At 34.5% G+C, this 72089-nt stretch overlaps 1 protein-coding gene across 7 annotated transcripts; it reads right to left on the bottom strand.

The window, feature by feature from the left end:
• Positions 1–7930: 7930 nt before the first annotated feature.
• Positions 7931–59877, bottom strand: LOC145660488 (inositol-tetrakisphosphate 1-kinase-like). Of its 7 annotated transcripts, none has more exons than XM_081725571.1 (10): positions 59743–59877; positions 51250–51436; positions 44205–44229; positions 43770–43868; positions 35543–35687; positions 33241–33333; positions 31574–31617; positions 24232–24391; positions 13321–13557; positions 7931–11401 (listed from the first exon to the last, which is right to left on the bottom strand). In XM_081725571.1, exons 2-10 carry the CDS (start codon positions 51357–51359, stop codon positions 11100–11102), a joined length of 1215 nt encoding a protein of 404 aa, XP_081581697.1. In that variant the 5' UTR covers positions 51360–51436; positions 59743–59877; the 3' UTR covers positions 7931–11099. The 7 variants fall into 7 exon arrangements, with proteins under 7 accessions (XP_081581697.1, XP_081581699.1, XP_081581696.1 ...); XM_081725573.1 differs by having other exon boundaries at positions 59747–59866; XM_081725570.1 differs by lacking the exon at positions 59743–59877 and adding an exon at positions 59557–59712.
• Between the last annotated feature and the right edge of the window lie 12212 nt (positions 59878–72089).

The raw sequence follows: 72089 nt of genomic DNA on the forward strand, positions 1-72089 counted from the left end.
ACAAGTAAAATTACAAAGAAATATTATTTTTTATCCTGTACAGTAGCACTTGGTAAATGTATAAATATGTTTTATGTATCAGACTTATATTCTACAAGCTACTATGATCGAGGCAACATATAGGAAAAAAGGCTACTCTGAATAACTCCTGAGAGTATATTCCTTTCGGCATCCGGGGTTTTGGGGGTATTTTTTAGACTTTCAGTCAAGCAGCTACTGCATCGTCACTATTTATCCTAGGACCATGGTTCATACCTCATTCTCTTCAGAATGGAGCTGGCTTTCAAATGGTACCACTTGCATGCTCATACCGTATACCAGGAGAGGGAAAAGTGATGTCAAAGGGAAAATTTCGAGGGAATTTTTTTCACACTTTGGGCCCCTCTGCAACGGCCCTGTGTAAACGTAGAGATCTCAAAAAAATCTGATAAATAGTACTTGGTATACTGAATGTGTGTGCCAAATTTCAAGTTTCTATCTTGAATACTAAGGGCGGGAGAAATTTTATCAAGAATCCCCACAATGCCCCAAATTACCGCAAAACACTATGATCTCAGGTAAAAAATTTCCTGACAAGTAAGGGACCATATGGTTGTCGCGCAAATCAGATGCAGACATATGCCATCTGATTGAGCATGAAAAGATATGGAGAACACAGAAATTTAAGGTGCTAAGGGCCATAGGGAGCAAAGCGAGGAAAGAGGAAACATTGAATGTCGGCAAAATTGAAGAAAGTCAGGAATGACGGGAAAAGTTAATTTCTTGCAAACTGGGAAAGAAAGTCAACCAAAAGAACGAAACTAAACATAGCAAGGCATCAAGGACGAAGAAAGATCATAATCAGGGTTGCCATGTGGACCGCAGTGTTTCCAGCGCTGCATAACATTGATATGGAAGGTATAGCACAGTATAGCAATTCATGCACAAGGAAAAATTTTAGTAACACAAAAGACAATTGAAAAGACTCTGTACTCGTGCGTAAAAAGATTTAACGATAATCGTGAGTGAATAATGTACATAAGGGAGGACAAATATAGACATGAAAGTGAAGGGGTACACATGGTATTCACGTCAACTGCAATTAAACTACAAATGGTGCGTACTGTTCTCTGTTTTCCTCCATTTGTATTCACGCGGGTGTAATATTCACTCACGACTACGTTAAACCTTTTTACGCACGTGTACAGAGTCTTTTCAATTGTCTTTTGTGTTACTAATATTTTTCCTTGTGCATGAATTGCTATACTGTGCTGTATCTTCCATGTCAATGTTATGCAGCGCTGGAAACACTGCGGTCCGGATGGCAACCCTGATTATGATCTTTCTTCGTCCTTGATGCCCTTGCTATGTTTAGTTTCGTCCTTTTGGTTGACTTTCTTTCCCTGTTTGCAAGAAATTAACTTTTCCCGTCATTCCTGACTTTCTTCAATTTTGCCGACATTCAATGTTTCCTCTTTCCTCGTTTCGCTCCCTACGGCCCTTAGCACCTTAAATTTCTATGTTCTCCATATCTTTTCATGCTCAATCGGATGGCGAATGTCTGCATCTGATTTGCGCGACAACCATATGGTCAATTACTTGTGAGACATCTCTATTTACCCTAGGACTATAATCCGCCAATCATTCTCTTCACAATAGAACTGCCTTTCAGGTGGTACCGTACCATTCATGTGCCTCCATCGTGTATCTAAGACGAGAAAATCCCGAAAAAGGGATTTTTGGGTCTAAAAATCCCTTTTTTAAAAACTTTTAGCCCCCCTGTTTTAACACAGAGATCTGAAAAGATCTGATAAATACTACTAGGTGTGCTGAATGTTTATGCACAATTCCAATTTTCCAGGTGCAAAAGTAAGCCCGCCAAAAAAATATAACCGACAATGCCCCATATTCCCGTATACAGAGGGATATTTTGTAAACATTCCCTAAGACATCCCTAATTACCCTAGGATCATGGTTTGCACATCATTCTCTTCAGAATAGAACTGCCTTTCAGACGGACCATTCACATGTCTGCATCATGCATCTAAGGCAGGAAAATCCCGTGAAAGGGATTTTTTGGTAAAAATATCCCTTTTTTCAACTTTTAGCCCCTCTGTACCCCCCTGTTTTAACACAGAAATATGGGGAAAATATCTGTTAAATACTACTCGGTGGACTGAATGTTTGTGCACAATTTCAATATTCTAGGTGCAAAAATAAGCCCGCAAAAAATACCGAAAATGTCCAAAATTCCCCTATACAGAAGTATATTTTGATAAAAATTCCCTGACACTTCCCTAATTACCCTAGGGTCATGTTTCGCCCATCATTCTCTTCAGAATAGAACTGCTTTTCAGGCGGTACCATTCACATGTCTGCATCATGTATCTAAGGCGGGAAAATCCCGAAGAAAGGGATTTTTTGGTAAAAACCCTTTTTTTCAACTTTTTGCCCCTCTGGATCCCCCCTGTTTTAACGCAGAAATCTGAAGAAAAAAATCTGATAGGCTTAAATACTACTCGGTGAACTGAATGTTTGTGCAAAATTTCAATCTTCTACGTGCAAAAACAAGTCCGCCAAAAAAATAATGAACATAGGCGAAAAAGAAAACATATAAAAGAAAATATATATTTTAGAATTATGACGTCATCACCTCCTATGTCTGGACGCAGGAAGGTGTGAAACTATACGTAAGGTCTTCTACAATGCCTCTGGACTTAAAAAAAAAAAAAAAAAAAAAAAAAAAAAAAAAAAAAAAAAAAAAAAAAAAACCGGACGAAAAAGCTCAAATAGGAGATTTATAACGCAATGTACCATGTAACATCCGTATGGTACAAATTGTACCATTGGATCCCCAAAGGGATATACCTAAATTAAACAAGTTATCACTAATAGAAACATAATTGTACATAGAAACTTTACTCTAAGTTAAGGAAATAATTCTACAACATATTAGCATTGAAATATGCCTTCAACGCTAAAACAACTTACAGAGCCAAGCCTTCGCACCTTCCCAACAATGCGTGCAATCCCGAGCGATAATAGCTTCGCTGCTTGAGCAGCATACCCGTAAACCTATCTAGCGAGCAGGTGAGGCTTAGACGGAAGGGTCTCCAAGTGTTTCCAACCTATTATTTTGTTACCGAAAAAAATGAAATGTTGAAGTATTAACTTTATTTTATAAGAAACCAAATATAAAGAAAATATACGGTAGAAAATAGGGTAGGCCCGGCCTCAGAGCCTCATAGTACGCTTCGCCACTGCAGGTTAGTAGATTAAGTAGAGAGTTTAGGTCTAGTTTAGAATGGCAAGGTAGAATAGGGGTCTAGACTAGACATAGATTGCCTTCAACCACTTCATAGAAACCTACAGCTGTAATTGATTAATATAGAAGTTTTTCTTCATGTCCAATAACTTTTTGCATCAGAAAACTGTGGTGATTGCCATGGAATAACTCGACTCATAGTTTAACTTACATTTCAACAAAAATGTGAAGTCTACAATAGGCAGCTAGTCTACATATTTCTGTATGAATAGAATAAATTATAGACTAGCCTATTAGAAGCGATAGACTAGATTGGATTCTTTTGGTCGTTAAAACTGCTCATGAAAAGTTTTCTCAACAATATATCACTTTGCTGAAAGTGTTTACCTCTTATTTTGAGGACTGTCGACAAGCTCATCTGTCTCTCCCCCTATGATATTTCACCACTACTATCGCAGAAACGCAACTATTTACACGCGGACATCCTATGGGATCAGTGTATGTTCTGACTTCTTTGCCACACAAAGAACACGTAGCACATTCGCATGAGATGGGAATCCAGGTGTGACGCTACATATATTTCTAAAAAGCATGCTCCTTCGAAGGCGCAGAGGGTAATGGAACCATCTTCATCTACTGACTATAGCAGTGAATCTGATGAACTGCATCTTCAAGATTACAGTGATGGAGATGTCGTGGCTCCCTCTCTTGTGACAGTAAGTTTTCGGACGATGTTCGTGGGGAAGTGTGTGATTTGCACGATGTGGGCTCATGAAGAGTGTTCTGGGTCCGACAAGGACGTCTATACATGCAATTTCTGCAAATGACAACGTGAAATGTGTGCGAGTTGCGAAAAGCTGCATAATGTATATGTACATTTCATAGAAAGACATAAATTTCTAATGTACTTCACTACTATTCTATACCCCTACTTTTTTCTACATTTAGTATTTTTATGTTCTTCCTATATCTGCTAGGAACTTCCAGTTGCCATATTATAGTCCTTATTAAATATCCTCCAAGCCTATATACTGTTTACTTAACATGTATCCTCGGACAGTTCACATATATAAATGGTATTCCATAACCCCCAGTTTTCCTCTACCGACAAAAGGAATCAGGAAAAGGTGACAAAGGCAAAGGGAACCAGTTCACACACTAGTTTATTAAAACTTGGCAAGTAAGAGTGAAGTTATAATGTGTATCAATCGGACTCTCTATCAACGTACGATGTCGACTTTAGGATGAATGTCTTCGGTTCATTGCTGTTACAATGGAAAGCTAAGAAGCCTATGAATGAAAGATTTTAACAGTTTCGACCGACTATTCGATCCGGAATCGAACTCTCAACTGCTCATATGAAATGCAAGAGTATTAACTATTACACTGTACGAGGCCATGGATGGATTATAGAAATAAATTTCGAATAGCGTTCGATGGTTCGATTTTAGTGACTTTATCTGTGCGTATTAGAAGTTACCCACTATTCTGTGATGTCATTACCGAACGATTTCAATTAAAGAGAACCATGCACATAAATCTGAATCTCACAATTAGATACAAATATCGTGTATTGAATTGAGCGATTCAGGAGCAATAACAATTTTACCTGACTTGTGAAATCACTGGTTAAGCTTTCTACGAACGTGGGGAAAAAAAGGCTTCTTTTCACAGTTATGAAATTACGGTCTATTTCCTAACTACGCGAATTCAATATTGAAACATATCTATAACTTCTTGCTGTAATACGGGAATAATGTAAAGCATGAACATCTGACCCTGAATTTCTATTAAAAACAGTTTCTGGCTATCTCCCACAATTATTACTATTATCAATATTGAAATCAAAAGGTCTATATCTTACTACATCTGGTTTAAGTAGAGCAATAACTCTGAGATTAAATCTATTCTTTAGATACTGAACCCACATACCCCATTTGGGCGAATCTGGCCGCATTTTTCTCCTAAATTTTGGCTTGAAAACCATGGTGCGGCCTATAATCGAGATTTTCTCCCTCAGATCATAAATCGTCAATTTCAAAATTACATGTACACGTATTTTGCGGGTTGAAATTAATGTCATTATAAGTTGCTGCAGTTACTTTCGTAAACCATCAAAGACTTAAAAAGTTTCGTAAACCATCAAAGACTTAAAAAGAAATTAGCAGAACTTACATTGTTCGCAAAAATTGCCACCTTCATTGGGTCTCGGTAACACCCTACATTGGCACAAAAAACACTTTTATACTTAATACTTTTATTAACAGGAATATGTATCTTTATTATACGGTATATATAATATATACGGAATATTTATATACAGTAACTGTTATTGAAAAAAGAAAAGCAACTTTGTTTCGCAAAACTTTGTCAATCCACCCAAATGAAGCACAATCACTTTCCACCAGCGTCTGATTCTTCACCCCATCTAGACGATACAGAATGCTGCTCAGAGTCACTATCACAAAGAATGTAATCTTTATGAGTCGCCCCTAATGATGCGGGAGTTGAAGCGGAGGGAGAGAAATGCATCTCAAAGTACTGTCTAAATAAACTTTCTCGTAACTTTAGTACTGCGGCCTATATTCGCACGGTGGCTTATACTCGCGCAAATACGGTAAACAAAATCATTTGTCACCTCCTATTACAGTTTTTGCTCCACGGGGAACAATATTAGAACCTCGCACAATCCCTATGGAAATTGGAGTTCGGTGGAATTGCTTGAAATCGAGATATATTGTAGACATTGTGATTCTGAGAAAAAGTCTTAATGGGCACAACCTCTAATCATTGTCCGTTTGGTTACTACAAGGCCATATTTTTAAAACAGTACAAGGTAATGGTATGCTGAATTTCGGTAAAATTGCTTGAAACGTGATATGTTGTAGATATTGTGTCCTGAGGAAGAGTTTTAATGGGCACAACCACCACTGACCGTTTGGTCACTACAGCGCCAGTTTTTTTTTTTTTTTTTTTTTTTTTTTTTGACAATAACAGAAGGTAACGGTATTCTGGATTTGAGTGGAATTCGTTGAATCCATGATATGTTGTAAATACTGTGATCCTGAGAAAAAAATCTCAATAGGCACAACCACAAATCATTATGGAGGCCATATTTTTGAAAACAGCAGAAGGTAACAATATACTGGGATTTTGGTGGAATTGTATGAAACACTGAAAAGGTTTAGATGTTCTCATCTTATCCAACAACTCGGAAAAGGGATGTGGAGAGTTGCAGCCAACACTTATTAAAGCATAGATAAAATACCAATATTCATCTTGCGAGACAAAGGAAAGCCCTGAAAAACCTCAGACAAAATCACTGGGCCGAGCCAAACCTCCCGAATGCGGACAAATTCACTACCAACTGACCCATCGTTGCTAGGCAGCCACAAATTAACACTTTTTCTTAGGATAACAACATCTACATGTCAGTTTCATTCCTTTTCATCGAAATTCAAAATACGTTATTCCCGACTGTTTTCAAAAAAGAGACTCTGTAGTGACCCCGAGACTTTTTCTCAGGATCACAATATCTACAACATATCGTTTTGTCATTTTCACCGAAATCCAGAATATCACTACCTTCGGCTACTTTCAAAAAAGTGGCCAAAATGTCAATAATGGGTGGTTGTGCCCACTGAAACTTTTTCTCAGGATCACAATATCTACAACGTGTCACGGTTTCAAGCAATTCCACCGAAATCCAGAATACCGTTTAAAATAGTGGCCCTGTAGTGGTCAAACAATCAGTGATGGGTGATTGTGCACATTGAGACTTTTTCTCAAGACCATAGTATCTATAACATATCACGGTTTCAAGTAATTCCACCGAAATCCAATTTCCATAAGGATTGTGCGGGATCTTTTCTATCATTTCCAGTTAGAACAGACGAGTAAAGTCGCAGATGCGAGTCATTGATTTTTACCAATTCCAGTTTCAATAGAGAGTTGACAGCAGAAACAAAACTTAAATCCATTTTCAGTATTAAAAAGCCATTATTCAGTATATTTGACCTTTTTGCTCTATGGTGATCAACAAAGAAGCCGAGAATTATAGTATATTTTTACCATAGTCGAAGAGGGAGCTTATTCTCATGCTAGAAAACGGCATTTCTCTGTTTATTCCTGTTTCCTTTATTGTGATCAGTATTGAAACCGGAAACTAACTTCCACCACTTCCGGTTGACAAATAGGGACAGATGTCGAAATGAAAAATGGTGTGTTGTTTGTGGTGTAAGATGGTGTCAGTTTCTGCTGGAAGTTCTTCAATCATCTATTGCATAGCCTCGACCTATCGTCCTGCGACTACCATGTTTTCATACCACTGAAAAAAAGAATCACTCAAAGAATGTTGCTTCGCTAACAATGAGGAAGTCCAGAACAGAGTCGAAAAATGATTCTACAACGAAGTACAAAAGTTCGTTGCTCAGTATCCCTCATTTCATGTTCAGCTGGGACACTTGTTTGAAACAGCAACACGACTAAGTGTGTACCTTTACTTCTTGCACGTTTACGTATCCAATCAATAAACCATTAAAATAATAATAATAATAATAATAATAATAATAATAAAACGTAAGTTTGTTTCATTTGGATATCTCTTATACTTACTGGTTTGTAATTATTAAAATTTATAATTTTCAAAAGAGGTGTACTTTGTTTGTCGTGTCTGAAAGATGAACAAAATCGTAATAAATTTATTACAAAATTTCAACCTAAAGTCATTTACATGGTATGTAAGTACAAAGTCAGTTTCGTTACTTAATTACATCTGTCTTAAACAAATGCATAACCAATATACATACATTTTACATGAGTCTTCACTCGTGACATAACTTCTTTTAAAAAATCACACCAAAGTTTAGCTTTACGATTTCGTACATACAAGACTCAACTACATAACCAAACCCGTTTATTAAATAGTCATCTGTCATATAAATAACATCTTAACCCATTTAACTATTTACAGAACACAAATTATGTTCACTGGCGCTTACATATTCGTTTCCTTTTTATTATTTACATTTACTAAGTCATGTTTGTTAAGCGGAATCTGTACACCTATAATAATAGTAAAATGCTCATACTATAGCAGTATGATGACACAATTCAAATTGACTCACACATACTCCTAACACATGAAGTATGCCTGGAATCATAATAATGACATAAAAAGCATTTTTTAAAACAACGATAATTTAGTGAAAGGACACATGACTATCATTCCCCGTCAAATCTACATAATTTTAGAACAAATCAGAACTCATTTTTTTTCTGATTTTTGTGAAAGCTACCATATTGGTTGATCATATGATCATAACATATATACCTTATGTTGAATAAGTATTGGGGATTCTGGAAGACAATATGGCGCCAGAATTAATGGTCTTTATTTATTTCTTATCTTCCTTTCTACTTCTTCCCTCTCCTATCTAAGAAGTGTCAGTGAATCTCTCATATTTTACTTTTATTTGAGTCCATGTTAATAGTGCTTCTACTTTATTTCTGGTATTTTTTCCACATCACTTGGGCATATCTTTGTTGCTGTCAATATATTACTCTGCTTTTGCTTCAGAAGACAACTTTCCAAACACCGCAAGTAGCAGATGACTGGATTGCAGTTGCCCTTTCAAAACTAGGTTCTGTGTTCGTGGTGAGAGCTGATGCAAAAGCACTTTCGAAAGCCATATTACCTCAAAGTTTAATCTGACGATCAAGAAGGAAAGGAAGACAAACGAATGTACACCAAACGAAACTGACTTTTCTTTAGTGAGACCACTCCTCTTGTACTTTGATGCAAAGCTGTTGTTAAACATTGATGAATCAAAGGTATGTGTAGATACATTATCACAGAAAATGGTCAGAAAAGCTTTCGTACGATAAATGAAGACAGCAACATAGAAGCATCAACTAGAGACCAGTGTTGAAGAACTTAGAGAACACAATCTCAGTTCACAAACAAAAGAATTCGTACTTAAATAACTGTCATTAAGACAGTATTTATATTTAAAAAATAAATAAATAAAATGAAATAAAAATAAAAATAAAAATAAAAATAAAAATAAAAATAAAGGACAAATTTTAGGACACGTACATTATACGAGCAGTGTTGCAAGCGACTTCTCACATATGGTTACTGTGAGCCAACAAAAGGTTCACACTACAATTTCCAAAGGATTTCAGAACGGACTGACACTAAATGACAATTACATAGTGGCACTAATAACCTGTTTAGGAACCTCTTTTCAAGTAAACAACACAGATGGATCAATCTTGGAAGCACAAAAGCCAAGGAATTGTTATCATAGACTTTACCTTTCTTGTTTACTACTGGACGGGAGAAGGCATCAATGATGAATTCAAGATGGTCATAACGCTTGCCTCCGTTCTTCAAGTAGTGGAAGAAGCATTTTTACAAACTTCCCTAAATAATATTAAATTTTTTTCGTAATTTCTTAAAACTTGCTCAGACTAAACTCTTGTCACAAATGGACACAGAATTATTAATGCAGTTTAGCACTAAATAAGTTTGGCAATATTTGATAACAGAGCCTCAAAACAAATAAAGGAAAACAGAGTAAAGCCTACGGTAGCCACCATTACCATACATTTGATTATGACTTAAATTGAAAATGAAACTAGAGTCGCATTCTTCTTTAATAATCACTGCATCAACTGAAAGACGAACCAATTTTTGTAAGAGTTTTGTGAACTATTAACATGTACGTATAAGGTACTAGCCTCATGTACAGGAAACCTTGACAAACGACGAGATGTTAAAAGATTCCCTTGGAACAACCAAGAGGAAGAATTTTCCTAAATTACTCAATAGAATATTGTTGTAGACTTACATTGGAGAACAGTAATGACGTATAACATATTTCAATGACCTAAAACATGTCATAGCGCGATCTGTGAATTTTACTTATTTTTCACTAAAACAGCCTGATTCTTTTGGACTACACTTTAGTATCAAATTATTTTTTTTAAAAATCACTTAATTTAATTACACTGCGAAGTATACTACATATGACAGGCGAATCTGTATTTACAACATATTTCAGTTTTATAATTCGCTCTTAATTATATTGCATTGTAATGACAACTCTGGCAGGACTATTACAATGTAAGGATTTCTTCGCGTTAGAACTCATAACCTACAGCGATTCCCATATATATATTTAACTTTACCTTTATTTTATTTTAATGTAAGTATTTTCATCCCTTCTGTTTTTAATTAGGAATTTATGAATTTCTAAAAATAATAATATAAATATTATATACTATAGCAAAAAAATTCAAAATATGACATATTAAAACTATACTACTTGCAAATTTGTGCATAGGAGAGTATATAAATGAAATAAAATATTTATGTGTAACTGTTACCTTTTAGAATAGAGGCCACAAATAATAAATGCAACTGAGTATCGAAAGAACGGGTACAATAAAAAAGTGGAAAAAACTGAAGATCCTGACAAAATTGGATGGTGATCACTAATCTCACATGAATCGAACCAAGGATTCTTAGCATCAGAGATTAGGATTCTACTACCGAATTGCCATGTTCTTCACAATATTCTGCATATTTTAAAAGAAAATTTTAAATTGTATGCCTGTAATTTTTCATTTTTTTCTTTATTTTTAACGAAGAGCTGAAGATCCTTAAATTTTGGTACTTTTTTCGACTTTCACAATATATATATAACAGAAAGATTATAAAAATACGAAGACGTGAGATCTAATCACTATGCTGATTTGACGTGGAATGACCAAAAATTAGTGTTTATTCGTCATATAAAATAATCCTAATTAACAAGAGAATTATAAAACTTCTGCCGAGGAAAACTGTTTAGCTTTCACCTCTATGCTCTAGTAACTCTCCTTCGAAATGGTTGATAGAATACATTTTTAACAGACCATTATTTATATGTATTCTCTTAAGATTCTCACTATTTGAATCACTGTGTAAGTCTTTCTCATCCTCAACAGCAGGGCTACTTCTCTGAAGTGGAAAATGGCAGACATCACCAACAACGTTGTTTTCAGTCTTAACTTGAGGTATCGGCAACGGCGATTTCTGCTGATGGTTGTAAATGCTTTTCAATATGCAGTTCATTAGACTTTCATAGAAGTTCGGATAGCCATCATAACCTATCAAATAAAAAGATGCTTTATTTTTCTTTTCTTCTTTTTTTTCTTCTTTAGTGAAGTAATTACTAAATCAACAACATACTTGAATTAAGAAAATAGTTTTAACCTTTCTCGCATATTCCTTTTATTACAATACATTTACTTCAAACTTCTTTCAATAAGGAACATGTTCCTTACAAAACTCAATGAATATTGACATGTTCGTTCTTCAGGCTTTCTTATGTGACTCAATTAGTATTCACTGACTCCACAATATTTGTTTCATTTAATTGATTTCTTGTTACATTTTTTGAAAATATTGCCAGAAAACCAACAGTATTTAACGATTTATCTGCAATTTGCAGTACTTACAAAATATAATTTCAGAATAATTAATGGGAATAAGACTATTTTGAATTGGGTAAAGGGATGAGGCTGCACCTGATATGGAGGTTTAAGTCCACTATCTTGGATTCAAATCCAAAATTTTTAGTGATATGCGGATCGTGTGATATATTGTTTTGGAGTAGATTTTCGCACTAATTTTATTTATGTAAGGGTTACTATCTATGAAAGTGAGGAAATAAGATCCTACGAGCCTCTATCTTACAAGAAGAAATGCCATCCTATGTGCTCAACATCCTCCTGCAGAATATTTTTTCTTTCTTTCTTTCTTTTTGCAGTAGCACTTGTGGATTCCTAAAGTACAAGTATTGACACTACGTTAATTGCGATGGAGCAAATTGTCTATTGTGACGGAATGTCTATTTTTTTTTTTTTTTTTCTGGGAATTCAGATTTCTCCTGAAGCAGAAAATTAACGGGGGTAAAATCTGAGAACATGGCTACCACTTAATAGGATTTCTTTTACCTATCAAATGGTTAGAAAATTGCTCATCCTAAAACTGTTGGCCCCTCTCAGCAAACTGCATTGGGCACACTAACATGCTGGAAAAAGGCGAGATTCAGCCAGCCTCGGAATTCAACAGCGAGGGAAGCACATACTCCAGTAGGATGCAAAGATGCTGGTAATAATCTGCTTTTTGTTTCATGAAAATTTATTGAAATTATAAACAATTTTCTTTAGGAAGTTAATTTCCAGCCACCCTGTATATATACATAGCAGATACTGTTGTCATGAAGACTATAGTGCTTATTACCATGTATGAAACCTCCAATAATTCTGGTTATATTCACTCAATATATCTACTGTATTTTCCTGCAAATATGGAGAATTGCATACATCTCGTAGATGTATATTCTGCATTTTAAAAAAGAATATAAATTCGGATCATGTGATTATCAATGAAAATAACGATCGACTGTAGCTTTATGAACATTTTCTGTCAATTTAGTTACAGTTCAACGCCTTTAACCAATTTTAATGTCAGAAGTATATTAAAATTACAACTAACTAGACACATTTTTGTTCATAGTGTTAATAAGCTTTATGCTCTAAACAAGATCCTACAATTCTCAGATCTTTCCAATATATAATTACTGCGATTTTCTTTTGTTCACAGAAATGCTTATGGGTGGGAACAAATTGAAAATGGAAAAGAAAAAAAATACTCACACTACATTAGGAAAAACTAGCAGTAACTATAATTACAAAAGATTAAATTTCTTGTTTATTAAAAATGCATCCAAAGTGGTAACGATGCCGTATTTAGCCACGTGAGAAACCTAATAGAATTAACTTAGTGATCATTTATATACTATATTTACATTAATAAATAATTATAATTAATATCTGTTGTGAAATAACTGCTAAGGAATAAATGTACGTCAATAAAACCTAACAAAATTATATTTTATACCATGTCAAGCAAACCCATAATCACAAAGCAGTCACTCAATGAAGATTAAAAGTAAAACGAAGATCATAAATAAAACAAAAACGCTGTTACACGAATGGTTGATAAATAAACCTGGACTTACCTGGAAAAGAATTTATATCAATTATCGCATATCTTCCAGTGCCATTTTCAATGACAAAATCTGCTCCCAGCAATAGCATTCCTACTTGTTTCTTAAGGGTTGAAACAATTGCTGCAACCTTCTTTTCGTCAGGAGTACATGGAAGTCCGTTTCTATCTTCAGGATCCAAAATGCTCAAACTTGATTTAGAACCTGATTTCGATACATCGTTACTGTCAAAATATATTGTCTCATGATCTGAAATAAATAAATTGATTTAAAGAATCAAATAAAAACACAAAATAAACTAAAATAACATGTGAAAAGTAAACTAAAATGCAGTTTGGGTTATTCTAGAATTACGACTAATTATAATTTTGGCTAGACAGATATAATAGGTTTCCTATTATATATGTTTTTATGGAAAGGACGCTGCTTCTACAGAACATCTCTCATTCAATCCCCCCCCCCCCAAAAAAAAAAGTAACTACTTATATAATTCTATGGTCTATGGAACCGGGAGATTCAATGTCGCGTACACAAAAGCTCTCCACTGACTTCTGTTCTTAGCCAACTGGATCCAGCTTCTACTTTGTATCATATTACTATTTCTGCGAGATTCATCTTAACATTATCCTCCCATCTGCGCCTGAGTCTTCCTAATGGATATTTTCCGACTGGACTTTCAGTAATCACTTTTAAAGCGTTCCTCATTCCATTCATTCCATTCTGGCTACATGGCCTGCCCACCTTAGCCTCCTAGACTTGATGACCATAACAATGTTTGGTAAATGGTATAAATTACCCAGTTCCTAGTTATGAAGTTTCCGTCATTCCCCACTCCCGTTCCTCTTGGTGCTGAATATTGGCCTCAGGATTTTATTCTCGAATACTTTCAATCTGCGTTCTTCCCAGGGTTGTTTTGTTTAAAACAAAATGTTTAAAACGAATGATTAAAGCTTGTTTAAACAATTGATTTTGTTTAAAACAAATTTTATATACCTTTTAAACATTTTGTTTTAAACACGTGTATTTTTTAAGACTTGTTTTAAACATATGTTTATTTTTATTTTATTTTTGGAAAAGAAAAAAACTGTCAAAGAAAGAAAACTGTCAGAAAATGCTCCCCATTCAGAAGACTATTTTCTTCCCATGCGAATGTTTTGATTTCTCGAGGCTACAGCGGATCAATGTGGTGATCTACAATTTATTTGGTCTCTTTTTCTCCCCTTGTTTTTAATGTTCATTGTATTGTTTAAATGTTCATCAGTTAACTTGCGAGAAAGTGTCGTAGTCGAGGTTGGACTACTTGTAGAAATGATATTAAAAAATAAATAAAAAGAATTATCATGGAAACAAGTTTTTGTATTGTATTCAGAAAACTAATAAAGGATTCTTTGCTAAATGCGGTTCTGAAATTAAAATATCGCAGGCATTCGTTAATACAGTACATGTTGGTTCTCAGTCTCCGTACAACTTGGAATCGTTTAACATGAGTTTTATGGGAGGAAAAAAGGACATCATTTGAAGCAAATTTATTAAAGTAACTCAAACTCCATCAGATAAGAAAACGACCATACAAGCTCGTTGAAAAATGTGTAAGAAAGAAATGGTTGGTTTAGTTCAAAGAATGAAGAATCATTATGAAAAATTTAATGCTGTGAAAAAACTGGAAACCCAAATAGATGGTAGAAGTGTTGATCCAAAAAATTGCTTCTGATGATTCTAACGTCACTGATGTGATTGAGATGCAACTGGAAACTTCAGGTAAAAATTAATTTTGTATCACCAATTTCTTTTTCATTATATTATGAAAATTTTATTTCGTCCCTCTCCGTCACCTTCGTTCTAAATTTTCTTTAAAATTTTACACCCTGGCATAGCTTGTACGAAGGAACCAGGCAAGAAAGCGCAAGGTATGACAGTCAGTCATGTAACTAATCATTAAAGCGTGATACTTATTGTCACATCATTGCAGAACATCAATGAGGCTCCTGGGACGACTTGGTCTACATTTGTTCGTCTGTCTGTATGTATGCACCACGCTATAGAGCGCAATTTTCGGTCTTGTAGCATTCAAGTTTGAGGGTAGAGGCACGAAACGTCCGAAATTTTCTGTTTAGGTTTGACTGCGATCTGATGTAAAATTTCAAAATTAGTGATTTGGATTCCACTTTAAACAGTAAGCCCTGTCTCATATATCCTTGCTATTAATGCAAAATGTAATCAATCAAACTAAACCAACTAATTTTATGCGTTTCGAACAAACTTGGGTTGCAGGATAAATTTCGCTCCAAATTATTTTTATTTATTTATTTTAATATTTTTAGATGTGAGGCGTTCAGAGCACAAGGGATCCAAGTCCATTTTCAGAAAGATCCATTTTTATTCAGCAAACGTAGTATCTTCGTAGCCAAGAGTACGGAATAAATGAAACAAAAATCAGGTGAAAGGGTATGGCCTACACTTTCATAGGACAGCCGCTAGATAAGGCGTTGATGGAAAGGGGGAACAGGAGAGCTAATTTCCCCTTCCTTGCTCATAAATTTAATATATTAACATTATATTGTGCACGCTGCAGCCTGGGAATGATTAAGCCAAGCTCCGAATGCCATAATCAATTATGCAAAATTACGGTAAATAAATGCAGGGTGCATCAAAAAGAATACACCGACGGAAAACGTCATATCTCCGCAACCACGAACCCGAATTGAAAGAAAGAAAAACTACGTGACAAAGTACAATCTAGAGTTTTATATGGTTGCCGCTAGAGAGGAACGTCTGTGAAGAGATCATCCACCCCCTACCCTGAATTTCAAATTTTGCGGGCAGTAATGCAGATTTAGAAACATTTTGCTTAGCAAAGCCCAGAGAGAAAAAATGACTCCTTACACCGAATAAATACGGATTTTGATCAGTTATAATCCATTTCCATTGGCCGCAAGAAGCTATAGGCCTATACTGCTCTCTTGTATATTTTTGGACTAAGGATTCCAAAGGTAGCTCTACTTTCGAGTTTCGGGTCTACTTAAAATTCTGGAAATCGGGTCTAAGCAAGTTTCCAGTTTTGATCATCTATATTTCCTCCATATTTATTCGGTGTAAGGACCTCAAACTTGTTCTGTTAGACTTTTATTTGTTTATCGAAAGGTTTCTAAAACTGCCTTACTGCCCCCAAAATCTGAAAAATGAAATGAAATCTTTGAGTTTTACGTCCCACGGTTATGCCAGTTAGGCTAAAGGAGACGGTGAAGATGAGAAATGAATGAAATGGTGGAATGAAGAAAGTGGGAGGAAACGGGAGAACCCCGAGAAAACCCACGCACACGGTGTTTGTCCACCACAAAGTTCACTTGGCGGGGGCTGGGATCGAACCCGGGACCCCAAGCACCAGAGGTGAACGCTCTACCACTGAGCCACCGCGGCCCCTCCCCCAAAATCTGAAATTCAGGGTGGGGATGGGGGCGGATGTCTATGCGGCTGTCATATGAAACTATCCCGCGCCCTCTCGCGTGGTTTTAGTTATATTTATTTCTGACTCCTGACTGCGAAGATATTACGTTTTGAAATAGAAGTCATTTGCTAAGCAAACCTGAACCTTATTGGAAATGGACTTGAATCCATTGTGCTCTGAACGCCCCAAATATTACTTTTCTTCAATGAATTAATGACTTAAAAAAAAAAAAAATACATGGGCTTGCAGAAAATATTCTAAAGTTAGCACAATATGAAGTGTGCTTCAAACATTACTTTTCGAAAATTTATTATTTTAAGATAATTTTATTAGCATCAATGTTCTGAGGTAGTAATCAAATTTTGCAACTAAAATCTCACCCGCCTCCACGAAACGCGAGATTAGCCCCTAAAGGCATAACTAGAAAATATTCACAAGCGGTAACTCCGAAATGACTTGCTTTAAGGCTAAAATAACCACACAAGCGTATTTCTGGTAAAGCTCTCGCCTCAATACATGTAACATGACTCCATTTGCATTTGAAATTTTGAATACCAATCAAAGATGGCCGCCATGATGCCAGATAGCACCATCTGATGTTCAGACCACTTCCAAGTTTCATCATTCTCCCTCAACCCATTCTTAACGCACAAGGCTGGTGAGGACTTTTGTTTCGCCATGTATATTGATAGAGTGTGTGAAATCTCCTTAGTAGGTAGATTTTAAAATCTACCTAAAAAACTTATTACAACCAAGAAAGTACTTATGAGAGTTACTGCCAAGAGGCTGTAATAAAAGGGAGTTTGTGATATGAATTAAGTTGAGGATTACTAATATATACTGAAATATTCTGTACCTAACACAGTGGTCTTAACCAGGATAAAATAAGTGAAAAGGTCAGTTGCAAATAAAGAGCAAAAAGTCTTAACAAATATGTTATTACACGATTTTCAAATATATGTTTAAAATCATGTTTTAAACTGTTTAAAACATGTTTTTGTGCGTGTGTGTTTTAAACATGTTTAGAACATTTTGAACATCTTTTTCATGTTTTAAACACGTGTTTTGTTCTTTTTCAAATAAAACTGCATTTTTCCAACCCTGGTTCTTTCCTCAGATTAAGCGACCATGTTTCGTAGCCATACGGCACAACAGGCATGATTATCATTTTATGTATTTTATACTTCAAATATCTAGACAGAATTCGCGACGACAAAAGATTTTGAACTGAATAACATCACGAATTCCCTGCTTTCAGTCGACATTTAATTTCTTCGTGCATACGATTTTGATATGTAAATATCGATTCTCGATATTTGAAAGTATCCACTTTGTCGAAAGTATTATTTGATATTTTGAAAAATGAAATGAAATCTTTGAGTTTTACGTCCCACGGTTATGCCGGTTAGGCTAAAGGAGACGGTGATTATGAGAAATGAATGAAATGGTGGAATGAAGAAAGTGGGAGGAAACGGGAGAACCCCGAGAAAACCCACGCACACGGTGTTTGTCCACCACAAAGTTCACTTGGCGGGGGTTGGGATCGAACCCAGGACCCCAAGCACCAGAGGTGAACGCTCTACCACTGAGCCACCGCGGCCCCTTGATATTTTGAGTCATCCACAATTTGCAATATTATGGTCCCGGCGAATTTCCATGTATTTAGTTTTATCTGCATTTACTTCTAAACCTTTGTCCCTGCAAGCGTTTTATTAGATCTATATTCCTTTCTATTGTTCAGAACCTTTCATTTAATTTTAATTTTAAATTGCAAATGAATGTTTTTTACTGTGATGTTGTATGATCCTTCAGGCGCTAGTACAAAGAAAAAAGGAATTGGAGACTGATCTGAGTCTAGATATGACTTCTGTGTAAAGCGCAGGAGAATAGCTACGAAGTGAGTTCACATGTAGTCTTATTCGAACCCTGGCCACTCACCTCTCTTTGAAAAGTCATCTCTCTTAGCTACAGCTGGAATTAAATCAAACAGATGTGACTTCTCTTTGGCCAACTAAGATCTTTATTTAAAGCCAGAGTATTAGAATTTCTATGTACGGTTTCCAGAATATGGCCTTCTAAAGCAAGATAGGTGACAAAGATATTTTGAACACGATACTATACTTAGTAAAGATTTAGTGCAATCATAAGTTTTGATCATAAACATAACGTGAACGAATAGCGTTGTTCAGTTTCTTCCAAAAATAAGATTGAAGTTGATTTATTTCTTCACAATGGAATAATATTTATTTATCTGGATTACAATCAGAGATTTCTCTATTTTTTTCTGCACGCGTGAGGAAACCATAACAAAATCCTGAATTCACATTGCAAAATATATATAAAACTCACGAGTAGCGTAATGTTCAAAACATGAAATTGATTTTTTTCTTTATTTCTTAATTTTTTTTCTGCCAAATGATACGACTTGAAATTCGTTCAGTCACAACAGTTATACATTGTCTAAAACATAAAATTTATGATATCCTTAGTTTGTACTCTGTACTACATTGTATATTTTGAGTATTATTTGCTACTATGATGATGTTTTTCTATTAGATCTAAATATCTCAGATTTCTTGTCTTAATTATTTCTGTTTGCTTCATGTTTATGTTATCTGAATTGTATATAATCATCTGTCCAGCAGAGTAAGTATGCAATATTTCTCTTGTTTACGTTTATCTACGGCGAAATGTTATTTATTTATACAAAATTCCAATATGGCGAATGTTTAGTATTTGATTTTCTCAAATTATGTCCATGTTTTATGAACCTATCTATTTAAGACTTCCTGTTTTTTTTCTCGATTGTTGTAAAGAATATATTTTAAACACATTTACTTAAATAGAAAAAAAAAAAAAAAAAAAACATTGAATTCCATATATTTTGTTAATGAATTGATTTGAAAAGCGACGAACTGTGAATAGCTTATAGAACCCGGAAGACTGCAAATTTTGAAAAACTACTTAACTTCGTTCTCGTAATAATGTCGAATATGAATCTGTAAGGATAAGGATTTCCTTCATCCATATGCCACAAACACTATGACAATGCAGAGACACATCTAATTGTGAGTACGATCCCAAATTTATTAAATTTATGAAGTAAAAGATGCTGCGTTATATTTCAAGTGTGTTTAGTGGTCAATATGCTAACGTGAGAGCGATTGTTATTTTGATACATTATTTTTGAACTACCTGTTATGTACCATAGCGTTATAATTTTGTGATTCATTCTATAATCGCCCGAGGAAACTGTAGAACAAAATTTTCGATGGTAATGTTCATTAATTAAATGACAAATATGAATAATTAGAATATGAATTTGAAATAATGTTGATCATTCAATGGAATGAATTAATACAATGATATTATACACATATATATCAACGTGAACATCTTTATATGCATCGGAATCTTGACTTCATATCCGAGGATTGATTGTAATTTCAATTTATGCTATAAATACTAACTAATAATTGATAGGTTAGGAAAATGAATTCAAACGTATTTAACATTGCACACGCACACACTGTTTAATATTACCAATAACATAAATCCCTGATAGCATATAATAAACTTGAATTCTAAGTAATGAGTACTTCTGATTCGTTAAAGATAACTTTACAACCAGTATATGTGTTACTTTTAGAAGTGTGTGTGCCAAAACTTCTTTCTGTTCATATATGATATAAATACAGAGAACAAATTATTTCAACCAAAAAAACCTGGTTTAACCCCCCCCCCCAAAAAAAAAAGTTGTTTTTTTTCAATAAAAACCATGGTTTTTGCCAACCCTGTATACGCTTATATCATTAACCATACTGTGTATTGTTGTCTTGTTAGTGATAATGAAAAGCTTAGTGAGATTATACTTCAGTGTCAGTTTCACCTTAAAAGGTGGCGTGATTATCATACACCGTCAACTTTTAGGTTTAGCAAAAAGTCTAATTTTCTCGGTAACTAAGCATAAGGATTTACACTCACCCATATCGTTTTGTTGAGCTTCATGAGATCTATCAATTGGTGTATCTCCAATCTTTGGATAAGATTCTTCCCGATAAATGCTAATAATATTGTAGAATTTCAGCTGTGAATTTGATATGATCACCAACGGATCCCTGATTCGAATTCTGGATTTCAATCTCAATAGAGAAGTTTTGACGTATAAAGGTTCGATGGTCCCCAGAACCAATTTTGTTTTAACTGACGCTACACGCAAAGTCGAGTGTGTCAAAAACTTTCTTTCTTATTCCATGAAAAAAAAAAAAAAAAAAAAAAAAAAAAACTGTAAATACAAGAAGTTCCCGAACTGATTTTATAAAGTGAAAAATATTGCTAGCAAGAACCTCTCTAGATGCACAACTTTGCTCGCTGATACAGTGACTGAAAGCTGTATAACTGCCTGACAATGTTACAGTTGCCTGAGGAAGCATTGTCATGGAGAAGACTGTAGTTATCGGATCTGATTAATTAAGCGAGTCCTTCACTGGAGGTCATTTCATAACTTCTAGACAGAAGCTGCTAAGAGTTTGGCTTTCTAGAACAAATTCGTGGAAAATGAGACTTTTGGTCAAAAAAGGCAATCAACAAAGACCTAACTCGTAGCTTCTGCACGCCAGCCTTGCTTGAATGCATATTAGCACCACTAAGATTATATTTTGTCCAACATAAGCACTAATATTGCTCAGTATATTTTTGAAACTGTGGTATCATCTGTACTTTTTACTACGGAATTGAAAGGGAGATGAGATGACAGAACAAAACAGATAAATTTATTTTCTATTTTCTCCTCATCAAGTTCATGGCTCTTTCTTATGGCTAGTTTAGTCAAATGATTTCACCACCTCGTATACTCATTTGCAATCTTCAATCCAAGTTTAATTTTAAAAGCTACTCATCTGCAGTCTTCAATCCAAGTCTAGTTTCAAAGGTAATGTTTCTACTGTATCACTAATTCATAGCGTTAGCGTTCTCTCCACTCTGTGACTTTGCCATGTTAAAGAACAATGCTGACATGGTTAAACTGCCAATTTCTTTCTAAAATATAAACATGACAATAGTAATGCTGTAGCCTTCTAGTAAGTGAATGGGGCTTTCATGAAGATGTAGTTAGTTCTTGAGAGTGTCACATTTAACTCTTTCGCCTTTGTTTACTTGCCTTCTTGAAGATTTTTATAAAGCACACACAAACACAGGAATCTTTCCTGTAGGAATGCAGATTTGCAACTAAACTCCTAATATGATACGAATATTAACCAATGTAATTACTGCTCAACCAAAACGATTTGATCCCTATAAAATACTGAAATCACTGGGACTTTATAGCTTTTATTGGTATGTATTCATAACAATTTATATAGAATGAAATATTTTTAACTACTGCCTGTTCCCATTATAAAACTGAAGATGTGAGAATAAGCTAAATTACCTCAGAAAACTACAAATGTGGATAACCTTTAAAAAAACTTGTGAATAAATACTGACTTATGTAGTTTATTTCCTACTTTTTTCTTAGTACCTTCAAAATTTGAAGTTAACAGAAGTTTAATTTTGCGAAAAACTGAAGTGTAAACATAGATTTATTTAAAGCAGTTTCACGAGGATCACTCAGGCACTTTGTGACTTAGTATTACTATTTCTTACATTTGCCAACATAACAGCTTTTCGGTATATATACAGGGTGTTTCAGATAAAACGTCCAGTGCTTATAACTCCGAAACAGCTGAGAATAAAAAGATGAAACAAAAACTGAGATAGGAAAATGTCATAGGGCGCATCACATGGTGTTGTTGTGGTGACCCCCAGGGCCCTCCTTCAAGGGGGCCCAGGGGCTAACTTCAAATTTTCAAATAGGAACATGTATTGAATCATACCTCATTCAATAGTACTTGAAAAACGAAACAACTTTTGTAGGAAACAATTTTCGATTTGGGCCACCGTTTTTAAATGGCCGCAAAAAGTGGGTCCTATATCAGATAAAACGTCCAGTGCTTATAAATCCGAAATGGCTGAGAATAGAAAGATGAAACAAAAACTGAGATAGGAAAATGTCATAGGGCGCATCACATGGTGTTGTCGTAATGACTCACAGGGCCCTCCTTCAAGTGGGCCCAGGGGCCAACTTCAAATTTTCAAATGGGAACATGTATTGAATCATACCTCATTAAATAGTCCTTAAAATACGAAACAACTTTTGTATGAAACAATTTTCGATTTGGGGCACCGTTTTCAAAATGGCCGCAAAAAATCCTGTATCAGTTTGAAGTTGGCACCTGGGCCCCCTTCAAGGAGTTTCCTGAGGGTCACCACAACAACACAACTTGATATGCTTTATCATCGTTTCTATCTCAGTTTTTGTTTCATCTCTCTATTCTCAGCCGTTTTTGCTTTAGGCCTATAAGCACTGGACGTTTTATCTGATACAGGACCCACTTTTTGCGGCCATTTTGAAAACGGTGGCCCAAATAGAAAATTGTTTCCTACAAAATTTGTTTCGTTTTTCAAGTACTATTGAATGAGGTATGATTCAATACATGTTCCTATTTAAAAATTCGAAGTTGGCCCCTGGGCCCCCTTGAAGGAGGGCCCTGGGGGTCACCACAACAACACCATGTGATGCGCCCTATGACATTTTCCTATCTCAGTTTTCGTTTCATCCTTTTATTCTCAGCCATTTCGGATTTATAAGCACTGGACGTTTTACCTGATATAGGACCCACTTTTTGCGGCCATTTAAAAACGGTGGCCCAAATCGAAAATTGTTTCCTACAAAAGTTGTTTCGTTTTTCAAGTACTATTGAATGACGTATGATTCAATACATGTTCCTATTTAAAAATTCGAAGTTGGCCCCTGGGCCCCCTTGAAGGAGGGCCCTGGGGGTCACCACAACAACACCATGTGATGCGCCCTATGACATTTTCCTATCTCAGTTTTCGTTTCATCCTTTTATTCTCAGCCATTTCGGATTTATAAGCACTGGACGTTTTACCTGATATAGGACCCACTTTTTGCGGCCATTTAAAAACGGTGGCCCAAATCGAAAATTGTTTCCTACAAAAGTTGTTTCGTTTTTCAAGTACTATTGAATGAGGTATGATTCAATACATGTTCCTATTTAAAAATTCGAAGTTGGCCCCTGGGCCCCCTTGAAGGAGGGCCCTGGGGGTCACCACAACAACACCATGTGATGCGCCCTATGACATTTTCCTATCTCAGTTTTCGTTTCATCCTTTTATTCTCAGCCGTTTCGGACTTATAAGCACTGGACGTTTTATCTGAAACACCCTGTATATATATATATATATATATATATATATATATATATATATATATATATATATATATATATATATATATATATATATATATAACTGCAGTTTTTAACTCGGCCAATGACCAAGTCATTATGGTGGGACTGTACATAACGCCCTGTAAAGGATATTTACATAAATACATACTGCAAAAATCATCATCTTACCACAAGGATAGAAGTTCTTCAGGGATGGTCGCTCCAATACAAAATATTCATCTCCTATTAAATATATTTTATATAGGACAGCATTATGATTGATGAAGCTCTGAGCAACACACGGAGGTTTACAGTCTTTCACACCTTCTTCGTTAAATATCAGTGCCATCTGCAAAACAAAATGACAAGAGTGATTAATTGTAGTGATGAGTCGTTTGCAAATAGATTGGCCTTTTGAAGTCTTTCAATAGTAAGTTAAAAAAATGTTTTTAAAAATGAGTTCTTTTCGAGAGACATATTATTTATAAGTATATCAATCTGGTATTCAGTATTTTTTTTACATAATTCGTAATGATTTAATATATTTTGAGGGGAAAGATGAATAGACATGTCATTCTCCTGAGTGTCCCTATGTACAATTATTACTAATAACTCTTGTACATTTTCTTTTGATGTCAATTCTATTTCATAAATTTCACATACAATATTTGAAATATATGGCACTTTTTCAATTCAAAAAGAAAAAGCAAAAAAAATATTTTTATAATAGTTTCTATAACATCAAACTCTGTCCTTAATATTTCTGTCATTCTCCTGGGTGATTTCTCGTCTCTTTCAAGATCACATTTGATTAATGTACAAAATCGTAAGAGTTCATTTTTATACAGATAGTACCTTCTATATCTGTGATATTGGCAACACTGTTCAACCTGCTTGTTGCGTCAGCCAGTTTCTGAGTGAGTGTACTGCGAAGTAGGTGTGCGATTCTTTGTAGCATTTCCAGTCATTCTTCTGGTAAGTCATTTTAGTTTGTTTTTTACAATATATAAATTAATTAGCTTTCTTGAGAGAGACAAAACAGATATGTTTTGAAATAAGTACATCATTTCATGTAACAGATAAATACAGTGTAAGATTTTAACGAAATGTTAGCGAAATGTCATTCTCCTGTCATAATTACGCAGTCATTCTCCTGGCATTTTCGTGCCAGGAGAATGACCGACTAGCCAGGAGAATGGCAACTGCTACGTGATCAGGAGTCAGAGCACCCAGACGTTACTTATAAGGGATCTGAAGTGGACTTCCTTGTCACTTGCAGATGGCGAGAAAGAAGCAAAGTAATGAAGAGTGTCTTCGGAAAAAAAGGGAAGCTGAACGTCGAAAATATGAGAGACTGACTGCGGAGTGTCCTTCCTTCGCTGCAGAATTGAAAGAAAATCCAGAATGAAATACCAAAGAAGACGGAAGAAAGGACAGGTAAGAAATGTCAGGCTCATCAAAGAAATGTCAGAAAGGAAAAAGCGAATGAAGAGAAAACAGTGGCGTCAAAACACAGCAAGAATGAAACAAAGGCGGAGAGTAGCAATTAATACGACTATTTCTTGTGATATTATCCCACCAGACAGTGCTTCGGAACGCAAGGATGTTCCACATTCCCCAGAAACTGTGGCAGAAATTATAGAGACAACAGAACAGGAGAAAAAGAAGGTGAGAAGAGAAAAAAAATCTCGAGTTGAGAGTAAAAAATGAAGTGATTTGGGTAAATACAAGAAACGGCTGCAAAGATTGAAAACGAAATCTTCTAGAGAAATTAGCTCAAACAAAGAATCATTTTTAACTCCAAGAAAGAAAGCAGGAAAGCTCATAGCTTCAAGAAATAAGAGTGAAATAAGAAAAGGACTTCTCTTTGGTGAAGTTATTAATCAACAGTTAACACAATCAGTTGAGACAATGAAGGGTGTGGCGGGTTCGGAGAGAAAAAAACGAATGTTACACTTAATAACCAGAGGAAAAATATTTAAAAAGTATCGGATGTTGTCCGCAACTAGATTTCTGAAGAGAGGGCGCGTAAAAATGTTAGAGGCATAAAATACCAGAGTGCGCAAGACAGCTACTTTGAAGCTTCAATAGGATATCATCTCGTTTTACGAGCAAGACAATGTCAGTAGAATATTCCCAGGAAAAAAGGATTATGTCAGTTCTAAGTGTGGAAAGCATCAACGAAAAGTATTGGAAGATAACATGACCACCTTATATACAAAGTATTTGAGAGATAACCCGAAAAGGAAATATATCAGCTATAGCACGTTTACCCGGTACCGGCCAAAATGGGTGACGAAAATGACTATCGGTGAAAGAGAGATGTGCAAATGTGTGAAGCATTCAAATATGGAAAATGTTAATCAAAACTCTCTATGCATATGGCTGTTTAGATGTGTCAAAATCAGACTCGGTGTTAGAAATAATTTGCTCTGACTCGCAAGAGGAACAATGTTTATTAAGAGAATGTGAAAGATGCAACAAGAAAACAATCATTTTCAAGGAAGTTGATGATCATGAAGCCGAATATTCAAAGCGGATCACAAAAACTGAAAATTATACAGATAGCAATGGATCGGTCAAATCGGTGAAAAAAGTTGTTAAAGAAAAAATAAATACGACAGTTTGAAAAATAGCAAATGAGTTAATAGAAATAGTAGATGAATTTTCGAAGCATGTGGCTCGAGTAAGACACCAACAAAATAGTTTGAGATTGCAAAAAGAGACCATAACTCAAAGAGAAGCAATAATTCACATGGATTTTAGTGAGAATTATGCATGTAAATATTCAGAAGAAATACAGTCATTTAACTTTTGAGGATCAAGACAACAAGTGGCAATGCTCACGGTGGTCGTTTATACCCGCGACAAAAGTGAGTCTAACATTAATTTACGAAGTTTTTGTACTCTGTCCAGTAACCTTCTACATGGAGTACCTGCGATTTGGGCCCATCTTCAACCAGTGATGAAAAAACTGCCTCCCACTATAGATATAATCCATTTCTGGAGTGACAGCCCTGTTACTCAATATAGAAGTAACTTGATGTTTAGTGTTTTGTGCAGTATTTTGTTTTGAAATGTACCCAAACATATCTAAAGCCACCTGAAACTATCATGAAGCTGGTCATGGTAAAGGGGCACCAGATGGCATTGGAGGCACGTGCAAACGAGTGGCAGACAACATAGTAGCACAGGGTAAGGATATTGCAAACTCAGCAGCTTTAGTCAAGTGTTTAAAAGAGAGCATGCAAAGTGTAATCATTGAAGAGATATCATCGGATGATATTAAACAAATGCAGCGCAAATTATCCAGGAGAAAGGTAAAAAAATTAAAGGAACCATGTCTGTACATCAAGTGGTCACTGAAAAGGACACAAGTAACAGACGATTACTCAGAATGAGAATGTTCTCTTGTTTTGATTGTACAGGCTATTGTTATCACTATGAATTAGGCCAGTACTCTAACTCTCAAATTCCAACCAAAGAGAAACTCAGAGTTGAAGACATTTATAGTAGTGATGATGATGCATCTTGTGCGAACGTTGCTTCGCGTTAATATAAAGGGTAGGAAAAGGTAATTTCAGTACATTGCACTGTGTAGAAGTGATGTGAAGGATGGTGAAGTGAATATTGAGTATCTTATTCAATGTGATAAAGACACGAAACTATGGAACAGGAACCTCAATGGTATTACTTACAGTTGTAATGTTCATGAAGTTACTGAACTTCTTCCACAACCAGAAATTATTGTAAAAGGACAGCGTGAGTTCTATAAATTTTAAGTATAGAATAGTAAAAAAGTACTCTGTGTAAGTTCTTTTAAATTTAATAATACATTTGCTTCTATAGTATTGTAAAAGCTAATGATCGGTCTCTTACATTTATTATTGAATATGGACAAAAGTCATACACTTTTAGATAAGATCTTGTTTTATAGAATTTATGTGAAAAATATATCAATTGCATTAAATTTATACTTTCCAACAAACAAAGCTTGTATGATGAAACGGTATGTTTATTTTCAGACTTCTTGTCTTATAGCCGTCGAGTTTCAGATTAAAATTTGTGTCATAGGCTATATTCTTTAAGATAGCATGTTGCTGTTCCTAGTTTCGCACATAGACATGCGAACTTAAATTAGATTGAACGACTGTGATGTTACTGTTATATATCATTTTCTAAAACATACAATATATTATATACGTTTGTATGCATCTTGTAATTAAAACTAAGTATTATGTCATACGTATCGCTTTATTATTTTATGTTCTCCCTATTCTTTATATAATAATATAATTTTAAACTTTTTTCACGCTCTGACTCCTTAGTTTTTAACTATAGTTAAAGATTATCCTTGTATTAACGCTTAAGGTTGTGTGTCTCTGGCTGCCAGTTGTAAGCATAAAATTAAAAAATTATGTCATTCTCCTGGCTTCGCTGTCATTCTCCTGATGCATGGATTTCCGTTTTTTCTGTAAAAATTGTGAAAATCTTAATAAATGAGTTGGCCTTGACCATGAACGGTTTAAATTTTTATTGCGTATGATGAGTGCTAATTATGAGAATGATATTTTAATTATTTAAGTTTCGCCATTTTTAGTCTCCAAAAAGCCAATTTATTTGCAAATGACCCTGATCTGAATAAATCCTTCCTAATACTTATTTGATATATGAATGCTTATATAGTTCAAAGGTAATTATTCATCATATATATATATATATATATATATATATATATATATATATATATATATAAAAGTAAATTTGTTTTCTTTGCAAAGTACATTGTTCCATATAAATCATAGATAAATATGTTCATTTAACAACATTGTATCCTAGGCATTCGTGAGAAAATTAGTAAAGTAAGAATGTGAGTGGAAATTGGGAACTTCGGGGAAAAAGTACATGAACACAATACTGTCCACTACAAACTCATATGGCCAGTGACTCCTCGTATCAGAGGTGACACTCTACTACGGAGCAACAGTGTCCCTGTGTCCTCTTCTACATAACGTCCGCCATCAGTCTGAATTTAAAATCCTTGAAGCCTATCATTAAAAGTTACGTGTCATCGTTACGTAGAGTGTGAGGATTTTCTACGCAGAATCTTATTATACTGGACCCATGGGTTACGAATACCCCGGTTCGCGAACAAATCTGTTTACTAGTTTTGTAACCAATTTTTCTCTCGGCTTACGAACAATATTTCGGGGCACGAATACCCGGTAGTGCTTTTGGGCGTTCTTCGTATACATTATCTATCAAAATGCTGCGATCAAAAAATATTTTTCTTCTTGTTTTGTAGTTCTTGGTTTTTCTAGCCCTCATACGGGTTTGTTTAATTCAGTGTTACTTATCTGTCTTTAAGAAGTATAATGTTATTTTCACTCTATATTGTAAATTACAGAAAACATTTTAAAATGTAAAAAATACACACAGTACCAGTACCTTCTCTGGATAGAATGAATTAACTGTCTGGTTCATACTAGCTTTGCTGTTCTAAATAACTTAAACTAGAAATACAAATTAGCGAACAAAGCAAAGTTTATTTTTAAAAATAATAACTGAATAACAGTTTCGGCAACTAAATGAACATATTGGCTTCATCAGACACTATCTGACAGTCTCTGATGAAGCCAATATGTTCATTTAGTTGGCGAAACTGTTATTCAGTTATTATTTTTTTAAATAAACTTTGCTTTGTTCGCTAATTTGTATTTCTAGTTTACAGATTAAATGTGTATACGTTAATTTCGATGGGAAACATTATTTCGGTTCACAAACAGCGTTCTCAGTGGTAGAGCGTTCACCTCTGGTGCTTGGGGTCCCGGGTTCGATCCCAGTCCCCACCAAGTGAACTTTGTGGTGGACAAACACCATGTGCGTGGGTTTTCTCGGAGTTCTCCCGTTTCCTCCCACTTTCTTCATTCCACCATTTCATTCATTACTCATCATCACCGTCTCCTTTAGCCTGATCGGCATAACCGTGGGACGTAAAACTGAAAGATTTTATTTCATTTTTTTCACAAACAGCGTTATGGAACGGATTAAGTTTGCAACCACAGGTCCACTGTAGTTTTGTAAGAAAATTAGGATCTCAAGATTTGATAACATCTTAATTCTATGATTTTCTAGAATTAAATTTGCAGAAAAAAGAAAAATTGCTTCTTTCTAGGATAAAATTTTCTGAGGCTCATATATACTGCAAAGAAAGTTCCGAAGTAAAATATACGTAAGTAAATGTCTGGAATTCAACAGTTTCATGCAATGTCCTTCCATTATAACTTGACTTATATAATAACAATAAAAGTATACGTGTAACATTATTATTTAATAATTATTAGTTTAGCATCCCATGATTAAGCCTAGATATTAAGGGAGACCCTCATGATGAATGAAATGCTGAATGTGTTGGAAGCAAAAAAACGGAGAACTCTGAGAAAATCCACATTCCACCAGAAAGCCCACCTGGAGCGTGCTTGGATCAGACCAAGGATTTCTGTTGGCCCTCATTATATTACATTGCTTATCTTAAGCATTCAAACAGTAAATCTGCTGCAAATAATTTGTACAATAGCGCTTCCCGCAGATCTAGTGGCTAATGTGCGAGCCTTTGGTGTACGGGAATAGTTCGATTGTCAGTGGGAGAGCTTCGACAAATTTGAAAGCATTATGGTGGTTTAGTTTCCATGTTAATCTGTTAAGACTACGTCTCATATATTTTTCGGTGCTGAAAAGGAACGATGAACTTCAATAAACCAACACACAGTTTCGTATTACTGGACAGATAAAGATAATGAAGATAACATTTTTGCATATCCTATTTTGACAAAAGATTCCTTTTTCTAGAAAAAAATGCTTGATACATATAGTGGATGTAAGGATTACTTTACTCAAGTTTTTAGTTCTCTCAAAGGGATGGAGTGGTTAGTGTTTGAATAACAGTTATATAGATATGATAAAAACGCAATGAACATACCAACACGGAAGAACGCGTTAAAATAACGTGTATCCTAGTTCCGGTTGTCCAAACACCTAAACACTAGTAAGCATGCTATCCGTAATATAAAGGTTATTAATAAATTAATTAAAATTTAACATTAGAGCACGTCTGTCTATATTATTTTATAATAAGACAAAGGTCCTAAATTTAATTTTAGACTGATACTTTTCACACACAAAAAAAGTCAGCTTCCTTCAACATCTGTCCTGCTACATTATTCCACCATAATATGTTTGTATGGACGGCAATAAGAAAGTATTTTCATTATATTGCTTATTGGATATAACTTTCTTTTTGTTGTATTTGAGCAAAATTTTCTGTTACTTAAGCTCAACAGTTTTGTTTACGAAGGAGACTGCTACACTTTAATTGATCAATTAAATCTGAAGGCAATAAAACCGTAATTTTTTTTCAGTGAGAAAGTACTTCTGCAAGTGAATATAACATTTCTTTCATAAACTACACCTCCAGTGAAGAAATAATTTTCCTAATGCAATTCATTACTTAAAATCTTAGAACACAACTAACCTGATGAGCACTGCTGGAGCCTTGGGCTATTGAAGACTTGCAAACTGTAAAACAAAACAATAACTAATTAGCATGCAAAAAATTATAGATTTAAAAGAAAAATAGAACTATATCAAAAGAAAAGACCTTCATATACTATTTGTACTTTTCTGTTTATTTTACTCATAAGTTTATTTCAGCAAACTTTAAAATCTTATACAAGTACAAATAATAAGTCTTCTAAACATGGAAAATGAATGCTAGTACTATATATCTCCAATATTTCATACTAAAAACTGAAGACAAGATTTAATTACTGTGTTCTAATAAGCTTCAAAATTTCGCAAACCTGTCAGTTATCAATTTCAGGTCAGTTTCAACACAATTCTTCCTAAGCTACGCGATTTCGTACAAATCTAAATTTTATCAATCTGCGAACGCAGCCAACTTCAATAAAAATCACTACCCACCGATGATTGTTTATATTTAAACACAACACATAAGGACAATATATTTTTATTCTATGTTTTGGCGTGCATATCTTGTATTGTTAATGTGCTTCATTATTTCATGGTTTTAGGTATAAGTTGTAAGATATCCATATAATGTTCTATTATGCTAATGTTTATTCATGCATATCATACTGAAGAAATCATATCTCCTTGATATGTTCCAGATAGGATTTGACAAAAGTAAAAACGTGATTATTCGCCACACAAGGTCAGATTTTTTATGACAAAAAGATATCTTCGAGCGTATGTAATCGCATTTATCAATTCAAATATCGTGTAAAATTGTCCCAACTTACTTAGTACTAATAATCTAAAAAACAGAGCAATTAATTTTATGTAAACCTAAATTACTTGAGAAAATATCCGAATTTTAGTTTTGGTAATGTTGTTTACCACGGTTGCTATGCGTAATTAAAACTTTACAGTTCCGTCCGATCACTTTCTTTTAATCTAACAGAGTAAATTTGCTCGTGTATTACGGAATTCGAATGCAAAAAGTTAAATTATGAGTTTGCCTATGTTACGAAATCAATAATGTAACTTACATCTGTTCTATTTCGATATTAACAATTAATTTCTTAAACGCTTACCTACCAATTATCCACACTCAGTTCCTTACTTCTGAGACAATCATAAAGGTGTTTTTCGATTGCGAAATTGATCAACACGGCAACCCAAAGGATAATTTAACTAAATGATCAACATACCAACTAATACGCTTTAGGTTTGGGGAAAAAAATGTTATCTACAGGAAGCATACTAAGGACAGTACATGAAAATAGATCAAGTCTTTTGCTAAATGTTCTTGGCATTGTGTGATTAACAACCAGCAGAGGAAAAAAATTGAACGGACCTCTTGACATTGAAAAAAGTCCGCTAGTTGAACACAGTTAAAGCATGTAATAACAATTTCAGAAACAATTTTCATATACTTATGTGGATTACTCAGCTTCTCTTCCTAAGCTTAATATAAGCAACACTCGCTAGTTTCACTTTCTGATGCACATTAAATTCTGTTCATTTGAAATGCACAACTTCCTACTAATTAATCCTCAGATAATTCTCATTAAATGACGGAAGAATCTATTATTAGAGCAATATTTTATTTGTAAACATTAATTTGTTTATGTTATTTTAGTGACCTAAAAAATTAAAAAAATAAAAAAAAGTCCTTACCAAATGGAAAATGCACCCCTGCCATTTTAATTTTCCTGAGATTTTCCTCCATATTTGTTGTAGTTAATTCCACAAACGTCGGAGTAAAGATATCTGTAATATAATAAAAATGAGCAATATTTCAAAATATCAGTCGAAGAATTAACCATATTGATAATATCCATCACTACGATATAAACTTAATGTTGACTTGTTTCATATATTTCATCTCTGTGATTTCAATTCAATTTTCTTTCACAAAACTTACTGTGGACTATTAGTTAAAATTATTATCTCGAAACTGAGAATACAACCAACCTTATTACTATAACTAGTAAAGCTCAGAGCAAATTACGAACATGATTGAAAACATCTCCGAACAATACATGTTATGATATTAAAAGAGGAATTATGGAAAACTGGAGTTAGTATTTCGGAGTCAATCTCGTTCAGAACACTGCTGTTGGGAACTTTTTCGTTTCGCTTCGGCAGAATTGTAACGAAGATCATCTCTTTTATCGGTAGCTCGTATAAGTAAAAGATAATATGAAAATTATTTTGCCCAGCTGCCTTTATAACCACCAATGTTAAAATTAATTACATATACGTATCTCAAGTTAAACCATTTTTAAAAAATTAAAATAGCTATTCTAAAACCTTCAAATCCATAGTGCAATATAGAACTTTTTCCAACCACTGGAATGGTTCCCCATACGATAATCCTAATCTCTGTAGAACACACACAACACTTGCTCTAAAAATAATTAATATGAAATTATTACAGGTTTATTTTAGGTATGATCATGAACAGTTACATCATCACTACTGTTTCATATATAATGGTATCTTGTGAAAACAATTTCCAATTTTCACAATCTGTTCATTTAACTAAAAAAAAAAAAAAAAAAAAAAAAAAAAAAAAGTCCACTTAAAATATTTACGGAATAGTGTATTAACTCTCAAAGGTACAAGCCATCGTTATCTGAAAAAGCAGCGGGAAAAAAATAATAAAAAACTGTGTTGCTAGTAGTAAACTTCTAGAACATCCAGCAACAGGTCAGGTAAAAGGCAATTAGAAAGGAAGCAAGGGACTTTGGAAACCCAAAGAAAATCGATCGTTTAACTAATGGAAAATATTTCTCAATTTTAAGGGAAAGACTGTGTGTAAAAATAAATGAAGGAGGCATGTCATCAACGCCATTTTACTATTGTATAATGCTATACAATACAATATGCATGCTCTATTACATATAAACATTAAATAATATAATACACATGTTAGAACACATTGCATGAATAATAACATTTCAGTCCAATAAAGATTTTTATCAATAAAACGTGTATTAAAAGGGACTTGATACAATACGACCCAAGTTATTGCCGAACTGCTCACAATTAGATAATTTTGGCTGTTTATGGTGTTAAGTACATTTTAATGAATATTAAACGGGATTTATTATCGAAATTATCAATTATTTCCCCGTAAGGTGTACTTCCTACCTCATAAAACTATGGAATATACGTAAACATTCAATGAATTCCCGAAACAATGTACCATTCATTAATAAAAGCGCACACATAACTGAAAACATGACATCATTAAAGAAACATTACCACAGGAACGTTTAAGTTCCATTGTTATCCTCTGAAGCCCAGACGCGATATGGGTAAATAAAGTGAATGCCAATAAAAGAATTGATGGATTAGAAAGAGATGAATCCAGAGAATGTCCACGAATACTGGTGTTGTGAATCGCAAGCTTACATAACCGAAGATCTCAACAGCTATCCTACCATCACAGGTGTGTCCTACCCATTGAGTTACTATGTCTCCCATCTTCTTCACCAGTAAATTAAAAATATAACTGATGGTTCTATAGTATACAATTTTACGATTTTGGTTTCAGTTCAGGCTATATCTTAAAGAGTATGCTATTATATAGTTTTATGTTGGTTAATTCTCAAAAGGGATTTTTTTTAAAATATATTTGACAGTTGCTATTTTTTAAATCATAATCTGACATAATATTCTCCTGTTTCTGTTTGAGAGTTTTTTTTTTCCTTACCACATCTGAAGACACCTGACGATTTTCATATCCAACAGATACATAGTTATTATCCTCGAAACTGGCTTTGATAACGAAATTTTGTAACTAATACACTAGTCACATATAGCTTTAAACAAAAGATCGTATTATGATTCATGGAGCTCGCAAAATCATTACGACCCATTTTTTATTTGATCTGCAATTTCTAAGCTTATTTCGCCATGAATTCTATATTTTAGTTATCAGCAGTTACTGCCAACAGCTTTAGCTACTTACCAGTTTCATCAAAACTACTTTCATTGATCAAACTATACGACCCATGCCGATGAAGAAGCTTCATCACATTTGAAAGTGGATCAATCACTAGGACTTCTGGATGGATCTCCACATACTTCTGAAATCTAGCAACAATCTCTTTCGCCTACAAAATATAAATAATAAAATAAACCTAAAATGCATTAATAAAGTCTCTGACACATAGAACACATTTTTTTAAAACTTTACACAACATTCGTGTTTGGAGACGAACTCTATCCCTAAAATGTTTTCATTATTAAAACTACAATTAAAGCAGGGCATTTTGTAACGCAAAACAATACATCAATCATCCACATTTCAATACATAAATGACGTGAATACCTTATTAATTCAGACATATAAATCAGTGATAAACACTGAAGTTTGTGCATTTGAAATGTGTAATGTGCCATTACAATCAAAGTAATGAAATTTTTGTTTGGAGAGATCCAACACTTTTCGAACGTACCGCGTACTGTATTTTTTCCCGCACATAATTTTTGATCCATGTAGTAAATTCATTTGTTCTCTGCTTAAACCAAAATTAACGTGCGAGCTTCGGAAGAATTATATTTCGGGGAATAATTTCTTATTATTTCATTGTACATGGGCATTTCAAATGGATGAGTATTGAAATTATACACTTTAATGCTATACGGAAACATAGGCCCGCAATTGAACAGAAATTCTTGAAATTATCCATCTATCTGATATTTGGCAGAATAATTTAGACTCCCCTTCGTCCCTCTGAGATGGTCATATCCTCCCAAAATCCGGTTTCACCCAGTTTTTACGATTTTCTATTCGCTTTATATTTTCCGCCGCCAAAACTCTTTGTTCTGATTGGAACTATTTCCGACGTTCTAGTATTAAGGCGTGTTTCTTGTCATTCTCTACCTGAAAACGAATCAGGCAATACCGCATTAGTTTGCTGCAGATATAAATATATGGGTTTTTCGACAAAAATGCAGTAGTATAAGGTAAAACCAGTTTCAATTAATAAATAAATCCGTTGGGAGAGTATAGGGTCCCAAAAATACTGAATTTTTATTTTAAAACAGTCAACAAATAGTGAGATATGGACTTCAACCCAAGCGACGCCATGTTCGTAAATGTTAATAGTGATGGACAGGATTCATCGTAGTGTGTGATCTTTTTCAAAACAGTTTGAAGATTAGTGTTTCCTTTGATAACTCCCGTTATTCTCAAAATTTTCCTGTTAGGTTGCGATAGGCCTGTCCTAATATAGCTTTTGTCTGTATCTGTAGTAAATGTGATTCTTTTTTTTTTTATTATTATTATTATTGTAACATGGCGGTAGGTATAGATTTCTTCGTGGTTGAATTTATTACTAAAATGTCAGTGTAAATTAGAACAGGGACTCTCACTTATTCCTAAGTTGATCGCAGCTACCAACGATAAAGGGCTAAGTCAATAATTCATAGAGGTTCTTTTTCCTTCAGGAAAGAGACCTTTTTCATTAATAGTTTCAATATGTCCCTCCCGGGGCATTAATAAAATTCTGTTTACGGACAGTGTACTGTTGCTCATCGATTATTCATCTCTTTTGGTCCGTCGAAATAAGTACATTGATTCATAATCAAAAATTTATAGTAATTCCGTACCTTAATCACTAGTATATTGCTTATAGTTAACGATAACAGAGTGCAAAGAATATTTAATAGTGCAAAGTTTGTATTCGTACTACTAATACCATCTCGTGTTGGGCTGAGAACTATTTCCCGCTAGGTTTTTGTTCCTCAGTAACATAAGGATCTAGTCAACCCGAAAATTACCCTTCTTTTGCAATTATTGATGCTTAAATATTAATTCTGGTCCATATGAATAAATATGTAGACAAATTACATTAAAATTCGGTATCTCTGAAAAGCACAATAATTTATATAGTCCAGTAATCGAATTATTAATAATAGTAAACTTTGCTTTTCCCCTTAACCTGAAGTTTGTCTATATGGCATTTTCTGTTGTCAGGCTGGAGTTTCAAATTCTCTCTGTTGCTTTCTGTGAACGATCGCATTGTTGACATTTTCTGAAAATATAATTGCATGTAGTTAATGATATTGAATTTTCGTTGCATACAAAATAATTCGAAGCCGTAAAGTGAAATATACTGTAATTTGTTTTGAAAGAATCTAATGTCAGTTCATACAAGCTTACGCGTATTGATTAGTGTACTATAATAATTTATTGATTTTAATACATAATGAGACTGCTTTGTACAGTCTTGGGCGTAATTGTAGAGTATAGGGTGTCTGAAAATAAAATCGACGTCATAGGAAAATGAATAATTATATAAGTGAGCAATGATAATATTATATATATATATATATATATATATATATATATATATATATATATATTGTAGTGAGAATGAATAAATAATAGGACACCCATGCATAAATAATAGGTCCAGTTGTAAATTTTACTACGAGGTATTGATTGTATTTATATAATAATAAATATATTAGTACACAAACCATTATGTTAGAAGATTGTGTGAGGAGAGTGTGTCATGGCAAAATGATGGATTGTATTTTCACTTTGTGGCTTGACCTTTATAGTAAACGGACATACTAACTGCTCATGCTAACGGCCTGACGATACGAATAGTGTTCATATAGCAAATGATCCCGAATATTTTCCAGTTAATCACAGAACCGAATAGCTGTTTGCAGAATTGGTACAGTTCAAATATAGGCTTTCAGTTTACATTTGCGATACTACCCTGCAACTCTAATTTTTTCCCACGTCACCTGATTAAGCTAAGTTCATTGCTGTTCGCAGAGGTGACAGAGTGGATAGGGTTGAATAATATAGAAAATTTATTACAGTAGAATCTCGTTATACCATAACAAGGCATCCAAAATCCTCAATGTCCATGAATTTTCATTTCTTCTAGTAGATATAGTGTTTTAAATTAGTTGACGCCTCAAGGTTGGCACCCTTGCGGATTTGGGAGCTACTAGTAAGATTTGGCAGACAACTTACTAGTACAAAAATTAGTTAAATATATTTTTTTAATTTTGGCAAATCCCAGTTAGGATTTTTCTATTTATTGACTTTAGTTTTCCATACTTTACTCGTAACTCTTCTTAGTTTCTGAGGGGTCGGATATTTTTTTTATTTAGAAATTCTAAATTAAAGGCTACACCAACCTTCCGGATGGACCGGCCGTAATCTGAGTGAATCAGTACCGGAGACGGTTAATAGTCAATCTGAGTGAATTGGTACCGGAAACGGTTAATAGTCAATCTGAGTGAATTGGTACCGGAAACGGTTAATAGTCAATCTGAGTGAATTGGTACCGGAAACGGTTAATAGTCAATAATTCAACAGGGCTTATTCCTTGTGAGATGGTTGCCTGGAAGGCAGGGGACTTGTACTTAGGCACTCAGAGACCCCGTTGGGCCACGCATTTTAGTAGGCCACCTTTTTCGGCATATGAAAGTATATTTGGCTGTGGATTGTTGTAATTCAAAATTCGACCACTTATCTTTGTAGTTTTAGTGTCCTATCTCATTCTTTTGGCGTACCGCTTTTCTTTCTCTTCTCTACCTATCTCTATTCTCTTCAAGAATTTATTTTTATTTTTCAACCTTCCACCCCCTCCATCTTTTGAACCTGAATTATCAACTGAGATGTCGCGAGACACGATTCGTGGAGGTATTCGTTGATGTTGAATATTAAGGAAACTTTTTTCCATTATATTTTGAGCCACTGCAACAGCGAGTGATAGTTCAGCATACGATTAAATTTTACTTTGTTATCATTATCCATTTGGAATTCTCCGTTGAATTATCAGTTATTTCTACTTTTGTTTCCATTGGTAACCATAAACTTGAATGATGATGATGTTGTTTGGGTCCAAAAGTAGTATTACCATTTTAAAATCATATATTTATACATATTCTTTGTTTACGTGCCTGCCATGCGAATTAAATGTCTACTAGTCTAAATAGAATGCTTGAGAATATTAATTTTATCATTATGTGCGGTCACTTAGTTAAATTTGTGATATATTCGGATTTTATCTGAAGTGTTGCAACCTAAAAATTTAATTTGTCGGGGTTATTAATTTGAAAGTTTAAATAATTATTGAGTATATGTATATTAAGATATAAATATGTGTGTAATATAAACATGATATTAAAATAAAAAGTATAATGGTGAATTGAGTAACCAAATATATGTAAAGGGTCTTGGTACCTACCCCGAACAGTTTTTGGTTCGGTTCTTGGTCCGAAATATCCGATACATGTAAAATGTGAATGTTAGAAAATACCGCCGCATGTTAGATATTCTCTCTAATATTTGTAATATTATTAAGTAACATATGTAACAGCTAACATCGTCTGTATTACACTAATTGCATGCAGCATGGATTAAGGCAGGTGGTCGTAATCCTACTGTATTATTAAATGTACCTTCAAGTTAGTAAACTGAAATCTTCCCGTGGAATTACATTTCGAGTCCTTCCCTTCCATATGAATTCTCAAACTTGACCAGTGTTTCCACCTCAGTAGTCGTGTTTTCAATATAAACGAAAATCCTTTTGGGCTTGGAAAATTCTCGTTTCTTTATACATTGTGTGAATCTAATGATAAATGTGTGCACCTGGTAATACAAGGTGGTATTGACGGAAAGATAGTCAGTGAATGGGATAGTAAGTGGAATGACCGAATAAGTAATACAGTCACCGTGATATTAGTGACAAAACTTGGCTCTCTTAATCCCAGATATGGAAGAAATGTGTCGATAAATACTGCTACGAACCGAATATGTGTCGGCGATTAATAAATATAACCTCATGTGTGAATCTTAAAATGAAATGGAGTTAAATGCATGGACACCAGAAAGGGTGCTTTAAGAATATGTGATATTATAGCTCGTTTAAAGGTACGAGAGAGGACTCGTAGAATTAATTAAAATTCTTTATATATGAGATAAAGACTCATTATAATCCTCATTTCAAGTTTTTTTTTTTCTTTACTCAGAATATTGTAGAATGTAACGATATTTACGGACTTGTCATATTTTACCAGCAGTTAATTATACATTCAATTTCGTATGTGGATTGATATATTTATACGTATACTTATCGCATGTTCACAAAATTCTGTGTTTAATTTCTCAGTAGATGTAATAAATGTTCACCAAATTGTAGTTAGATGGTTTCTTTTAAAACTATTTTCACCCGTGTCGATACGCTGTCCTGTATGTATGTGAGTGTGCGTGAATGAATGACAAATTTAGTTGTAAGTGGTAGCATTTAATATTGATTTATTAGGATAGTGTTAATAATAAGTGTGTAATAGTATATGTATTAATGTATGGTGGAAGTCCTGAAAGATAACTAATCCTAAAGTAGTCTAAATCGGCTCTGGGAGAAAAGTCAAAATAACAGGATGAGCCAGAATAACGACAGTATTTTTTACTTCTTCAAATGTCTGGGAGCTAATCACAGGGTTCTCACTTATTGACTGCAACAGCATATCATTTAATATACAAATCGCACCTCAAAATCTACGTGGCGTCAGAGATCGATTCTTTTGGGCCCTCTTGATCTACTCAGAGTCACATCATACCCATGGGTTAAGAACTTTGGCTATAGAAATAAGTATGAAGCGGTCCCTTACAAATTACGATATTCTAGATGACAAAAAACAAACACTTTAAGAAACAACTATAAATAAAATCTTAGTACTCACCGCAGATCCAATATTCATCTAAGAAGTACTTTCGAAAATTACTATTTCCAGCCTCAGCTTAGCAGTTCGGAAAATTTAAAAATGGGCAAGAAACATGGATGGGTAAAAAAAACAGATTAAAAGGAATAAAAAAATACGAAGTACACCACTCCTCATCAAAGGAAAGTTGTACACCACTCACTGATCACTGTTCACTATTTTAGTATTTCTTTCCAACTGGCGGAAATACATGCTAAGATCACTCCAAATTGTATTTATGACACTTCTGCCTACATTAAGTGCAGGTTTCTCTTTATAAATACAATGGAGTTCTTTAATTCTACGCCCAGTCACTGTTTTTGTTTTCTTCTTCGTTTGGTTTATTATGTTTTGCTGCATTGAAACTTGACAAGACAGATACCACTGCATTGTTGGGGATAAGACAGATACCACTGCATTGTTGGGGATGAACGAAATATGCTTTGAAACTTGTTATATCTATTTCTCAACAGATAAGGAAGGAACCTCTGAAATCTTAATATTATGCTCTTGTAATTTCATCTTAACCTTTGCAGAGAAGTATGGAACCAGAGGGACGCAAATTCATTTTGTCCGTCCTAACCTCTAGTGTTTGTTGATGACGGAGCTGCCGATTTTCTGTTGTACATGCTTGTACCATTTTAGTAATAAAGATTTTTGAAACCACTTCTTGTCCGGCTTTTAATAAATGTTGAATTTCCTGATTAAGATCAACAGTACGGTCTCAGATAGAAGGGCTCTTCTAAAGAAATTTTATCAAATGTTCAATTTTTGAAATCATAAGTACGACGATTTGGAATTAATATACTTAGTGCCAACAGTAGGTTCGCGATATACTGAAGTAACAAATTTATTAGCATGTCTTCTTATAATAAGGCCAAGAAAGTTTTCTTCGAGTTTCATAGTAAAATTAATCCTGGGATGCATCTAGTTGAATTCATCAAACTTTTTTTTTTTTTTTTTTTTTTTTTTTTTTTTTTTATTAAATCTTGAGCATCTTTATACAGGTTTAAAGTGTCATTGGCGTACCAAAAATGTTTGATGGGAGGAAATTTTGGAAGAATAGTTCCAAACATGTCCAATACCAAACTTGAAAGTGTCGGGAAAAGAGTATTGCCCATGATCAATCCATTATCTTGTCGGAAGACAGTCTCTTCAATTGAAAAATTACTTGAAATTCATATGGATTTATTTTCAATTTGAATAAAAAAGGTTCCACTGCTCGCAGAGCCCGGTTTACCGATATTTTCACTCCTTTTAACCTGGCTTTTTACCCATTCGTATTTCTTGTCCATTTTTAATTTTTTTTTCGAACTGCTAAGCTTAGGATGGAAATAGTAATTTCCAAAAGTAGTACTTAGATGAATATTTGGTCTGCGGTGAGCACTAAGCTTTTTATTTATAGTTGTTTCTAAATATAATCACCGCTGGTAATATATAGTAACAACGCATCTTAATTCTAACGTGGCACTTGAAACAAACAAACAAACAAAAACAAAAAACTTATGTATAATTGGGCTTATTCTCATGAAAGAATTAATTAAATCTCTCAATTATACGTATCACGGTTAGCTCTGTAGAGTAAAGTGGACAAATGACTTACGAAAGTAAATAATTATGAAAGAATTGGTGAAATGACAATGTGGGGGAAGACAGGGGACTTGCATGGACTCGATTTTGTCCCTTACAAATTCACATAGCCCCAAATTGATCCAGCAAACCCTTCACCACTGATCCAGTGAGCCTCTTATTTTCATGAGTTTTCTAATTTACGAAAACCTTAACTAAAAACAATGTACAAACTTATTAAGGTCTAGTTATGTGAAATATTTTAATAATAAACAATCTGCATCTCAAACGATTGTTCTACTAACGCTAAGAAAATATCAAATTATTCAACGTTCTGTTATTTTCACCGATCAATTGTCAGCTTTTACGGGACTAAAAAAAAGAATAAAATTATGAAATAGAATTTTTATGTTTACACTCCCTAATTTCATCCGAGTACTTTAATTTACGAAACACTGTAATGCAGTAACTGAAATCAGAATCATACAAGCAATCGCTCACCATAAGCAAAAAAGCAAATTAAATCATCTTTTGCGTTCTCTTCGATCATCATTATTCATCCTATTATTATTATTATTACGCCAAAGGAAAATGTACATTAGAAACACACAAAAACGAAAATGTTTAACTTAATTTTCTTTCACTGTTAACAGTTTTCTACACTTCGAAAAAGAAAGAAAGAAAGAAAGGGGAGAGAGAGAGAGAGAGATTTTAATGACAGCCATAGGAAATTACTTTTTTCAAAGTGACATCAAATTTAGTGAACAGTTTAAAAAATGAATAAGATTGACTGAAAAATATCATGAGTAAGATTAGATACTATGTGCACATATTTTATATACAGGTTATTCATATGATGAAATTAAATTATTAAGAATTTCAAAATTTACCTTGGAATCTCCGTGCACTGCCTGCGCCAAGATTTCCGTCAATTTATGCACTATCACAGAAAATGGTCCCTGATCTTCAAGGGGTTGATTGAGGTTAAGCTACAAGTACAAAGGAATACACTATTAAGAAAAGTACACAGAAAAAGTTATTTTATGTTCTAATTTCAGAGAATTTCAGAAGTATTATGTTTATGTAGCTACTATTAAAATTAAAACAAAACTCTCTGGTCCACTACAGCTTTCACAGGATATTCATAATCAAACTGAAGTTCGCAACTATAAACAGGGCTCTTATTTTATCATAAGTTTTGATTATTCAGGCGAATTATTGTATTAGTCTTCAGAAGGAAGTTTGTAATCTGGTTAAATTTACGCAACAAATAAAAATGACTGGACACTATGTTTTCTAATTAAGGAAAAATAATTAACTCTTACCTTTACTAACTGAAAATCGTGTTTCCTGAAAAAGAATTAAAGAATCACTGTATAATCGCTTGCTTTGAAACAATCAGAAAATTTTACAAATTCTAAACTTAAAAGTTGTTCAGAATACCACTAAAATGAATACTAGAACTACAAACCATTATGTAAAGTGCATATTCCTTTCAATCTATAAATATATAATTTTTATGTAAAAATTGAAGAAACGATTTATGAAAGTGATATATTACGTTTGTGCACAAAGATAAAAACATGCGTTATGAAGGCTAATCAGGCCCGTAGCCAGCCCAAAAATGTAGGGGGGGCGGTAGAAGTTAGGGGTATCAAACTATATTATAATTCATCGTTATATTATAGTTCATTTGCAAGCTAACCGTGAAAATTTTAGAAGGCCAGTAAAAATTATGGGGGAGGGGTACCCCTAGACACACCGTGGATACGGACCTGAGGCTAATTTACTCAAATCCTTCTTGAACAGAACATTCTCATCCAAACGTATCTTTAATTTGCAAGTCTGACTTACGGACACCGAACTATACTGATATGATCAATAATTCAAGTGTTCCTAGAAAACAGTAGCTCAGTAGTAGAGAGCATACGTTTGGTTATATACATTCAAAACTCTTCCTAGCATTTGATAAATAACAATAATAATAAGCGTTGATTGAGAAAAGAAGCCAGAGCAACCAATATTTTACATATCATTACATGTTACTTCAATTTACTATTTCTGGCACTTATCAGTATAAGAAAACTATTGCAAATGTTTTGTGACTAAGCTTACGTTTATTCAGGGTGGCGACAAAAATTACAAGAAAGAATTTCCTGGCTGTTCCCGGTTTTCCAGGACAATTTTTTAAAAATTTCTCTGATATGTAATTAGCCGTACGGACTTTCTCATGTTAATGGAAAAACAAGACCAAGAAAACATGGCAACGATGATACGTAATATATAAATTTTTTATCAATTACAAAAAAGTACACAAAACGTATTTTATGAAATTGCAAAACAATAACTTGAATAAAAATTCTTGCACAAAGCAAGAAACTAATATCTTCCCAGAAACGAATCTGTAACTTTAGTCACATAATAGAAGTTTCCTAAAATATGAAAGGAAAAAGTCACAATAACACACTCATCAAACAAGGACGTTTGAATGTATATAAAACTGGTTGTTCTATATTAACAACATACCTTTAGAAAAAGAAAAAAAAATGTATTAGGTAATTCATTTGACTTCTCTAAACGTTTTATTTCTTCATGAAAATTGCGCACCTCTTCCATTATTTTAGACTTCTTAGCTTCAACCTCGTCCGGAATGATTTTTCCCTTCTTCAGCTTATTTCCGTTTCTTTTCCTCATTCTTGACGTATTGATATCCTCTCCCCGCTTGTATAAAACGAGTACGAGCATAATGAATTCTGCATTTCCTTATGAATAGTTTCTCAAGGCCACTCGAAGAAGTTACCGAATCTTACACAAGTCAGAGTACTATTGAAGTTCGTTGTTTTAAATTATCTGCCACAGAATGTGCATTAATTAAAAATCCTCTTTCTAGATTTGAATTTTCATGAGAGAAAATGGAAACCATTTTAACGATATCTTTATATGACCTTACTATGAAGTATCCAAATTCTTTGGCCAAAAGTCATCCAAACAGTGACCAGTTCTAGGATACTGATTCATAATTATTTCACACTTTGGATTTCAACAAAACTGTTAACTATATCTGCTGCTCTAATCCTATCTAACCAATAATTTTAAACTACTCAGCTAAAATAAACTTCATGTAATTCACTCCGATATCAGACTCTGCAAAAACATTACGATCCAAACGCGAAAAAGCTCTAGTCAATTTATAATTTAAAGGTCACTTCTTTAAAATTTTAAGAACAAATTTCTGTAGACACTTTCTGCAGGTTAGACCAACTTCTAAAATAACCAAATCCGTTATTGGTTGACATTTCTTAAAGAAAGTATGTGTAGTAAAACTAATGTCAATGTTTTTCACAGAAAGAGGACGTTTTTCATTTCTCACATCAATTCATATACATGAATTCAAAAAAACTAAAAACTTCTGGTTTTACAAACTTATTTTTCATTTTTTTAAATTATCATTATTGTTACTATTATTATTACATCCAATAAAGCGTTATAAAGAAATGGACTGGGAGGAAAGTCAGTGTGAAATTCAGTAAGGAAAGGTTCTATTTCTGAAGCAAGTGCTTTACAAGTAAAACACGCGCATAGAAGTAAAAAATAGCTCATCATTAAACTTTTATTATTTTCTTTTTAAGACTGACCTTCAACTTTCATTTAAACGGAATTTACTTTGCTTCTCTATGTCAAATGATTTAGAAAATCGATAGTCTTTAACTCTGGGAACCCAAAGCCTGCACAATGTAACATTTCACACACTAATAAACAGATTGAAGTGTATCACCTTGCAAAGTTTGATCCCAATCGGATAAGTTCAGTGTACGGGTTTTTGTTTTGAAATATATGACGCAAAGTTTGATCCCAACCTGGTGATTTTAGTATATGTATTTATGTTTTCAAAAATATGATACGACATTCGAACATTATAACTCGGGAACCATACACCTGCACAATATAAAGTTTTACACGTTTATATAGCTGATCTAGATCTACTATTGTGGCAAATTTGATCCCGATCGGACTATTTACGTACATATGGGTTTTTGCTTTTGAAAATACGACGCAGAACTCCTTAGTGGCTAAGCGGTCAGCGTACGAGCCTTGAGTTGAGTTGATTTTGAGTTTAACGGACGTTCAGCAGCGAGGCTATATGAGACATGGACCTACTGATTAACGTGGAATCCGAACCACATGAGCTCCCGCCGGTAATCGAATCAGGGTCTCTCACGCCAAAGGCGCATATGCTAACCACTTAGCCATGAAAGAGCTCTACGAGCCCTTAGTGTCGGAGACCTGGGTTCGATTGCGGGCAGGAGTTCATGTGGTTTGGATTTCACGTTACGATGTAGGTTCACGTCTCATATAGCCTCGTTGCTGAAAGCGACACTAAACTCAAAATCACATTAAAATATGATTCAAAATCTGACAGGCCACACCTCGGGAACCGTAAGCCTGAACATCATAATATTTAATACACTTGTATTGCTGGTCATGGTCTACAATCTTTGCAAATTTGATCCCGATCGGATCATTTACACATTCGAGTTTTTGTTCTTGAAACCACGACTAAAAACTTGATCGCCCATGACTCGGGAGCCGTAAGAGTGTACAACATAATATTTCACATTCATTTATAGTACGTGCAGTTCTACCACCATACCAAATTCGATCCAAATACAATGAATTCGATGTATGGATTTTATTTTCAGAACATATCACGTACAATTTGACCGCCCATAGGTTGGGAACTATAAACTTTCAGATAATACTTCATACGCTTATATAGTTAGTTAAGGTTTACCATCATGGCAAGTTTGAACCCGATCGGATCAGTTACATACAATATATATAGGTTTTTGCTTTTTAACGCAAAATTTCATCGCTCGTAACTCAAGAACTGTACGCCTGGACAACATAATATTTCACATGCTTTTATAGTATGTGAAGTTTAATCAGCATGTCGAGTTTGATCCCGATTGGATGAGTTCGGTATATGGATTTTTTTCTTTCGAAAATATGATTCACAACACTCGATCGCCCGTAAGTCAAGAACGTAACTCCATAACAATGTTTTATATCCTTATAAAGCAGGTCCTACTACCCTACCAAATTTGATCCCGATCGAATGAGTTAGGATTACAGGACCTTGATGTACGAACATGTTCGGCTATTCTCGTATAGATGCTCCTCTTCGTTTGGCCTATGCATGATTTTACATTACTATTTTCAAGCCAACAAAAAATAAAACTTCACTGGAAAATATTCTGAGCCTCTATACGAATCGTCACGGCGCGCTGGAACATCCTTAAGTTCGTTTTGCAGAGCTCTTAGAAATTCAACGACTCTCCAGTTCGATACCTCAAAGACAGCCTCAAATGTTCCATCCAAACTAAAAATGAAATGAAATTAAATCTTTGAGTTTTACGTCCCACGGTTATGCCGGTTAGGCTAAAGGAGACGGTGATGATGAGGAATGAATGAAATGGTGCAATGAAGAAGTGGGAGAAAACGGGAGAACCCCGAGGAAACCCATGCACACGGTACTTGTCTACGACAAGGTTCACTTGGCGGAGGCTGGGATCGTACCCGGGACCCCAAGCACCAGAGGTGAACGCCCTACCACTGAGCCACCGCGGCCCCTCCATCCAAACTAAATAATACATAGCTTCCTCATAGTATAGGATCATTATGGGGTTCAAATATTATAGGATCATTTGATGATGACTTGATACCTGACTTGAAAATATTTAGAAATCTACAATTTACATTAGGGCCATCCATTGAAATTTTAATTATCCATTTAAGTTTAAGGGTGAAAGCGTCTCAGCAAAAGCAACTGAAAGATCAGAAGTTATAGAATTCCCTAACAACGCCCATGTCAAATAACACGTGGACACTTGCCCTTTTACGGTACTCCAGAATCGCATATTTATGTCTCCCTCAATAACTAAATTAGTTCACTTCTAAAGTATAGTGATAATCCATAAACTAAAGTGTATGCTATTTTGTCACGCTGAAGCTGCATTTTTTGTGCAATCTCGTGTCTGGGAACGTATGTGATACTTTTACCTCTTTAGCAGCAGTGCGTATTGGTGTGTGATTACACTTCGAATACACCATAAAAGTTGTGCCCTTATAATGAACGCTATCTTTTATTAAGAATCCTTGTAAACTACCTTCTTTTGTGCCCGAACGCGTACCCATTTGCATCGTAAAATCCATTCCAGCACGCAACATCACCAGAAACCTTTCAGTTCTGTACAGATGAGGTACAAATAGGATGACACGCGAAGTCAGAAGGTACTGGTTTGTTTTGTTTTTTAATTCACAAAGGCATAACTCTTCCTAATATTGAAATGGATATGGCAATCTGTCCATGCCTTTTACCTTTCATGTTATTTACTACTTACTGCTTGCCGTGTTATATTACTCAGTGAAAAGACTCCGGCAAATGTTGCAGCGAGGAAAATATTTGTCACCTGGTACTTCCCAAACCCATGATGATGAATGTTATAACAACCATGAAGGATTGAACGTGGTCTTGGAATATCTGAAAATTGGCATGCTTGTTATCTGCACTGGAACACTGAATACAACGAAAATCAAATACATAACTACAATATCTCTTAACTTTCGATCCTGCCTCTGCAACTTATTCACGCTAAACTAGCAGAAACCTGTTACTACGTGTTCCGCTCCTACGCTTCTCGACTGTCCGTCTATACACAATATCCTGTCGTAAATAAAAGCATGTTGTAGAAGACTGTGTTAAATATTTTTCTTTTGCCACGTATTCCGCCTCGATCCACTGCATAAATCAATTTGCATTTGTTACTTTTTTCCCTTATGACAGTTAGTTTCTGTGTTTAAGCATTGTAAAGTTTCGAAGAAATTAAATGATGAAGTAAGACACGTAAACGATAAAACACAATCGCGCGTTTAATGCATGATAAAGCGTATATAGTCATTCTCAGGTTGCTATTTATTGATTTGAAATTTCGTAATAATGTCTTTATTTCTTTGTATTAACTAATAGATTCACTTATTTGGGTATTTACAAAATTTTATTTTCCAATAACGAATACTATCGCGAAAGTAAACTAAATTTCCACGCTAGCAAGCGAACAGATAATTTATTCTTGAGAAAAAATAAAATCATGCCCCGGTACATTATTTACACGGGTGAAAGAAGTCAATTATTGTCAATTCATAGTTTCACAATTCTAGAGCACATGCAAACCAATTGCTAAACATGCATACTTCACGCTAAAGAATTAGTTTAACGTTCCACAAACGAGATAGTAATTACTGAGCTAACCATGTAAGAATGAAAGGAATGTGAATACGGGGGAAAACGGAAAATCCGAGAAAACACGCCCACTCGGTGTTTATTTACAACAAAACCTATGTCGCGCACCCCCACCCATGGTTTGAACGCAGACACTATGGCCTTTTTTTTTTTTTTTTTTTTATAACGTACTCAAATTTTCATTTCAAATGTTTTCAAAATCACATTCTCAGTTAACTGAAATTCCCAGGCTCTTAAAAAGAGTTTCCTGACTTTTTCCTAATTATTCCTAGTCTCCCCAAATTCCCTGATCTTTCCCGGTTTTTCAGGTTTGTCACCACCCTGTTTATTACTTTTCTATACAAACTAAAAATTTAAAATGAAAATGAAAGATATCTGTAGAGTATCATACCAGTAACGAGAACATCAGAATTTAGACTACAACGGATGGATCAAGCATGGCATATTTCCGAAAGCACTTCTGGTATCATTTATTTCGGATCAGTTCCAAATACATCAGTTATATATGGAGAATTTACAATGGTTATGTTTTATAACATCGAAAGATACAATTGAAAAAAAGGAAGAAAGAAGGAGCTTTAAAGAGTAAACAGATCAAAGTTAACGAAGATATGGACACGTATTTATATGAAAATGAAGTGAAACAGACGCCAGTCTATTATTTCCTTACCTAAAAGACGTTTTTTGGAGTCAGAAATACGGCTTTTGGAACTTTGCATTTAGGTTGAGCGGAAGTGACGAAATTACCTGACTCATCCATTGGTTAACTCAGCATAACATAAATGTCAAAGGATACTTGTTTTGACTTACAATACAGAGAATGTTCTGTACGATGATTTATTTATTTTTAGTTTGGAGTTTAATGTTACTTTCAGCACTGCGGCTATATCTCACGTAGCCTAGAGCTTAACGTGCATTCCGAACCACATGAGCTTCCACCTGGAATCAACTTCGGATATTTCGCTCTACCACATAACCACGAAGAAGCTATGCGATAAGGTAATTTCAATCAAGCAACACTAACGAAACTATAAAGCAGGATAGGACTTTTTACAGTAATTACTACGTACCGGCATGTGTTTTCGAATTCGGGCCAGTTTAACTTCTGACTCTTCTTCTCTGACAACCAATATCCAATTACTTTTCTTGAAGTTTCCTTCTTCAACTTCCCTTCAGTCATCTTGTAGTGTGATATTCTATCATGTCAACACATATAATAATTCCATAAAAATGCTGGGTCTATTTTCCTCTTCAAACCTGTACAACAAAATAATTCAAAGGTTAGATTTGTATTTCACATCAAATGATGTACAGATCATCATCATGATGTACATCAAATGGTGTTGTACAAATAAATAAATAAATAAATAAATAAAATTACATCAACAATATAGTTCTGATGTTCAAAAAGATATGAAATTATAGAATCGTGATCTGAAAGTAATATGTCTGACAATGAATCTTATGTAAAATCGAAGAAATTCAATTTAAATCTGGATTAAGGTAACCTCTACCAAAACTGGAACCCAAAAGTTATCAATAATATCCATTCAAGAATTTGTTTCATCAAATTTTAAGTTACTAATTAATTCACATTATGCACAAGCCAGAGGGTCACAGTAGCGGAGCAATTGGTCGTGAAGTTATAAAATGGTGAAATCTATATGAGCTATATTCTGTGAAGGGATGCATTGAAAGTTGATAAACCACAAGTTTTATTATCTAGTTTTTCTGATACTTTTTCGGCACATTTCAGCGGTAGCACTATTTGCTGGTCAACATATCATGTTGACAAGTTTTACTTAATGCTAGTTATGGACTTATAAATGTGTTTAGTGCATTAATCGATTTTCGTACTGGAATGACCGAGTGTGAGAGCACCAGGATTTCAAAATTATTTTACTGCGATAATCAAACTGGAGCTCTAAAGTTACTTTTTAGTCTTCCCGTCCTAAATTGACACTACAGTGCGAAAATTACTATGGTAATTTATAATTTTCAATTTCGCTGTAAATTTCAATTCCCTTTTTTCCTTTCTTTTTGTTCAGAAAAATGTTTCCCAATAAAAACTGCATGAACCAACTTCAAAAAAAGAATAAAGTAAACAATAATAAAGCGCTTAAAAGCGGAAAATAATTTATTCTTATTGTATATAAAAAAATATTGTAGTTGTGCCAAGTCGAACAAATTAATACCTAAAATAAAATTATTTTGATGGTAATTTTATGGGGCATTAATATGTTTGGCTTGGCACGACTTCAAAAAAGTTTTATAGATAATAGTTGTAAATTATAAATAGAGTGATAAATTATTTTCTGCCTTTTTTTTTTTTAGCGTATGTCGGCTGAGATATTATATTTTATTAGTGTGGACTGAACTAGCATTTCATTTCATTAAAACATAAATGTGTGCGCTCAAGCACTCCCCGAAATTATATTTCAGTTTTTTGCTGAAAAGGTGTCTTGTCATTTGTAACTCTTCCTCTTTCCTGGAATAAACGTAAAGCTCAATTATGCAGATCCAACCAATAAGAAAATTCAAGAAGGAAATGAAATTTTAGTTTAGCGTCCAACGATTATGCCCTTCTGGTCCAAGGTGGGTAATTAACGAAAGTGAATAATCGTAAAATTAAACTTCTTGTACTCTCCCATCGGGAATTAAACTCAGGACCACGCGCACCAATCGCAACGTGTTAGTCACTAGACCACGGTGAGGCTAAAATTCAGAAAGGCAAGCATCTGAATGACATTCATGTAGTTTTTCAAAAATGTATTAAGTGTCATATTCACTCAAAAACGGTCTAGTTTAGAAGTAGATAATGTTCTCTGAGTTATCGTACATCACTTCTTCTTTAGCCTAAAAGGCAAAACCGTGGAACACTGCAGTAGAAATTTCATTTAATTTTCCCACAAAGCGAACTCAACAAAGAAGCAGACTCAAGCTGAGCTTTAGATCTCCCACCTTGAGCTCCAGACTTACATTGGCAAATGGTGTGACCGTCGTATTCCAATGTACACTTGACTCAGCAGTAAGCATAGGTAACTGCACCAATAGGTATTGTCAGATACAATCGCAGGAATCATTAGGGCAAAAAGAAACACATATTTGGATAAGAAAAAATTTATATGAACAAAATCTCTTGTTATTAAAGTTACAAAATATTGGGAGCTAAGGACTCCGGCTACAAGTTAAAATATATATATAAAAAGGAAAGGTTATATAATGTGGTTTCCCTCTGCCTGATGCCGGTTGCTGTCGATCTGTCTATTTCGAAGAACTGCTCCCACAAAAATGAGAGAGAGTCCTTGGTGGATTGCAAGAAGACCGCACTGGATCTCCGTGCAGCCGCCTGGTGGCCGCTTCCTCAATTGTCCCAATTGACGATCGTCACACAAAGCAGTCTGCAGTCCACAGTGGAACTTAGGGAGTGCTGCATGCGGACTTAAGTTTCGATATATCATTTTTACGGAGTCACATTGGATAATATTTTTAGATAACCCAATGCTAAAGGTTTAATTTCTTGAGTACTCTACCGTATTTTCTTTTGGTATCTTCATATTACTGGCAACTTTAATTTAAAGTAAAAAAAAAAAAAAAAAAAAAAAAAAAAACTCGAGTGGACCAAAGCCGAACCATCGAAGGCACTGGAAATATAAGGCATAGTACTAGAAACTGACATACTTTGGTCTCTCCTACCTCCAGTTTACTTTGAACATCATTTTGTGGGGTAATGTAATTGCGATATTGACTTCCCTTTGTGACGGGGACAAATAGCTTCGTTGCTGCCGTCTCCATTACATCCCAATCAATCACTTGACTTACCTGTCTAAGTAAGTAAATTATCCCTGACCCATCGCACCGTGAACACTATCACTCCTGACCCACAGCACTGTCATTTAGGTTTAGAAAAAGATCAGTATTTTTAATCGCCCTTCACCATCCCTAATCATTCAACACTCGTATAAATTTTAAATTTAAATAGCTTGTTTTCTCACTTTATATTCTTACTATTAATCAAACTTTCTCTATTTGGAAAACTTATCTCACACGAACCGTAGCATTCTGAATACTCATAAAAATAATAAATGAAAAAGTCATATAATTTGGCCCATCCCTCTGATTATCTAATCAAAAAACCTAACTTATCCTTTTCTTTTGTAGCGTCTGAATTTTTATTTCATTTGCTCTTTCGAAGCTTGAAGTTCAGCAACTTCGGCCCTCCTCAAGCTGTTTTATTTCTGAAGATTTCTTTCCACGCTTTTTCTCACATTCTCTTACAGTTTGCCTTGATTCTGTTCTTCGCATTACTTTGTGGAGTTCTAATGTTAACATCACCTGAGCAATAGAAATTTTCTGAATACTAGAGATCCCTCGTGGCTAAGTGGCTAGCGTACGTGCCTTTGGCGGGAGAGACCCGAGTTCAATTGCTAGCAGCTCATGTAGTTCGAAAGCTACGTTAAACTGTAGGTCAACGTTTCATATAGTCTCGCTGCTGAAAGGGACACTAAAATCAAAATCATTTTTTTTAAATACTTTTGTAAGATCTGCTGTCCACTGAGATCAACTAGATTATGTTCAAGTAAATCCTTTAAAGTTACAGAACTTAACTAAATTAAAATGTCGCTTTTGAAGGCAGCTTTTGTAGCTAATAATCTATTGGAAGACCCATCTCCTGTCTAACCAAAACTCTTGCCAATAATTAGCAAGAAATGAACAGAATTTCTTTGACTGTATGTCATCCCTCATACGTGACAGACTAACATGGCCATAGATGCCGAAAGCCCAGAATTCTAAATCCTAATCCTAAGAAAGTTATGATTACAGAAGATTTAATCTACAACTTAATTCAGTTATTATAGACACTGATTATTGCAGGAACAAAGTAAGAAAAAAAAATCTTCTGTGATACACAACAGATTTGCCTGATTCAGCATATTTGAAGCATTTCGCGGACTCATTATAATTTTCCTAACTTCAAAGGTAAGGGAGAACCCTATCTATACTTTATGCAGATATCATCAATGAACATAAGGAAAACCATAATAATTTCAATATATACGCTATATAGTATCATGAGCACTCGAGTACCTCAAGTCTACTCTTTCAAACTTGGACAGCGCCCACTGTCTGATATAGGGGCTTATTTTGAACAGTTTAGCTTGAAGTTTAAATACCAAGATGAGATGTGGAATAAGTTGACTCTCACAAAGAACTGAGCAAAACACATTTACCAGGAATAACAAAGATTAATTAAGCATCAAAATTACTACTTCAATATAAGTAGGAAACGTCTGGCACAATTCTCTTAAGCGCCATGATGGCTCAGCAGTAGAACAATCCCTCAAAGGATTCCGTAGATATAAAAAAGGTAAAAATTTGATTCATTAACTGGCTTATCTGTGGGTACTTTTTAAAGGTTGATTTAAAGGGACAATTTTTGCCGATAGATGTCACTACAGTCTTCGTATCTCACTCATGTATTTTTTTTTTTTACCTTTCACGAAAAGTTACAATTTCTCTTACAAATTTCCAGCTAGAGACTTCAAATTTTTAGAGAAAGAACTTCATAACCTATTGAAGGCAACAATCCGTGCCGATTTTTTATTTAGAATTTTCTTCATTGTTGAAATGCCTGATTGTTTGAATGGATATCCAAATCTTTAACAATGGAACTGTTTCAACAATGAAGAAAATTCTAAATTTAAAAAATCAGCATGGATTGTTGCTTTCGATAGGTTATGAAGTTCCTTCTCTAAAAATTTGAAGTCTCTAGCTTGAAATTTGTAAGAGAAATTGTAACTTTTCGTGAAAGGTTTAAAAAAAAAAAAAAAAAAAAAAAAAAAAAAAAAAAAAAAAATGAGTGAGATACGAAGACTGTAGTGACACCTATAGGCAAAACTTGTCCCTTTAAATCACCCTTAAAACACCTTTTGATTTATTTTACTTCCATAACATTACATTAATACTCTTTGGTAGATGAAATTAAAGTAAGTTTTCCAATTCAAGGTTCAAGGTATTTTCCTTCGTTCTCTTCGGAAGTTTGGTTCCTGAAAAAAATAAAATAAAACTAAAAAATAGTGAAAAAAGTGCTGCTCTTTCTTCATTTAACGTTTTCCATTTTCTTTTTCCACCAAAATTCAAGAAGTTCTTTGGTTTTTTCCATTTCTTTCTCACTTAGTTCCCTTCCATTTACATTAAAGCCTAGTCTCCAATCTAATTTAACCAAAATCCCTTCCTTTTTCATGTCATCGTTCCATTTCCATGTTTCCCTTATTTTTAGGGTTTCTTCACATTTTAACAATAATTGTTCTAGTGTTTCATCATCTTTAAAACATAGTTGACATTTTTCGTTCACTTCTCTAAATTTTCTCAATCTTACCCCTGTTTCAAAGCTCCCTGACCTGGCTTTGAAAAGTAAAATGCTTCGTAAATCATTGTTCATATAATTTATTTTCTCATAACGCTTTTTATATGTGTATATTTCTTTCAAACTGCTCTTCTTGACTTCTTCATACCACTTTTCCTGCGCTTTTTCTTTGTTTTTTTCCCAATTTTTATAATTTTCTTCTCTGTGCCAGCGGATAGTTTGATCATATTTTCTTTCTAATTTCCTAACTCTCCTAAACCATTTTGTGTTCTCCCCTTTTCTCATATGTTTAGTGGACTCATGCACAACTTTTACTAATCTTGTTTCTTCCATAAATTTTAATCTTCCAACATATTTTATTTTACTCATAACTTCTCTTTTTTCAAAATCACTTTATCCCATCTCTCCTGTTATTGTTACATTTGCACTTAATTTATTTGCTCCTAGGGCAAACCTTCCTATTTGATTTTGTGCTTGTTGTAAAATACTCCTGTTTTTTTCCGTTAAAGTTATTACTTCATTTGCATATGTTAGCGCCGGTACTGCTACTTGTTTTCATTGTATTCTTGATACCTCATATCTATTGTATGAGCACATTGCTTTATTTTTTATAATTGCTGTATATTTTTATAGTTTCTTTTTCAGTTTTGTCGGTGTTTGTCCACCACACACACGGTGTTTTTCCACCACAAAGTTCACTTGGCGGGGGCAATTATATTCGAAATCTGTAATATTATGATAATAGTATTAAAGTACTTTGAACGTTAATTAGCCCGTCTGATTAATTTGTGTCATTACTGCTTTTACAGGTAACAAAAATTTGGACGTTTGTGATACTGTAGCGTACATACTTTCCAACACTGTATGACAAGTATGATACTGTGTTTTAGTTTTGCATGTAGATTTCAAATGTATAATAACTTGACATAGTGTTATTTGAAAAAATACAACTTTGTGTTAAGTTGGCAACACTTGTACCCTTGCGATATTTCAAGCTATTCCGAACAATGTTACCCTGGCGATATTTGCATGGTACAAAATGATAGCGTTTTCTATCCATTAGCTGAAAAGTTACAAGGGTGTATCGAGATAAATGGTCCATCTGTATGATAGTGTTCTGAACTTTGCCAGCTCTTACGCATTCGGTACAATCGTGTACCTTGCTCTCTTCTATGTCCTATAAGTTAAAACACTACGAAAACCACATTAAACATGCATCCAAATACAACACACAAGAACGATCAAAATGCTATGTATTGGCAAGTTAGCACAGGCTGACATGTGTTTTTCATATACCTAATAGTTTTTCCGCACACCCACCGTCGCTTTTGTCTGCTCCGCACGAATGGAAACCCATCATTGGAATATGTCCGATACCCACGAATGCACACCCGCACAAGCTCACTAGCTTCGCCCCCTCTGACTAGAAAACGATACAATTCTTGTTTATAATGGCCAACTAGACATGATCGTATGTGATATTTGTATGACAAGGTTCTAGGACACAGGTCCCACTTCCCATTTAGCTGTAATAAAGACAGAAAACAACGTGCCCTGCGGGGCTCTAACCCGCCTTTACTCGCTGACGTTCGCTTGGCAATACTGTATGAATTAAATATTAAACTTTGGTACAGAAAGGAACCAACCTAGCTACTAACCTATATGGGGGAAACCTGTGTTCTAGAACCTTCCCTATTTGTATGAATGGTTGCAGTACTGCGTATATACACAGTCACTTCGTGCCTGCTCCCTACGGACGTAACCCAGCGCGGATCCACTCTTTTCGCCTTGCCCTGACGGGGAAAATATATAACCCTTGCTCTAGTAACTATCTAGCACAAGCTGGGAATAAAATTCCGGAGAGTAGGTCCAGGTATGTCAAAAATATGTGAAATTCAAAGCAAAGGTGAATTGGGTTATTTTTCATGAAATTCGCCTAACGAAATAAGCGCAATGTAGTATATTCAATTGTTAGAAGCTATATGTTGTTGGTACCATTTTGACTGGAGGCTTGCTAATGTGAGACACTATGGCATAATGAGGATATTAATTCCCAGCATTCAAAGATGATGATTGCATGTGACGGATGTGACATTTCGATTGAGAGTTTTAAAACAACCTATGTTTGAGAAGAAAAAGAGTCAATATGTGAAGCGGCACGGATTACTGAAATTCAGCAGATAATGTGGCAAATGTAGGAATGCACTGAAAATAAAGAAATGAAAGAACAGTTCAATTTTAAATGTGAACATCATATCGAGGTGTGAAATGTCATTGGCAGAAGTCGAGAGTGATCTACTTCTTTCGAGGGCACAAAGTTAACGTAATGTTTTTAGCGATATTTTCATTTACAATACTCACTATCGCTAACGCGCCTGTTCCTAGGGAGGCACCCCTCACTGGCGTTCGGACCCTCTGCTGCACTCTTGCTCTGATTTTGTTTGATGCTTTCGTGTTTTTCCTTTTACTTTTTTTTAAAGATGACGCAGTATCCTAAACCTGTACGGAAAGCACTACGACAAACGATGAATTCTTCCGAAGTACTAGCAGTCTAGCACTGAGTCCCCTAATGTACATATGTATGAAGTCAACTACTATTGACTGAAGATATTAAACGTATTAAGGAATATATGTTGTTTCTAACTTTTGTTTTATAACGTCTGAACACCTGACAAAATAAACTAATTCGACAGGTTGGTTCTACGACGGAAATTAAATTGATACAAATAGACATATACTTAAACATTCTCTCACACAGTTTTCTTTACCTGTACTTCACACACTGTCAGTCATTATCTATATCTAACTTACACTGAAGGAATTTGAACAAAAACAAATCATGTTGTGTAAATTTTTGCCAATGACATATCGACCTTCAGGATTTAAAGTGATCTAATGACTCACGTAATAAGAGAACACTACTCCTATCTGCCCATCCCATTACTGTCATCACACGTAACTGCATATGCACCTTACAAGGCAAGATTTGCCAGTATCTCAACTTACCAACCTTAATTTGCAGTTTGGTGACTACAATTTACAAATATCTCTGCTCCGAACAGAAATATTTCTCAAGCTGAAAATTCTAATATTTCAATACGACATAAACTACCCTATGTCAGACTTAACACGAATTTGTAAGTATGCAACACGCAATACAGTACACGCCATATCATGACACAAACATTGCACTTACTCACAAAAACACAAAATTCAACGGCCATTTTGTGTCAGCTCTACCCGGGACCTGATACCGGCACAATACTTATCAATAATAATAATAATCTTAAAAACAGTGTTTAAATAATTATAATACTGAGAACTACTCGATGGAGATCATTCCGTAGCAGTCTTCTCAAAATTCTTCGTACAACAACGCACTGCAAAAAAATTCTAGGTCTAGGTCTTATTATGCCGAATGCAGCAAAGCTAATGGAAATTTTTGCGTTGCTTTGACGGGTTGATGCAAACCGTTACGTAATGTACTAACATTTATCTTCAGGATAATCTCGAGTTCAAGATACGAATGCATGGAATGCTACACAGATTAGAATGTTATGCAAGTGACAAAATGCTATAAAGGTGACAAATACAATGCAGACTAACAATATTTAAAAAATAAAATTTAAAACTCACGGATAAAATTGGTACCGACAAATAGGATTATAAAGGCGGTGTAAGTGTTAAGGTAAACAAAGAAAATGATTCAAATATAGTACTATATAATCAAGGACGCCAGAAATATATATTAGGGTAGTCCATAAATATCAATTTTCAGATCGGGCTGGTCTCACCCCCTAAAATGGTTCCATATGGGACTAAATTAAGCCAGGAGAAAAATTAGCTTCATTGAATAATATTAAATGGTGCCCCAAGCGACCTAAAATTTTGAATCCGATTACAGTACATAGTATATGGGAAAAATCTGGAATAAACTCATGTAATTTAGAAACGGCTAAAGGTAATGCAAAGATATCCTGGATAATAGAAATAGAGGAAGAAACATATCTAATTTTGTATAGTGCTGCCATTGCGGCCATCTTGAAATCCACCATCTTGGATTCAGGTCAAAATTTTTAAATAGAAAGAGGGTCATGTGACATAGTTTTGAGGTATCGTTTTACCAGAAGCACAAATCTGACACTATTTTAAAGATAGCTTTAGTCATGTAAGAATTATTACCTGTGAAAAGATTTCTCCTTTTCAGATTAATAATTCTTACACGAATAAGAGTAAAGACATGAGTTTGGCGTGAAAAGAACGAAAGAGATATGCACGGCTTCAAACGAAAGAGGAACGCGAAAGAAAATGCAATTCTGAAAATTATTTGTTTGAGCTTTATACGCTAAAAGACATGGAGCAGTTCAAGTAATGAAGAGGAAAACCCAGTTAAGAATGTTAGAGAAAATGTAAATACGAATGCGTGTGTGCCCGGACCGTCCAAGAGATGTAAAAGGGGAAAAATCTAATTTTATTACTCAATGACTGGTGTTGCTCTTAGTCGATAAAAGATCACTCATAGAGCAGCAATACATACGGTATTCTGACAGCGACGGCAGAGGCGTTAGGCCATAATGTAGAGGAACTAGCAATAAATGGGTCTTCCATTCGCCGATGCTGAGAGAAAACCTGTAGTGAAGTTGCACCGAACCACAAGAAACAATTTCAGAATGCATCAAGTGCGTTAGTTGTGCATTGGAACGGAAAACTACTGCTGAATTTGACTGGCAGAGAGACTGCCGGCAGGTTATCAATAATTATTGCAGAAGATGGTCATGAGAGGTTAATTGGTGTTCCCATTTTGTCGTCATCAAGAGAAGAACATATTGATTCTACTATAGTACATTCACTTGAAGAATGGAACTTGGTAAGGTTCGTGCAGGCAGTTTATTGTGATACTACTCCTTGCCATATGGATCTTATCAACGGTGCTTGCATTCTGCTAGAGCAGTAGCTCCAAAATAATCTTCTATACTTTCCTTGTAGACACCACATTTATGAATTAGTTTTAAATCTGTATTTGATAACTGTTGTGTTTCGTTTGCATCTGGACTGGACGTTTTCCTATTGAAGTGTTTTCAGAACGAGTGGTCTAGAATAGATTGCACTAACTTTATTCAAGGAATTGATGATGATGATGTAACAAACAATATTTCCGATGTAAGAAATGAAGTGTTGAATTTTGCTATCAAACTTGTAGAAGCAGGACACTGCAGAGAAGATTACAGGGGATATTTAGAACTGACAATCATATTCTTGGGTGGCATACCTCCTTGAGGAGTTTTCTTTCGTTTGCCTGGAGTAACTCACCATGTAGCTTGATGGGAAAAGCAAGCTACTATTTAAAATATTTCTCTTTCGCCAACAATTTCGTTTAACGAAGCAAATAGAAACGGGTCTTCGGAGAGTATGCACTTTCTGATCCGACTATATGTTCACAGTTGGCTTAAATGTGATCAAACATCCCATTCACCATTACAAGATCTACAATTTTTGAAAGATTTGTACAGTTAAAGACAAATAAATGGTGAATTATCTGAAGTGGCTCTTTCTAAATTTTCACGCCGACTCTGGTACTTGACGGAGGAACACGTAGCATTGGGGGTTTTTTGATGATGGAGTTACCACAATGGAAAAGCAAAAAATGGTTGAAAGAATTAAAACTATAAGGGGAAACCGTGGAGCAGCAAAGAGGCTTGACGCAACCATAAAAATTCTTGTGAAAAGAAAAATCAGTGATTTTGTTACAACAAACAAATTTTCCTCGAGAGATTTAAAATACCCAAAGGGTTTCTTGAGTGTGATCCGACTTCATGGCCAAATAACAATGAGTATCTTCAAGGAAAGACAATAGTTTAATTCATCCACGTAACAAACTGTGTGCAGAAAGGGGAGTGTAACTAATAGAAGATTACAACAACGTTCTTACGAAAGTGAGGAGCACAAACAGTTTCTTTTGAGGATAATAAAGGCTCACAGACAATCTTTTCCTATATGCGACAAAGTGAACTATGTAGCAAATAAGATTCATAACTTACCAAAAAGATACTACATAAATAAGGGATATTTCAATTTCTTCCAAGTTCCCAATAAGGGATATTTCAATTTTCTTTTTCCTCATAATGGTCTATGAATCATCTTGATGAAAAAAAAAACTATTTGTAGTTCAAAGCGCAACAAGCAGTTTGTTTCAGTTTATGTAAAAGACTTCCAAAATTCTTATATATCTGTGTTCCATGACTGCAATAAAATAACATTACATGAAGCATTTTGTTTTTCACACGTAATAACTCTTACATGAATATAGGTAACTTGAAAATAATACCAAATTTGTGCATCTGGTGAAATGCTACCTCAAAAAGATATGTCGCATGACCCTCTTCCTATTTAAAAATTTTGACCTGAATTCAAGATGGCGGACTTTAAGACGGCCGCCATCATAACGTATAGAACGTTAGGTTGGACTCTTCCTCTAGTTCCATTATCCAAGATATCTTTTAATTCCCTTGAGCCGTTTCTAAATTACGAGAATTTATTCCAGCTTTTCCCCATACACTATGTATTGTAAACCCATTCAAAATTTTAGGTCGTTTCGGGCACCATTTAAAATTATTCAATGGATCTATTTTTTCTCCTGGATTAATTTGGTTCCATATGGAACCATTTTAGGGGGTGAGTCCAAAGAAATTCCTAAATTTATTTTCCCCATATAAATTTGGACCACTCTAATATATATAGCCCTATATATATATATATATATATATATATATATATATATATATATATATATATATATATATATATATATATATATATATACATACAAAAGAAGGACCATTGGCGGATTAAACCAAATGTCTTGGGGGGGGCTCTTTGTTGTGGAGTGGGATATGTACCCCGAAATCCCCCCCGGAAAAAAGAAAGGTAAAACGGATTCAGGAAAAGAGGGTAAAAGATATAATTGCTACGGAATTTTCACCACAATGCCCCCTCCCTAAAAACGATATACTGTCTACAGGCCTGGTCGTGGCTTTGCTTTAGTAAATATTTCGGTAGGAAAAATATCAGGTTAAACATTTTTTAGAACGCTCATAAAATGTATTTTAGTAAAATGTTTCTGTATTTTAGTAAAAGAATTAAACAAAAGGACAAAAGAACTTAGAAGTTACACTCAAAACACGCTTTTCGGCGAATACCACCCAATTCGTATCTGTCGATATAATATTGTAGTGATCTACGACAATGTCCCTATGACATTTAAAAGTGCTAGTTCCTTCAGCCGCTTTCCGTCAGAACGAGATCGCAACCACGTTTTCAGTCGGTGCAATGTGGATTAAGATCGTTCTGCACTGGCCACGCTCGAATGCAGGGTTACAAGTTGAGTTGATGTTGAGTTAAACGTCCCTTTCAGCAGCGAGGCAGTAGTAGTGGTCCGCGTTGGCGCGAATGACTCATCCTCACTCTCTTTTATGACCGGGGTGAAAGGTCAATGACCTGGCCCGGGGTCAATGACCTAGAGGTACCTAGGACCAACCCCTCTAAATTTTGGCAGGGGTACCTTGGCCCACCCCCTAAATTTTGGCAGGGGTACATAGGACCACCCCCCTTAAATTTTGGAAATTGCCAAATCTAAAAATTTGGTGTGGTAGCCTAGGACCATAGTATGTACCTCTATCAGTATTGGGTGTCTATGTCGTTCCCTTTCATGGGTAAAAAATTGCCAAAAATTCAAATTTCGGGGGTTTTTGACCTAATTTATCCCCTTTGATGAAGTGTTATTACCCTATATGGTTATATGGACGTATACAGGGGTCCATTCCCTTTCATAAGACATGGGTATATTCATGCACCCCTTGAAAAATTTGGGAGGGGTACCTTGGCCCACCCCTTCAATTTTGGAAATTGCCCAATTTCAACATTGGGTATTATAGTATAGGACCCTAATATGTATTATGATAAATTTGGGTGGTCCACCTCATTCCCTTCTAGGGGTACAAAATTGCCAAAACTATAAACGTAAGCAATACGTTGTACCACGTGTTTGGTTTTTGGTCGCTTTTATTTCCTTTGATGAGGTGTTATTATCCTATATAGTTATATGGTCATGTATAGGAGTCCATTACCTTTCATAAGATATGGGTATGTTTGTGCACTCCTTTAAAAATTTGGGAGGGGTACTTTGGCCCACCCCTTAAATTTTGGAAATTGCCCAATTTAAACATTTGGTATTATAGTACCGGCCCTAACATGTATTATGATAAATTTGGGTGGTCCACCTCGTTCCCTTTTAGGGGTACAAAATTGCCAAAACATAAACGTAAGCAATACGTTGTACCACGTGTTTGGTCTTTTGGCCCAATTTATCCTCTTGGATGAGGTCCTATTACCTTATATGGTTATATGGTTACGTATAGGGGTCTATTCCCTATCATAAGACATAGGTACATTTGTGCACTCCTTTAAAAATTTGGGAGGGATACTTTGGCCCACCCCTTAAATTTTAGAAATTGCCCAATTTAAACATTTGGTATTATAGTACCGGCCCTAACATGTATTATGATAAATTTGGGTGGTCCACCTCGTTCCCTTTTAGGGTACAAAATTGCCAAAATATAAACGTAAGCAATACGTTGTACCACGTGCTTGTTTCTTTGGTCCAATTTATTTTCTTGGATGAGGTCCTATTACCTTATATGGTTATATGGTTATGTATAGGGGTTTATTCCCTATCATAAGACATAGGTACATTTGTGCACTCCTTTTAAAATTTGTGAGGGGTACCTTGGCCCACCCCTGTTGGTATTATAGTACTGGACCCTAACATGTATTATGATAAATTTGGGTGGTTCACCTCGTTCCCTTTTAGGGCTACGAAATTGCCAAATTTTAGTACAACCACGTGTTTGTTTTGGCTCAATTTATCCCCTTGGATGAGGTCCTATTACTTTATATGATTATATGGTTATGTATATTGGTCCATTCCCTATTATAAGACATGGGTATATTGATGCACCCGGGAGGGGTACCTTGGCCCACCTCTTTATTTTGGAAATTGCCCAATTTAAACATTTGGTATAATAGTACCGGACCTTAACATGTATTATTACTATAAATTTGGGTGTTTCACCTCGTTCCCTTCCATGGGTACGAAATTGCCAAATTTTAGTACAACCACGTGTTTGGTCTTTTGGCCCAATTTCACCCTTTGGATGAGGTCCTATTACCTTATATGGTTATATGGTCATGTATATATTGGTCCATTTCCTATCATAAGACAGGTACATTTGTGCACCCTTTAAATTTTTGGAAGGGGTACTTTGGCCCACCCCTTAAATTTTGGAAATTTTCCAATTTGAGCATTCGGTATCATAGTACATGCCTCAACATGTATCATGATAAATTTGGGTAGTTCACCTTGTTCCCTTTCATGAGTAAAAAAAATTGCCAAATTTTACTACAACAACGTGTTTGGTTTTTGGCCCAATTTCTCCCCTTTGATGAGGTTCTATTACCTTATATGGTTATATGGTCATGTATATGGGTTTATTTCCTATCATAAGACATGAGTACATTGACGCACCCTTTAAAAATTTGGGAGGGGTATCTTGACTCATCCACTCGGTTTTAGAAATTGTTTAATATAAGCATTTGGTATCATAGTACAGGACTTCAATATGTACCACTATAAATTTGGATGGTCCACATCGTTCCCTTTCATGGGTAAAGAACTACCAAAAATCAAATTTCGAAGGTTATTGACTCCTATTTAATACGTTATATGGTTTATTACCTCTATATGTTTATGTTCTCTTTTTAAATTTGGGAATTATAAAATAACAAAATTCGGTAAACGTTTTCTAGGACCCATTGGTGTTCCTCTTATGGCCAAATATTCAAAATTTAAAGGTTATTGACCGGCTTTATTATTAAATGAGTACAGGATTTATTACTTTTTCATAAGACACAGGTGTATTTGTGTACCAATCTTAAATTTTGGGAGGGGTACATTTCTTATTGTCATATCAATAATTGGTAATTGTTCTTTGGGTAAATCATTGTGATCACGTGATCAGTTATTGACCTATGATGGGATTAGGAGTCCAGGACATTGGTACATTTAAACTTTGTAGGATAATTTGAGAATGCGTCATTGGTATTGATTATTACAGCCAAATATAAATGTAAGCAATACGATGTACCACGTGATTGACCTTGATGAGGTAGTGTACAGGGATACATAGCTAACCTTATTGAATCTTATGACTCATAGTCTTAAGGGAATATAAGCTACAACACTGGCAAAGTTATTGTTGATGCAATTTGATTGGTTGATCACTATCTTTCGTGCAATCTGATTGGCTGATCACTATCTTTCGTGCAATTTGATTGGTTGCTGATTTTCAAATCTTTGCTGCATTCAGTTTTAAGTTTTGTTTAACATTTAAAAATCTTGGTTTCGTTCAACATTTTGCACTCACTGATAAATATGATCAAAACCGTTTATTTGTTAATCGAATAGTTAAAAACCGGATAAAGTTTGACGGTTAACCGTGAAACGTAAAATTTTTTTAGTTTGAAAATTTTTTGTTTGAAAACTCTTTTTTCAAATTTGTGTTTGAATTTTTTTGTTTCAGAATTTTGTTTGAAATTTATGTTTCAAAATTTTGTTTGAAAATTTTTTTGTTTGAAATTTTTTTGTTGCAAAATTTTGTTTGAAAATTTTTTGTTTAAAATTTTTTTGTTCGAAATTTTTGTTTTGAAATTTTTCGTTTCCAAATTTTTTGTTTCGATTTTTTTTCAAAATTTTGTTTGAAAATTTGTTTCGTTTCAAAATTTTGTTTGGATTTTTCGTTTTCAAAATTTTAAGTTTGTGCACTCATTAGTAAAGAACCGGAACTGTTTAGAACAAAAACCTCTGGCAACATTGTGGTGCAATAGTACACGTCAGAACATAGGGTTGTACTTGAAATGAAAAAACACAATTCATTGAAACGGATCATTTTATTACATTCCACATACATCCATACCAGATAGTGGTTCTGGATATTGTCGATACAATGTATTTTGAACTTATTGCACTAGTTTGTCTTTAGCATATAATTTTAATTCCAATTGAAATCTTTTAAGGTCTATTGCGATATCAATTGGTGGAACCTCAATGTCCATTTGATCGCAAATAAACTGTTTGTCAATACAAGTATGCACCCACGAACGATGTTGACAACCATCACAATATCTAGATACATGTTGTACAATATGCATAACACATTTTTCAAAATAGTACTTTTTCAGGAATATACTTGTTTTGTTGCACACTTCCACTGCATGTTTCGCACACTGGAATACGCTGATAAATTTGTTCCATTCCGTTTGCGTTAGATACACCATGTTGCGAGGGACATGGAATGTACTCTTTTTACGTAACAGCACCATCTTCTCTTCGAGGATTGTACGCATCACCACTTCATGATTTGAGCCTAATGATTTGACTATGGTCACATTTAGCTCATCATGAAAATAATCGTTCATTTGGTCGATTCGTGAACATAATATTTGCCATTCTTCACAGGTCAGTTGTACACCAAATTGTTCTGCTTTGCCCAATCGAATCACTGGTTCAAATGTTCTAGCACTGATACCAATCATCACATGTTTTGTTTGAAATATATTTATTGGATAATAGCTTGCGAAGATGAACTCTTTATCGTTAGAAGTACACATCTTTCCTGCTGAAAAGCACTTGCTCAAATGATTTCGTGGGATGACACTGTATTTGCTGGTTTATAGTTATTGCTGACGTCATTGGAAAGAAATGTGCTGACATTTGAATTCATGATTTCATCACAGTTGCTGACGTCATGCCGACCAACCACATTCATACAACTATGTCTGACGTGCTGACGTTTGAATTCATGATTTCATCACAATTGCTGACGAATCCGGCTGTGTACTAAATTCAAATTGATGACTTCGACCCAAGAATCCTTTGTAACATAAAGATACAGATCCAGTATTTAAGAAACGCAGCAGTTCTTCTTGTTTTGATGCTTCCATGGGTAAATATCTTGCTGGTAAAATTATATTCTTATCATTTTCAAGCTTCACTACGATTCTTAATCCAAACTCTGTAGGGATCATTTGGCTAGCTAAGATTCTATAAGGTACATTCTGTTGTAAATCAGTAATCTTGGTAAATGATTTCATCACATCACGTGTGTTTAGAAACTGCAGGCAAGTAGCCATGATGACGTTATCATGAATACTAACGCGAACGATACTTATATATGATGCAAAACTGATGACGTTGCATTATCGTGTTCTGACGTGTACTATTGCACCACAATGTTGCCAGAGGTTTTAGTTCTAACAGTTCCGGTTCTTTACTAATGAGTGCACAAACTTTTAAAAATCTCAAACCAAACTTTGAAACAAAAAATTTCAAACAAAACTTTCGAAACAAAAAAAATTTGGAAACAAAAAATTTCAAAACAAACATTTCGAACAAAAAATTTTCAAACAAAATTTTGCAACAAAAAATTTCAAACAAAAAAATTTTCAAACAAAAATTTTCAAACAAAAAAATTTGAAACAAAATTTGGAAACGAAAAATTTTTTCAAACAAAAATCTTGAAACAGAAAAAAATTTTGGAAACGAAAAATTTCAAACGAAAAAATTTTAAACAAAAAAATTGAAACAAAAATTTACAAACAAAAATTTTAAACAAAATATTTTCAAACAAAATTCTGAAACAAAAAAATTCAAACAAAATTTTGAAACAAAAATTTCGAAACAAAAATTTTTAAACGAAAAATATCAAACGAAAAAATGTCAAACCAAAGTTTCAAACTTTTTAAATGTTAAAATAAAACTGAATGCAGCAAAGATTTGAAAATTAGCAACCAATCAGATTGCACGAAAGATAGTGATCAACCAATCAGATTGCAGGAAAGATAGTGATCAGCCAATCAAATTGCATCAACAATAACTTTGCCAGTGTTGTAGCATGTATTCCCTTAAGACTATGAGTCATAAGATTCAATAAGGTTAGCTATCAGATTTCTAAAACTCAAGGTCAATCACGTGGTACAACGTCTTGCTTACGTTTATATTTGGCTGTAATAATCAATACCAATGACGCATTCTCAAATTATCCTACAAAGTTTCAATGTACCAATGTCCTGGACTCCTAATCCCATCATAGGTCAATAACTGATCACGTGATCACAATGATTTACCCAAAAAACAATTACCAATTATTGATATGACAATAAGAAATGTACCCCTCCCAAAATTTAAGATTGGTACACAAATACACCTGTGTCTTATGAAAAAGTAATAAATCCTGTACTCATTTAATAATAAAGCCGGTTAATAACCTTTAAATTTTGAATATTTGGCCATAAGAGGAACACCAATGGGTCCTAGAAAACGTTTACCAAATTATGTTATTTTATAATTCCCAAATTTAAAAGAGAACATAAACATATAGAGATAATAAATCATATAACGTATTAAATAGGAGTCAATAACCTCCGAAATTTGATTTTTGGTAGTTCTTTATCCATGAAAGGGAACGATGTGGACCATCCAAATTTATAGTGGTACATATTGAAGACCTGTACGAAGATACCAAATGCTTATATTAAACAATTTCTAAAACTGAGTGGATGAGTCAAGATACCCCTCCCAAATTTTTAAAGGGTGCATCAATGTACTCATGTCTTATGATATGAAATGAACCTATATACATGACCATATAAACATATACGGTAATAAGACCGCATCAAATGGGATAAATTGGGCCAAAAACCAAACACGTGATACAACATATTGCTTATCTTTATATTTTGGCATTTTTTTTTTTACTCATGAAAGGGAACAAGGTGGACCACCCAAATTTATAGTAATATATATATATATATATATTAGGGTCTTATACTATTATACCAAATGTTTAAATTGGGCAATTTCCAAAATAAAGAGGTGGGCCAAGGTACCCCTCCCAAATTTTTAAAGGGTGCATCAATATACCCATGTCTTATAATAGGGAATGGACCAATATACATAACCATATAATCATACAAGGTAATAGGACCTCATCCAATGGGATAAATTGAGCCAAAACAAACACGTGGTTGTACTAAAATTTGGCAATTTCGTAGCCCTAAAAGAAGGTACCCCTCACAAATTTTAAAAGGAGTGCACAAATGTACCTATGTCTTATGATAGGAAATAAACCCCTATACATAACCATATAACCATATAAGGTAATAGGACCTCATCCAAGGGGATAACTTAGGTCAAAACCAAACACGTGGTACAACGTATTGCTTACGTTTATATTTTGGCAATTTTGTACCCTAAAAGGGAACGAGGTGGACCACCCAAATTTATCATAATACATGTTAGGGTCCAGTACTATAATACCAAATATATAAAATGAGCAATTTCTAAAATTTAAGGGGTAGGCCAAAGTACCCCCTCCCAAATTTTTAAAGGAGTGCACAAATGTACCTATGTCTTATGATAGGGAATAGACCCCTATACATAACCATATAAAGATATAAGGTAATAGAACCTCATCCAAGAGGATAAATTGGGCCAAAAGACCAAACATGTGGTACAACGTATTGCTTACGTTTATATTTTGACAATTTTGTACCCCTAAAAGGGAACGAGGTGGACCACCCAAATTTATCATAATACATGTTAGGGTCCGGTACTATAATACCAAATGTTTTAAATTGGGCAATTTCCAAAATTTAAGGGGTGGGCCAAAGTACCCCTCCCAAATTTTTAAAGGAGTGCACAAATATACCCATATCTTATGAAAGGTAATGGACCCCTATACATGACCATATAACTATATAGAATAATAACACATCATCAAAGGGGATAAAATCGACCAAAAACCAAACACGTGGTATAACGTATTGCTTACGTTTATATTTTGGCAATTTTGTACCCCTAGAAGGAAACGAGGTGGAGCACCCAAATTTATCATGATACATATTAGAGTCCTGTGCTATAATACCCAATGTTGAAAATGGGCAATTTCCAAAATTTAAGGGGTGGGCCAAGGTACCCCTCCCAAATTTTTCAAGGGGTGCATTAATATACCCATATGTTATGAAAGGGAATGGACCCCTGTATACGCCCATATAACCATATAAGGTAATAACACCTCATCAAAGGGGATAAATTAGGTCAAAAACCCCCGAAATTTGAATTTTTGACAATTTTTTTACACATGAAAGGGAACGACATAGACCCCCAATACTGATAGAGGTACATACTATGGTCCTAGGCTACCACACCCAATTTTTAGATTTGGCAATTTCCAAAATTTAAGGGGTGGGCCAAGGTACCCCTCCCAAATTTTTCAAGGGGTGCATTAATATACCTATGTCTTATGAAAGGGAATGGACCCCTGTATACGCCCATATAACTATATAAGGTAATAGGACCTCATCCAAGGAGATAAATTAGGCCGAAAACCAAACACGTGGTATAACGTATTGCTTACGTTTATATTTTTGGCA

This window comes from Thermobia domestica, chromosome 9 (assembly GCF_964235325.1).
Source record: "Thermobia domestica chromosome 9, izTheDome1.hap1.1, whole genome shotgun sequence".
Taxonomy (NCBI): Eukaryota; Metazoa; Arthropoda; class Insecta; order Zygentoma; family Lepismatidae; genus Thermobia; species Thermobia domestica.

Excerpts from the sequence above, each read along its gene's own strand:
- LOC145660488 (XM_081725571.1), bottom strand. The coding sequence starts at position 51,359 with ATGACTGAAGGGAAGTTGAAGAAGGAAACTTCAAGAAAAGTAATTGGA. Across the intron at positions 43,869-44,204 it reads ACGATTTTCAGTTAGTAAAG|CTTAACCTCAATCAACCCCT; the intron begins GTAAGAGTTAAT and ends TTGTACTTGTAG. Across the intron at positions 13,558-24,231 it reads GAAGAACTTCTATCCTTGTG|ATCATGAGACAATATATTTT; the intron begins GTAAGATGATGA and ends TATTTATTTCAG.